The sequence below is a fragment of the Trematomus bernacchii genome, unplaced genomic scaffold, assembly GCF_902827165.1.
Source record: "Trematomus bernacchii unplaced genomic scaffold, fTreBer1.1, whole genome shotgun sequence".
NCBI classification, from domain to species: Eukaryota; Metazoa; Chordata; class Actinopteri; order Perciformes; family Nototheniidae; genus Trematomus; species Trematomus bernacchii.
The window spans coordinates 5,266,351-5,337,840 of NW_022987582.1; the positions used below are offsets into that span (position 1 = coordinate 5,266,351).

The window sequence follows — 71,490 nt, forward strand, 5'->3', positions numbered from 1 at the left end:
TTCTGGGGGTTATAGTCAGCATTTCTCTTCCTCCAAACACGGCGTGTCGAGTTGATGCCAAAGATTGCGATTTTGGTCTCATCTGACCGCATCATCTTCTCCCAAGCCTTCTCTGAATCATTCAGATGTTCATTGTCGAACTTCAGACGGGCCTTTCATGTTCTTCTTGAGCAGGGAGACCTTGCAGTGCTGCAGGATTTGATCCATTATGGTGTAGTGTGTTACCAATAGTTTTCTTAGTGACTGTGGTCCCAGCTGCCTTGAGATCATTACCAAGTTCCTCCTGTGTAGTTCTTGGCTGATCCCTCACCTTTCTCATCATGGGGCGAGATCTTGTGTGGAGCCCCAAGCCGAGGGGGATTGATGCTCATTTTGTGTTACTTCCATTTAGAAACACACACATTATTATTAGGAGCCTGTGACCTAAGATTTTCATTGTCATAACTGCACTGTAGCTATGTACGTATGACCAATAAAAGCCTTGAACCTTGAACCTTGAACCTTGAACCTTGAACCTTGAACCTGAAGGTGAAGGGCAGTCATGGCAGCCTCCTGGCAGCCGTACGACACCGGAGAGTGGCTGCTGTTTGGTATTGGCAGAGGAGATTTGTCATGTTTCTCATCGTCGCACCCCACATATTCAGCTCTGCTGCTCATCCCACAAATGCTTGTTCCTCACAAATGTGGTACCATTGGAAAGGTAAGAAAACAGGCTTTCCAACGGTATAACATGTATTGCCAAAAAGTATTGTTACAATATAGAGATCATCTACCAAACACAAATTGCCTTACTTTTTGTGTTAAGTTTATATGCCGTTAATAGCTGCAATCCCTGGCTGCTATATCTTCAGAACAGTTACAAGATGTGTATTTTGTAAATTGTGTAATCTTTTTATTTGTTTATCTTTAATATTTTTGTATGCATGCTTCTTAGTTAACATTAAAGGTAAGGTAGGTAAGAATGGAGAAACCAGCTCGAGTGCGCTAGAATTTGAAAATACGCAGCCGGAAAAAATCTGCCCCTTCCTTCAGACTTCCTTACAGAGCCCCTCCTCCAACACACACAAACGCACACATGACCAATGAGGGCACGAGATAAGTTTGTGCCCAGATGGAAAGCTGACAGGCAGGTAGGCCATCCAGTTATTTTAGCCGGGCCGGCTAAAATGATTGGTCGTGCTTTTTACAGTACTACGGCTTCCACAGATGACATTTTTGTATGTATTTATTGTCAAAGCATTTAATATATTCATTGCTATCGGGATGTTAAGAGCATTCCATGGAATATAACAAAAAGTGTTTCTGAAGTGAATTACCTACCCCACCTTTAAGCTGTCTTTGGCTCTTTTCTGCTGTAACAAATGTAAATGTCCCCTCTGTGGGACGAATAAAGCTGTTCTGATTCAGATTCTGTAAAGGGTTTTCACTCTCACTATCACCTTTGATAATTACACTTTTACCAATTTAGATGTGCAGCAGTTTCCGGCTCAGAGATAGTAATAGTGATTATCTTGAAGTTGCAGATTGTCATTGATTTGCTAATCTGTGGAAACTGAGTTATAAGCAGGGGTGCACATAACTGGTACGCAGGTACGCATGCGCGGCAACAATCTGAAATGCGTAACGTCACTTGTGTCACAACGCGCCTTTGCGTACCTGATAGGTCATCAAAACAAAAACACATATTTCGTCTATACGTGTTTCTTGTCAACACTCAGTGGAGTAAATTATTAGACATGTCCAAAAAAAACAAAGACATTAAGCAGCCACTTTGCCGTTTCGCTCCCTGCAAAAATCTTCGGACTTTCTATGACTGATTGAACTGGGTGCTGGCTGTGCCGCGCAGGACATAACCGACGGACCTGTGAAGCTTCACAGGAGAAAGAGGCTTAGATCACTGGACGACAGAGTTGGTCGCCGTGTGCACAGACGGGGCTGCTGTTAACGTCAGTGTGTAGGCCTACAACAGAATTGTACCAAAACTACATCAACTGGCTGCAGTGGGAGACTCCCCTGTGCACATTCTGTGCCCCGCGCACACACTGGAGAACTGCGCAAAATCAGCTGATCACAACGGTCACGCTCTGTGGTCAAGCTGCTGCAGTTAAAACACACAGCTGCCTGCAAACTTACTCAGGCTGTTAATGGAAGAGTTTGAAATCAGACAGGGTTAGGTGGATGAAGTGTTACTCAAGTAAAATTAGAAAAGTATTATCATCAACACCTAGTTAAAGTAGCGACAGTAAAAGTAGTCATTTTGCAGATTGGTCCATTTCATAATAATGTATATGATATGTTTTATAATTATTGATCATTAAAGTGTTTAAAAATGAGTTTGAATGACTTTGTATACTGCAGGGTAGCTTGTGAATTTACTCCAGGTGGAACTAAAGTCTGATTTAAGACTTGATTATATTTCACATCATTCATCCAGATCTGTGAAGTAACTAAAATGTATTAACTACATGTAGTGGAGGAAAAGTACATGATTTACCTCTGAACTGTAGTGGAGTAGAAGTACAAAGTAGCATAAATTGTACCTAAGTACAGTACTTGAATAAATGTACTTTGTTACTTCCCTCCTCTGAAATCAGATATGACTACAAGTCATGTGATAATTTCTTAGTATTTGATCCTTCAACTTGGCCTCAGGAAATGCAAGGACTTCACAGTTTTGGCAACAAGTTTTGGAGAAAGCAAATCGGAGGCTTAAAAAGAGACAGGGAGGTGCATCTTCATCATCTAGCATGCAAGAAGTGTAAATAGAGGACAGTGAAGGAGACACTGAGGAGGACAGTGAGGAAGACTGCACTTATTAAAACCACGCTTCATGTGGGGTGAGTACCAAACGCTGTCTCCTGGTACTCATCTGAGTAACTCACTAAAAAAGTTATGTGCACCCCTGGTTATAAGCTACTTTAACATGGAAACCTCTTTTTATTGTTTTCTAAACTATCCGAATGTACTTTGAACACAGACGTGAATTATATTGTTGGCTACTGGGTGCTCCTTGTAAATAGAGGGATCGCTGCCCTCGTGGCAGTTTCACATTTCTCTTATCAGTGCCGTGAAGATTGTATCTGTAAATCTCTAAAACTTGACCACTGCGACATCACAGTGTTTCCCCTGTATACAGAATTATGTAACTTTTTAATGATCTACCAAGACATTGTTTTTTCTGTTTACTGGAAAGAGATTTTCATCACCCAAAGAAAAGAGTTGAACACATTCAAAAAATATTTATTCTTTTTCAATTCTGTACAAATTCCCACAACGATCAAAGTTTTCACATTTACCGGCAATATCCAGCCATTATGTGTTTATATATATATATATATATATGTGTGTGTGTTTCTGTGTGTGTGCTAAAATGACAAATGTTGTCAAAGCAAACAAGGTGCATTTCACACAGAACTGCCTACAATATGAAACATCAGTCACCATTGTTTCGTCCTTCAAGCCTCCATGTTTTGATCCTAGGCCAGAGCATCACTTTCATTTTCATATAGAGAACAGTTTGTTTTTCTAACTGTGCAACATTATAATTGCAGCAACTCTGCAGAAAGTGCTATCCAGGATTCAGTGCAATTACAATGACAGTGGTGCATCTGCATTATGCAGATATATAGCCTAAACATATTTTTAAAGCAAATAACCCAAGATCAATTACTACCTACTTTAAATACAATACACATGAGGTTACATTTCTCAGATATCTTGAATAAATATGAAATGCCTTCTTCCCATCATAAACTGACAAAGAGAAACCTGAGAAGTGCATGGGCGCAAAAGCCCTCAGTACAGTTTCATTTAAATGTGCAACAACATCTCCATATTAATCAAACCTGTATTCTTACATATATTATTTATATTTTCTAAACACTATTGCAGAGAGGATTTTATCCACTTCATCAATATTAACACTTTGATCAGTTACTGAAAAAAATAAGATAAATAGTTTAATTAAAATCAATTATTTTCCTATTTGTTGTCCTTCACTGGACACTACACACTTAAAGTATAACTTCCTACCCGTTTTCTACATAACTTGCGGAACCACACCCAGTAAAGGACGATCATAAGCAGCCAGTATACGGTGTAGGCCACGCAGCCAAAAATGATAAAGGTGAGTTCCTCTACTTTGGCTGGCTCGGACCAGTCCAGTTGAGTCTCCCTGTAAATTGAGTAACCCAGCCCACCTAATAAAATGGCCATCCACACCGACAGAGGGAGAAGAGGAATGTAGTTCCCTACAATTTTACGCCTGCCAGAAGTCCCCCAGCTGCTTTTGTTCATGGTGAGAATGGCAAAGTACTTGGCAGGCAGCAGGCTGGTCATGTACAGGGCCGAGTAGAGGGACATGAACACCATCACCATGTCTCTGCGCAGGATGCAGGCGTAAGATGCTTTCACCAGCCCGATCAGCTGGATGCAGCACAGGATCCAGAGGATGTCCCACACCGTGCCTGTCCAAAACAGCTGGATGATTGTGGCTGTAACGAAGAAGGGGAAAATACCCGTGACGATGGACTCGTAAGTCATCCAGAGGTGGTGCTTGTGCCACCACATTGCATTGAAGAGCCATTCGCGGAAGTATGATTTTGTCCAGCGAGTCTGCTGGTTCAGCCAGCGCAGAAACTCAGCAGGTGTCTCCGTGTAGCATTTGGAGCAGGCTGTGTATCTAAAGGAAAAGGCAAAAACAAGATTTATGAAACCTTTATCATTACAGCAAAGGTTACACCGTCACATCAAGATAATTGCATCTGATATCATAACTGTGCACAATGTTGAAAAGCTTCTTACTTTGTAGCATAGCCCATGCTCAGCATTCGGTTGGTAAGATGTCTGTCGTCACCAAATGTGCAGTGACTTCCCAAAAACATCTGATTGTACCAGGACTCCAGAAACTGCTGGAGGAGATCGTTCCTATACAGACCTTTATGGAGCAATTCAAGAAAGAAACACAATGAGTTACAACAGTGCATTACAGCTCTGAATACAACTGCTTGACATGTACACCAATACATTGACACATATCAAAAGGGAATACGCTTTTTCTCTCACCCAAAGGACCACTAATGCAGGACACACAGTCGAAGAAGGACTGGCAGGACCTTTCGATGTTGAAAGCCATCCAGTATCTAAGGCTGCTCATGAAGCTGATGTAAGAGTCTTTCAGGTTAAGGATCATCACATCTCCTCCCACAGCACCGTACTTGTCGTTACTTTCTAACACTTTACACAGCTCAATGGTGGCCAGAGTGTCCAGCTTGGTGTCTGAGTCACACACCTAAGGGAGGTGGGAGAGTCTTGTCATAAAGAAATTGCACACTATGGTTCAATCATTTTTTTTTTTTTTAAACATAGGGAATATGATTTCAAAAAGAAGAATCCACACCTGTATATAGTCCACTGATGACCCAAGTGCTTTCAACGCTGTGTACATCACCTCCCGCTTGCCGCCCCACTTCTGCATGATGCACACGCACTGCTTGTTCTGGATCAGTTGCTCTACATCTCTTCGCTCTGGGTCCTCAACAAAAGTTGGTTCAGCATCCCCTCCTGGGCCGATTTCAGCATCCCCCCCTGGGCCCAATGCAGCATCCCCCCCTGGGCCCATTTCTGTTGCCGTTTCCACAGGCTGCTGGGCCTGGATGGGATTCCATGTATGGTAGTTATTTTTCCACACATAACAGCCAGGGTCCCGGTCTGCAAACACCTCTCTGAACATTTCCATCATGTACCGGTCATCATCTGTGTTCCCATCGATCACCATGATGATGCGCAGCAGCTCCGGAGGATAGCTGAGGGCCTTGATGGAGCTGAGGCACTCCTTGAGATAGGCGGGGTCCTCCTGATAGGCTGATATTGTGAAGCCAATATTTTTGGTAAAGGAGCAGGGCTCTGTGCGTGCTTTCATTCGTCGCTGCTCAATGAAGGCGAAGAGGCTCTGGACCAACACGTGAAGTGAGAGGAGTAGTCCATAAAAGCCAAAGGAGATGATTCCGTATTTGGATGTTACCAGCTGAAAACCGTCCACATAGGCCCACACCAACAAGCACATAACCAGCACAGCAAACCCAAAAGTGCAGATGGCGCGGACAATTGAGCCCAACTTCTTCAATAAAGGTTTCAGATCCATTGTGTTTCTCTACCTATCACACAAGAAAACACAACAGTTATAGAATGGCTCGGTTATGCAAAACATTTACAGAGTTCACAGGGTGTGTTACTGTACATGGAGTTAGTTGGTTTATATTTCTTCTTTAAGATCTGCTAAAAAGCCATAAGTTGGAAAATAATACAGCAACAAGCTTTAAGATCCAAGATATAACTTTTTAAATGTAAACAACCTTGTCCTATTGTAAATAAACAGATGATGATAAACAGTTCAGGTTATGTAAAACCAGCAATAATGCGGCTTTCACACCAGCGCTTTTCCCTTTCTAGCTCCTAGCGAGAGCTTTTCTGGTTCAGCTCCGGTTTCCCTTTTCAGCTCCCGCTCTGTTCACACCGCCCAGAGCTGCCGAGAGATTTTCTCCCACAACAACAACGGGCCGGGGACTGCGTCGGGTCGACGATCGTGTTGCTTTTAATCATACGAAGCCAGATTAAATTAAATAACGACTTCTCCAACCTTATACTTTTCTCCAGAGTGCCGTGGTTCATTGTTTATTAATGTGTTTCAGCGGCATTTACCGACCGCTACAGTGCTGGCTGCTCTTCAACGGGAGTTTATTCTCCCGTTAGCTCACACGGCTCTAAAGTATTCACTGTCTGACTGTCACACAAGCAGCTGATACATATCCCCAGTTCCCCTTAAGTGAATGTGTGTCTATTTTGGAGCTGGAAGTGAACCGCATTCCAGAGCTATGACGCGCCGCCGCTGCGGCGTGAACAGGAAAAACCGGCGCTTTTCAGGCTCTAGCTCCCAGCAGGAGCTGGAAAAGCGCCGGTGTGAAAGGGGCATAACACACAGTGGGGTCAAAAGACTAGGTAGTGTGTTAACATTATCTGTTTATGTCTAACTTATTATTTTTCACATATTTCAATGTATGTATATAGTATTTCAAAGATTATTCCAAACATTTAAGAATATTAAATCTTTTTTTTTTTAAATGCTTGTTTATACAATTGCTTTATAGCTTGTCAGACAACACTCACTCTGAAACATAGCATACAACCTTATTCTAATAGAAACATTTAACTGACAATGTATCAAAGCAAGAACTAACACCGGGGTTGATGAATTGAGAACATTCATTATCAAATAAAAAACACACAAAAGAGTAAATGTAATATGCATTTCATCAGGCAACTTACCTCTGGCAGAAATGGGATGTCTGTTTTTATTTAAACATTTGTGTTTTAAATCAAATCATTTTGAGTGACATGCCATGATTCTACAGAAGTTATTTTGTTTATATTTAAATCACAACTTATCTACTAACTCGGACAAAGACAACTGTATCCATGAGTTTATAAGTAATTTACGAACATCACCGGTACTACACTCATGCAAAATTATTTATTCGCACCTACCAGATGTTAAGCTCCCCTGGATTTCAATTTGCGAGACATCCGTCCGGTGTTTGTCTTCTGGGTGAACTTGGCATGACGTTAGTTGGCTTTATAGGCTAGGGTGAAAGCATCGGCCATGTGCACGCTCCTTCAGCCTGGGGGTGCATACAGGCGCTGTCAGTGACTCAGCCTACGTCAGAAGCAAGGCGGGCGTCGTGCGAGCACATCTGTGCGGCTTTCTTTTGTCTTTTAAGACAGAGAATTTAAGTCTGGCACCACTCGGACAAGACTATTTACTGTAATACAATGAAAGAAGTTTCCAAACTGAACGGTACTGTACATGAGTTTCAAATAAACCAAGAAGAGACCAAGAAGTAGGACTTTTGTTTGCTCATATTGCCATAAAGTTCTATTTTGCAGCCGCACTAACATTAACATTGCCCAAGTTAAATAACACTTTTGCACTCAAATTACACATATTTGTCCACTCGATCAGTGGTGGAAGTACAGTTACTCAATCACTGTAGTTAAGTAAAAGTCTGTATTTACTTTTTACTTCTTTTTTAACCCCTAACCCTAACCCTAACCCTTGAGCAAAATGTAATTTATGCTACATTTAACTTTCAATCTTACCTTTACTCCACCACAATTACCTGACAGCTTTGGTTACATTGTCTGTAGATTGAGATAATAAAAGGCGTCTATAAATAAAGTAGTATTAAATCTACTCGTGACTGTTAGCCTGAAATTGGCCATTCTGCATATCGAGTACATTTTAAGATTTTGAAGATATTATAAATAATACATAAATACTTTTTACCACCACTCGTATTGAACTTGAAAGTCTTGAAGGTATTATGTTTTTGCAGAGAATATGTGCCTAGTGAAGAGGATGTCAGGTATTCAATCGCATTAACCTTGAGAGGGAGTATTAAGTAACTTCAGAAGCTGCAGTCAAGCTTGTAAACTGGTTGGATGTTGCCCTCTGCTGGTTCCTATCTGACACTGCAACAGTGAAATATAACAAAGTGGTATTTCAGTTTTAGGAAGTAGTGGAAAAACGTTTTAGTGGTGAAGTGTAATATCAAAGGAGTAAAGCTGATGTCACAGAGTAAAAGGAAGTCTTGTCTTTGTTCTACTAATCTGTGCCTTCAGAGTACTAACGCGGCTGGTTCAGTTGCTGCCACTGTCCTGAATTAAAACCATGATTACATCCCTGGAGAGTTCCTTTACAGGGGAAACTGTTGACCGCTCACGAAGGTCCCCACCCTTACCCGCAGAAGCTGTCCCGAGCCGTCAACACGCTTCATGTCGACCCAAATAAAAGCCACGAGGCAACTGATGTCATGTGTGGAGGCTGAGCCGGTCAATGTGTTTAGGGATGGTGAATTGGCTTGACTTATTGCACATGTTATTATATGTGGGCTTACTCCAAGACATCTGTATGTTTTCATCAATTATAAAACTGTATGCATTTGAGCCATTGTTTGTTACTTTTAATTCACCATATACAATGTGTTAACATTAATCTATCAAATTGCTATCTTCATTCTTCCCTTTTTAAAGCTCTATTTTCGTTAAATGATCATGGCTAAACTAGTGCTTTCCCACTTGTCCCTGGATAGTCAATGAAGTCGCTGAGGGATAACTGAGTTGGTGTGCATTTGCAGGAGAATGACTCTTCTACGAAGCTACCATCAGAAGCTCGTAAACATAGTTTGTGGAATCCTGTAAGATTCAAAACAAGCAGATTTGTGTTGCCAGAAACAACATCCTTTCCAAAGCTCTGCTTTCAAAAATATATGATGCAGCTTCCAGCATGCTTCATGGCAATAAGAGCTATTTCTGGTGCATAAAATGAGTCCTCGTTAGGCCTCTTTATGGTCAAGCAAATGCCTCGTGACTCACCCTGCTGCTGTGTGCCACACCCAAGGAACCAAAATACACGCAAATCACTGGAGCATTTTTGTGATTGAGCTTTTCTATAAGTGCACCTGATGCTGTTGTTTGAATCCTAGTTTGGGAGCTTTCACAGAGAGGTAGTAACAAAGCAGTTTCATAGATATGGAGTTGGTGTCTTGTATTAATAATTTTGAGTAAAAAAACTAAAATGCTCCAATTTACTCCAAACACAAACAACATTCAAGCCCAACTACAGCTACAAAAAAAGTTGCTGAATAGTCAAATTTTGAAGTACCATTATTTGTTGTAGACAGTGCTACATAATCAGGGATGGTGGAGTGTGGAGTGTGCAACATACTTTACAGTTTCAGCCCACAGAGAGCAGTGTAGCAGCATGTATTGCTCCTTTGTGATTTACTGACTGTAAATAGCAGGTTTGTTCCTCAACTAGTCTGTGTTCTACCGAGCCCTCCGTGAGCAAGGAACATGTCTGCCTATTCATTGTAAAGTCGTTCTGAGTGTAAGCTCCTAGAGTCAAATACAGTGAAAGCATGGGCGGCAGCTAGATCTCTGTGTTACCCTCTATACTTAGTTAGATGCCATTTTGATTTACAGTCCTCCTTACCAAAGCTATAAACTAGGGTGCTGAGCACAAGTGGCTTTCAGACACACTTGTTTTATACACCTGCAGAGCAAAACACCTGTCTGTCAAGTCACTGTAATGAAAAGTCAAAGGAGGTGTAGGAGGCAGATGTCTTTCCCTTCATTCAAGATGTTATTTATAGATGCACACTCTTATTGTAGTGACTTAAAAACCACACTGCACACACAGCACATCACATGTAGTTGACTTTATTGCCAGTTAACATGCAAATACTTTGATTGATATGCTGCTCAGCCAGATGCCATGGTGTTCTTGATCCAGGAGATGTAATTGCAAACTTTTGTGTACACCCCAGGCTTTTTCTTTTGAGCACATCCTTTCCCCCAAGACACGACTCCATGGAGCTCTCTGTCACACATCATGGGACCCCCAGAGTCACCCTGAAGATACAACAAAAGAGAATTGGTGCACATAGTGGCAGAAACAATTGTTTTGTGTTACAGCAGCCATTTTTATATTACCTGACAGGAGTCCTTCCCTCCCTCCAGAAAGCCAGCACAGATCATGTTTTCAGTGATTTGGAAAGGATATGAATTAAAGCATGTGTCATCACTCAGGAGAGGGGCTTCCAGGCACTGTAATTTATGAGGGTACCTTGCTGGAAAGGACAGAAAAATCATGTTTTTATATACAATAATGTTAGAAATGGCATTTTTTGGACAATCTCAAACAGTCTGATGACTCACAGCCCTCATTACTGGGACGGATATTCCCCCATCCAGAGATTTGGCACATTGTCCCGTCACTGGCACACTTTGAAGGGAGCGCAGCAGGGCGCACGTAGCTGTTCAGAGTGGCAGGTCGACTAAGTTTGATCAGCATTATATCACTGTCCTGTGTGCCGGAGTTGTAGTCAGGGTGTCGAATAAACTTGGCAGACATAATGTGCTGTTCTGTTCCCTCGGGTTCATAGATGTCATGCTCTCCCAGCCGAATTTCTATATCTGACCTTGAAGAAATAATGGAAATCTCAAGATATAAACTTTGATATCAATCCATCAGTGTTTACCAGCTTCTAATAGTTTGGTTTTGCATGCTTGTATTTCTTACTTTGTTCTGCAGTGTGCAGCAGAGAGCACCCACTCCTCAGACAGAAGAGTCCCGCCACAAAAGTTGTACCCAGTGTAGAGAGACACTTGGTAGGGTACAGAGTTTTTTGGACACTCATAACCTCCAACAATCTTGTTATCTTCCTTCAGGGCAGCTGCAGCTGTTGAAACATTGGAAAAAAGACAAAAACAGATCAATTATGTTATTGACATCAATCATTAATCATCAAAATGTTAGACTATTCAATGCCACACATTCAGATTTGGTAAAGTATTTATAAAGGATGTACTATACCTGCCCCTCCAAAGAGAGTGAGAAGAAGGAAAAGCTTCATGCCTTCTGTCTGGCCAGAAGATGAATGTGCACTCACCCTCTAGATTTCAGGTATTTTAATGCTCTTATCTCCTTTTTCTCAAGGTCCTCTAGCATAGAGGTAAACATGTGGTACATTTCCCAAGAACAATTTACAGTATACTGTGAAAGACAGCAAAGCAAACAGGGGAAAAACAGCTTGAAAGAGTAAACTATTTGAATTGCCAACTAACATTTGGAATTCCCCTTTTGGAGCATGCTTTTATTCTGAGATTTTGAGCAGTTGCCTGGATATGAGATGTGTATTGCCTTTTAGTGAATATAAATTAACATTCACACTTGTGGATGTTAAGTAAAACTTGGTATGTATCTGTATTACAAGTGGTTAAACACCCTCCTGGACAGTTAAATTGTCTTATAGCAAATGTGCCATTTCCATCACCCAGAGAGCCAAGAAAAAAAACATATATAAAGTATTATTTTATTGTATTCGTATTCTGCATACTCGTACTTTAAAGGAGGTCTGTTATCAGCCAGCTGCTGCCTGGAAAGATCCAGTATGTACATGTAGCTGTGTTGCAATACATGATATGAACAACCTATTGCTCAACCTTAAAGGTGCAATGCTTACCACTTGGCCAGAAATGTCATCTAAAACATTAAAATAAAAAAATCATCAACATTTTCAGCTAAATATTTAGAGGTGATAAACATCACACTCATACAGTGATTTCACTTGCTTGTCTAAAGGCCAAAGTGAATAATTGTAGCCTCAGATTGCCCCCATTCCAACATGAGATGAGTAAACAGCTGTCAGGGGTCAATGGTTCAAGGAACTGGGTCTGTGTGTATTTGGTTTGGCAGTTTATTGGATTACATTTAAAGCCATAGAAATAAAATAAAAAACTTTCTTTTTAAAAGAGCAGGATTCAGCTCAGGGAAATGCACCTTCAATTGTGGCTGCACCTCAAATTTAGCCAGCGCAAACCGTACAAACTTTCTACTGCTGGCGTTTCACAGGTTACATGTGTTTCTGCCACTTTGGGTTTATTCCAATATACCAACTATCAAAGCGTTTACAGACTGCACAGTCCCTTTTTAGTGGCACAGTAAAAACACAGTTTACTAAGATTAACTATAGGCCGACTCCACACATGGAGATTAACGGAGAGCTGTGTTGTTGAGTTCCAAAATCTTTGAATTGTGCTTTCATTTGTCCTGCTGTTTGTTAGTAGATGGCTTTTAATAACTGATGATTGGAAATGTATGTTTTATGGAAGCAGTAGAAAAGGTGAAATGCTGACCTATTTCTATGGAGCATGTTTCCAGGCTTTACACATAGCACCTTTAACATGAAATAATCCTAACCAAAAAATATAACAGCATTTTCAGATTCCCGTATATTGTTGTTATACAGTTGTTGACACTGAAAGCATTTAGTTGTTAATTATTTTTATTCAACATTTGTTTATTGTCACTAACAGAATGTTCGTCATACGTTTTCCTACAACGTTTTGGAGCCATTTAAACTATTTATATAAGTTAAAAGAAACGTGTTTCTCCTTTACAGTAAAGCAGAACTTTGCATGATTCAACAGTTTGAAATGAGATTGTGTAATCCCCCAGGAAACACATGTATCACTGTCCTCTATCTATCTGGTTTGGGTATGAGATGTTCAAAGGAAATCAGCACTCTTACTGTTTTGACATTGGAAAACTGCTTATCATTGCTGAGTCAATGCTACAGAATGGAGACGTACTGAGAGGTACAAGGCTCCGTTACTCATGTATGAGCATAGGTGTTTATCAGAACCAGACAGGAAAACATTTAAATGTGAGGGTGCATTTAACCAGACCCTATGATTATACACTTAAGGCTCAAATATAACGCATTCCCATCCAGCACAGGCAAGTTCTCCCCCATCATTAGTGTGTGGCACACTCCTGTCTGCATCATTCCTCGTACAACCTGCATAGCACTTGTTTTATTCTTCTTCAATTGCAATCAAGTGCAACTTTCTGCTGGGAAAAATCCTCTCTGTAAATAAATGAAAAGCCTCAGGGTGCATTTGTGTTCACTGTTTTGTTTGTTTACTCTTTACTCTAGAACTACAGTAGAGATAACATTTCATTAAGTTTTCAGCAGTAAACATGAGGCTATAGGACATTTCAATGGCATTTCTTTGAGAAAAACAAATTTCCAAAATCGTTAAAATGAGCAACAAATGCAAAGAGTCCCTGAGCTAATTGCCAAGAAACGTCTTTGATAGTACTACATATGACACCCAGATGCCGGTTTCAGTTGCACACGTGCAAAACAACATCCAGGATGTGATCCGCTTGATGAAGAAAGAAACTAGATAAATGCTTTGCATGCAATCTAAAACTGTCATTGACCTTAAATAATTGCCCCCACCTTTTTTCCCACCATTTACCACCATTAACCTTAGTTACAGTACATGGATAGGATCATAACTTCCATTGATTTCACCATCTGCTGCTCCCTGTTTAACCAGTTCCGGTTCCCCTAACCCCTTTCCACCGTACAAGAATACCCTCAGAGAGAGCTCTGTGTCGACTCAGTGTATGACTTATGCCTTGCCAGCCTTGTTTTCAGACAGAGCCCAGGCTGATTATTCATATCCTTTAGGTCTGCTGAGGGAGACCAGGCGTTGCGGTTGAAAGTAGGGACGAATGTAAGGAAGTGGTTTTAGGTTATTGAGGTTTAGCTTTTTTTCCCTGCGTGTGGTGTTTTTCATGGGGAAAAAAACGTTAGTCAGCCAAAGGAACGAAAGCCATTGGCACCGGTGTCGACTCAAAAAAACAAAATTCCTGACCTCTCCGCACCCGTGAGACAAGGGTTGATTTCCAGTCATCACCGCAACAAGATCAACAAACCTTTGAGGTTTCAGGACGCTGCAGATTCCCACTATTTGTGTCTTTGTGGCAGTGTAACTGGAGTCTGATTTCAACACAACTAGCATACTATACTCACATTTCACAAGAGGAGTTAAGAATACTGTGAGCTCACAGCGATGAAAAATACTGGGTGTATTACAGTGATGATGGGAGCAGGAGTCACATCATGAGTACTGCATTGTCCCGCACGCAGATACAAACACACCTCGTACATTTAGCTGTGCCTTTCAGGTTTCGACCCCACCCTCCCAGCTGCTGTAGTGAACAATAAACCCCCAAACTCAAACTGCATCAATCAACCTCTACTAAAAACTAAATTCTCTTTAAACCTCCACTAGTTGTTTTACACACCCAAATTGGTATTTGTGCGGCACACACATAATTGCATGTTGGGTTGGTAAATCAAGAACTCTGGCAAGCCCTCGGCTCTGAAGGCTTCCCTCAAACTATAGCCTTGGGATAGCTATTAATATCCCCCACAGACACCAGTAAAATGCTCTGCCTTCAAGTTCTGCTGCAAGACTGTACGGCAGAAAATGCAAAAAGCACATTTGAGCACAGAAAATGAAAAGTGGAGGCTGATTTCTCAAGAGGGTCAAAACATAATTACACAAAGTAGTCATACTGTCTAGACTTTAGCTAAAACAGTAATGTCATTTACTGTTGCAAATAGGGCTGAACAGTTCACTGAGAAAGGATTGATGAAAAAGGTAATTGGGTCAGCTTATTTAGGTTTCCTGCAGTTAGGATGAATTGTTTTTGGACCGGCTGTTGAATTTCTCTCAGTGGGGACGAATATTCAGATGTTAAATGTTTATGTTTCCAGAAGAATAAAGGCAATGATGACAGAGGCATAAGTCCTCCCACACACTTAAATAAGGGTAATGCTCTGAACTCACTGAGAGTGTGTAGTGTCTCGTCCTCTTTTACTCTCTCTCTCTCCTTCTGTCCTCCCCCTCACATCTGGACTCTTGGCAGGTCATAGTTCCTGTGTGGTGTGTGGGTACATTAGCGGGGGATTCACTTTTTGGGGTTGGGCAGGTTATAGCAGCTCACACTGTGTGAATCTGATCAGTTCAAGATATTGAGCCTCATTGTGTTTCACTGTTAGATCTAATTTTGGATTTAGATTTCTTTGTTCCATGTTGTTTGTGTGCAACCCAGTGCGTTTTCAATGCAAGTAAATATCAATCACAGTGCATTTTTGTGCATTCATTTTAGGAGTGACTTCTGTCTTTTGTTCCTAATCAACTCTTTGGAAAGTACAGATACAGAAATATGTCTATTGGTGTCAAAGTTAGGGTTTTAAGTCATGTTTGATTTGGTGCATATGATTTAAATAATGGTTTCATATGTTACTGCAAAACTCTTCAAATTCTATTCCCCCAAAAATAATTTTCCACAAGTTTGTTTCTGTTAGCTAAGTTCTTCTTAACATCTGTTTACTCCCTGTTAAAGTGCACGTGGAAAGTGAGAAAGCGCAGCATACTGGGAATGAGGAAAGAGTCCATTCAACAAGTTTTGCAGTTTTCCACATAAGATTTGTAGGGGGAAAAAGATTTAACTCAAAACATGGTGATACAGAAGAACAAATGTGTGGGTAGCGTGGTCGAAAAACTGAGAAAGAGGAACCATGTGGGAGGAAATTATGACCATGGAGTCAATCTCAGATGAAACATTTCTCTCGCAAAGAAAGGTAGGGTTGCACTCGTGGGACATGAGATTGATTTTCTTTCTCTCCAGCCATCACTCCCCTGTGTCCCTGTGTCCATGCCTCCATCCTGCTGTTTAAACAACAAAACATGTTCACTGCAGGAAGTTTCAGTAAGTCAGGGAGATTTTAAGTCTTCTGGTTTGCCTTGGTATTTGTTCAAAATAATGTTTTGTACTCTTTTAATTATTCAACTACTCCGTAGGTCCATGCCACGGCAAGGCCTTAGATCAGGGGTCTCAAACTCAAGGCCCGGGGCCAAATCCGGCCCGCGACTTCATTTTATGTGGCCCCGCAAGAGCTTGCAAAGAATATAATACGTTTATTATACGGTTACATGCCACTTTACAGAAGGTTGCCCATAAACTACATGTCCCACAATGCATCTCGTTTTGTGACATGCGCACTGAAGAAACTTGCAATTATTTGCCCTGGACTGCTTTCAGACGTAGTTAATTACTAAGTTATTATCCTATCCGATAATAATCCAATTCAGAGGCAATAATGTAATATAATACATTATTTTTAGGGCTGTCAAGTTAACGCGTTAATAACGCGTTAACGCAAAAAAAAAATTAACGCCACTAATTATTTTAACGCGATTAACGCATGTGTATTTTTTGTCCTCGGCCGCCTTAGTTTCAGAGCGCATCGAGTTTAAAATACCATCGACAAGCTGATGCTGACAGCCCCGCTCCTACCGCCCGCTTGTGGCAGACCACACTTCCACGCTCACTGGCAGGCCCGGACTGGCCATCGGGAGGACCGGGAGGGAGTGTGTATGTGTGGCGCGACTCGCGCGAGCGAGGCACACCTTACGTGTTGTTGTTGTTAGCATCTGGTGCTAGCTAGCTGCGCTAACGGATATAAGGAGCTGTTTCAATGACATTTCGCCGACAACTGCGCCGAGCACTTGACTTTATGCAGGTAGCCAGACAGTGGGACATTGTACGAAAAGTCAGCACACTCAGCACGGATAGTACACGCAGCTCCTGTTGGAGCATATATGCCTTGAGCTGCACATAGCTCCAACGATCCATCACAATGTCTACACACACACACACACACACACACACACACACACACACACACACACACACACACACACACACACACACACACACACACACACACACACACACACACACACACACACACACACACACACACAGTATTATTGTATGAGAGAGGTTCCAGGTTGAATTGAAGCGAATATTTGTAATGTTCAGAGGTTGTTGTGTTTAATATTCATGAGAATATTTGTCATTGTTCAAATGATAATAAACAAACATATAAAGCATAGTTGTCCACTCATATGTTGATAAGAGTATTAAAAACTTGAAAGATATCCCTCTAAGGTACATTTAGAACAGATAAAAAATGTGCGATTAATTTGCGATTAATCGCGATTAACTATGGACAATCATGCGATTAATCGCGATTAAATATTTTAATCGACTGACAGCCCTAATTATTTTATATATATATATTATATATTTATATAGTTACAACCGGCCCTTTGAGTGCAACCTTTATGCGAATGTGGCCCGTGATGAAATTTAGTTTGACACCCCTGCCTTAGATAGACTCGCATTTTCGTGACTGAGAACTTGACTGGGATATATCTGGAATAGAAAAGCAGCAGGAATGTACCACAGCAGGCTTTAAAGGATGCAATTGCTAAGATTTACAGCTTAGATTTGCTTCAGGGTGGGTAGATGAATTCCCTTTTGTTTTAAGATTGCAATCAGGTCTGTGGTTTGCAATGAACCGCTCTGAAGTGATGCCTACACTTATGCACCTTTACTGTGAATGTCAGATGTTCCAGGAATGCATGGTTCAGTGTAATGATTGATTTAAATATCCCATCCATTCTCAAGAAGTCCTTCTTTTAACTTTATTACAACATTTTTGTTTCCATTTTCAACAGAAAATGACTAGTTTGAACAAATAGGAAACCCTGTTTTATTTACTGTTTGACTGCGGTCATGTAGTGCTTTCACTAACTCCATTTACGAGTATGATAGCACTTTAAATGTCTTTCCACATTTCAAAAAGGATTTGACTTTAAAGGTCCCCTATTATACTCTTTTTCAATAGTATATTATAGGTCTCAGATATATACAAAACATGTCTCTGAAGTGTTTGGCTTGAATACCAAACAGATTGTGCATTTTAGCATCCCATAATCCCCTCTGTTTCAGCCAGTGCTGATTCTGTGGGTGTTTCTCAATGTCGAGGACGCTTGCTTGGTAGCACATGTCTTCCGAGTCACTTGCTTCAGAAGCGAGGCAAGAATCCTTCCTAGCCTCGGAAAACGAAGAATTGTGGAACAGGCTAACAGGTGTGCAGGTGTGCGTCATATGCGAGGCCCCGCCTTAAATGGAGCGCGATTTCCGCCAAAGATTTGGAAATTGGTCCGTGCGCAAAGCATTGTGGGGATTTTAAGTCTACACATGTGCAGCCTCGAAATTTCTCGCTACGAAGTACGCCGGCCTCGGTAGAATTCCATGTATGCTGGACATTGGAACAGTCCTTCGGCTGCACTCGATGACGTAGTATGCTTGAAATAGTGGTTCTGGAGCAGCCTTCCTCGACATTGAGAAACACCCCATGTCTGTCTACAAATGAACTGCCACTCCCCACGCCCCTCTGTCAGATGTTTGGTTAAAAAAGGAGGAGATTCAGGTGATAAGGTGGGCGGCGTTAGCTTGGTTGGTTATTGGCTAATGGTTGCACAACCCAATTAAAACATTGTGACATCACAAAGTGGCCAAAATCTGATCAGCTCATTTTCAGACAGGTTTTTATATAAATGGATCAGGACGAAAAGAGAGGGATCTTTTTTCCTGAAACTTTCTGAATCTCTTTACACAGAGGGGACACATATTTAAGTATAAAAGACATGAAAAAGTGGATTTTGCATAATGGGTGACCTTTAAAGTGCAAAATTGGATGCTGTTTTTGTTTTCCGGTTTAAATCAGAGGCACAGTTGTGTGTCCAGCATCAAGTGGACAGGGGCACAGAGGGAGTAGCCTGCTATTTTATATAACTTCACGGCAACCCTAAATTATCGACAGATGTTGCAGTGACGTTCCTATGTGCTGCAGGGTAAAGAGAGGAGGACATTCAAAATAAGTAACCTACGTCTTCAGATGTTAATTCGCACAGTGACAAAGACACTTAACCTCAAGCCACCATGAGGTCAACCCACAATGAGAAAAACACATTACGCAGCAGGATCACTGGGGCACATGAGAAGCCTCTGCTCATCTCTGTCTCAGGTAGTCATATTTACAACCCACAATTTATGTATTTAGTTGTTTGGTTACTTTGTGTTTTCACTTTTGGAGTTTCCCAAATGTCTGTTGTTTGGCTTTTTCGAGAAGAAGGCATGTCTTGGCATGATTTTTGCGTCAGACTCTAGTATTGAGAAAACAGCATGTCATGACTAACTATATACACATATACTCATCTTCAATCTGAATGTATAAAAGTCTTTAAATTAAGTCGAAATTGTGTTTTGTTTTAGAAAATGTATAACCATATTTACTGAAACTGTATACAATAATGCCTTAAGAATAAAGTACAAGAGGTTTAATGGTTTTTAGGGGTGGGGGGTTGCAGCCTGAGGTCCCGCCTCGATGAGTGCAATGACGTCACATATTTAAAGAGTCAGGGATCAGATCTTCACGAAGTCCACAGACTAGTCAGATTTGTCCGGTGTCTTCTGCAACGAAGACACATCCTCTTCAAGCAGGCGCTTTGAGAACGGTAGGTGCTGTACCTTTGTTATCCTCAGGAACCGTAGCTCAGGAGGAATTAGACAATAAAAGCATCCGATGCAGGCTGCACTGGCAACAGTTTTCGTATCAGAGATTTGCGATTCTTTGAGGTGGACTTTTTAACTCAGTTACATGCAAATATTGTCATATTGTTAATTAAGCTCTGACCTGGGTTTTGACTCCTGTTTATCAGGCCTAAGGACTCTTGCTTTAATTAAACAGTGATTTAATGGTTAAATGATGTATGTGTTTCTGTCCCATATGTGCACTGATTAACTCAGTATGAAATGTGCGCGCCTTATGCATGTCTGCATGTAGAGCGAAACTTTTCAAGTGTACATTTTAAAGTCATTTTATGAAACCTCGAACTAGCACAGAAAGTTAGGAAAGTTTTTCTTAGGAAATATTTGTCTTGATGTCTATTGGGGTGGCTCACGTGAGGTACATAAAGTCCAAATAGAAATTGGGACTATTGTCATGTCCATGTGAATAGCATTTTCTATTGGCCTTTTTATAAAAATTATTTGTGAAAACATTAAGCTTAAGTATTATTAGGGACTTTTGTTCACATCTAGATAAAATACTTAAAGGTTTAATTTGTTTGCTTTGTTTGCTTTTTTTGCAGGTCTTAAGACAATGATGGATCTAATGACAGCTACTCCTTTCTATCTCATCAATTCAACTGATGACAGTGGTAGAAATGGCTCTTATTATGAAGATGAGGATGAGTTTGGGGAAGAGCATGCTGAGCTGAGACAGTCTCTCAACATCATGTCTCTCATTGTTTACTGCCTGGCCTTTGTTCTCGGTGTGCTCGGGAATGGAGTGGTTATCTGGGTGACCGGATTCAAGATGAAGAAAACAGTTAACACAGTGTGGTTCCTCAACCTCGCTGTGGCCGACTTCCTCTTCACAGCGTTCCTGCCTCTGAGTGTTGTGTACACAGCTATGAATTTTCACTGGCCTTTTGGCAAGTTCATGTGCAAGCTGAACAGCACTATAAGCTTTCTGAACATGTTTGCCAGTGTCTACATCCTGATGGTGATCAGTGTGGACAGATGTGTGTCTGTGGTGTGGCCCGTCTGGGCCCAGAACCACCGAAGTGTACGCAAGGCATCTTGTGTGAGTCTGGGTGTTTGGGTACTGGCTCTGATTCTCAGCACTCCATACTTTGTGTTTAGGGACACTGCGCCATCATATAACAACGATGATATCATCAATTGCTTCAACAACTATGCTCTTTCTGATGACTATGTAACAGAATCTGTGAATCAGCTGCGTCATTTTCGCCATCAGGCCATGTCCCTCACCCGCTTCCTCCTGGGATTCGTTGTCCCCTTCACTGTCATTGTCTCCTGCTATGCTGTGATAATCCATCGTCTCAGAAGAAACCGCACCCTGGCCAGCCAGTCAAGTCGCCCCTTTAAGATCATCGCTGCAGTTATCACCACTTTTTTCCTGTGTTGGGCTCCTTATCACATCATGGCTTTAATTGAGTTGGTAAATCACATGGCTATTCATTCAAGTGAAATATTAGACCATGTCATCAACATTGGAGTTCCTATAGCAACCAGCCTGGCCTTTCTCAACAGTTGCCTGAATCCACTGCTGTATGTGTTTATGGGCCAAGACTTCAAGGATAAGGTCCGTAAATCCATCCTGAATGTATTGGAGACTGCCTTCCAGGAAGAGGTTTCTCGCTCTTATACCTACACAAACTCAATGGTCACGAGTCGGAGCAAAGACAAGTCTGTTTCTGATGCCGAGGTATAAAGATGTCAATGATATGGATACTGTAATTGTACATAGATGTCACTGTATATAACAAATAACTAAGCTTTGGTTTTGGAGCTAAGCTTGAAAACCCTCAAGGCGATAATGTAAAAATGGTGTAAGTTTTAAACATAGCATCTGGTACTAGTACCTGTATTGATATTAGTTACATGATTGACAACTTCACCCAAAGTATTTACAATCTGTTAGAGCAGACTATGTTAATATTATACTACAACTTCTAGATTCTTTTTTTAATGCATTTGAGAGATAATGCATTTTGAAAATATGGCAAGTTATAATATAATGGACTACTGTTTCCTTGCCATAGAATAAAGTATGTTTTAAACTAGCATATTGAAAATCAATAGCAATTAACTGAGGAACTTGCCCTTCAAACATCTGAACCAATGCATCCAAGGGGAAACAAAAGGCCATCTTTGGGTTCATAAAGCGAAATTAAGTGGGCTGATACTTACACTTGGTGTTCTTATTACTCATTTATTCTGTATAATAATTCTCATTAAAAATCATTCATGTTATGTCTATTTTTTATGTTGTTTAACATTTAACTGCTACATGTCTACTGCATGCTTTAAACATTTCTTTAATCATTTTTATTCAGCTCTAGGAAAGGCTAATGTAAGCCTAATAATAACCATTTCACCTTTTTGCTTAAAATAGCAGCTACATTGTATACTTGGCATCGATTGATCTTTAAATCATAGTGATTTTAAAAGTGCATAAGTCAATGTGAGTAAATGCATAATGTGTAATAATCTGATCATTTAAATGTATAATTTTCAGATTTATTATCGAGCAAACACATTTTCTTTAAAAAATAACCCTTTCCCAGAGCCAAGGAGATACTTGTGTCTTGATTTGTAACTACCTAAAAAGATAATATATCCAGTTTACAATCAAAAAAGACAAAATATTATCTTTTTAAAATCAATCAGTGAATATTTGGTTTGTTTGATAACATCAATTAACTATTTTGATGGAATATAAGGGAATGGCAAACATTTTCTATGATTTGTATGACTTTGGTATGGTGTGGCAGATGTGATTTAACATGAAGTTTCTATACAATATGTAATATTATGTAAACAATGTAAATGATAAAACCTTTTTTTATATTTAGTTTTAGACATGTCCAAATGTACCAAGAGTCCATAGAAGCTGATAAAGACTGCTTTTGTGTTGTTACCATTATTTTCATTATTAAAATGTTATTTCCACTTGACTGTTTCCATTTCATAATCACCACTTAACTCCGTCAAATAGTGAGCCTCTTATCTCTTTATCCTTTGTCGATCCACATAATCTGGTGTCACACAAAATAAAAAGTGTTCATACAAATAAACCAAACACAGGATGAACTTATTTTTTAAATGTTTTTATTGTTGGTGTTATAAGATTTGGCCAGTAGAGGGAGCTGTTGCACACATCAGGCGCTTCTCAGATCAAGGACAGAAAACTTCAAGAGGGAAAAGACAACACTTGATTCATCAGCAGCCTTTGATATAGACCTACCTCTAATAGTGCTAAAGGATTTGTAGCACTGTTTGCAGCATTAAAGCCATTCAGTCAAGTAGTCAGGAAGTGGGAAAATCATCAGTCTTTTGTGTTTATGTATAAATATTTTGAGTAGGCTTTCAGTGCCAGACTCGGTAATTATGGCTTCTACCTCTGGTCCTACAATTCAGATGAAACGTTAATGGTGAATTTGTAGGTGACAAAGTATTTATGATAACTTATTTATAAATAAATAAATACATTCCTTATGTAAAGACTATACAAACCTTATACAAAGTATTTTGTAAGTCATTGTGAGCTTTAAGTTGTTGTTTAATATTATCTAAAAGTAAAGATAAGTTTTGGCCAATACTCTGCTGCTAATGAGGGTAGTATACTGTGAATTGTAGACATGTTTAAGTAAAGTCCAAACTAGTGAGTTCAGATACTAAACAGCTCCAATAATGTCTGCAGAAAGTCCACTTACTAAGTTATAGTTTATTATTTCATTTTAATCGTTTATTTGGCAGGGACAATGCACAATAATGAACACTTAAAACATTCAAATGTGTCAAGCGTAACAGTGCCAGATTTAGCTTTGAGCTAATTTCCATCCGCAGTCCCTTACATAAAACATTTAAGAAAGTTACATTTTACAAACATAGCAAAAACAAAATACATGATATGCAAAAAGTGCAAAAGTGCAAAAGTGCAAAAGAGCAAGAGCAGCATACACAAGTATTTATGACATGGTAATACAATATAGCAGCAACGACATATAAAGTAAGAGAAGATACAAGAGTTACCTAAAGTGCAAGAGGAGTTACCCCTGTATTAAAGTGCATTTAGCGGTGATTGCACGTCTGTTTGTTTCTCAACCATTCTTTGAGTTGACCTTTAAAACTATTGACAGTGGGACAATCCCGTATCTCAGTTGGGAGGCTATTCCAGAGTGAGCTGCCTTTAATGGAGAGGACATTTTGTCCAAAAGTGGTCCGTCTACGGTGGACCTCACAGTCTCCTCTGGTTTCTGACCTAGTGCAGCGTCCAGTTTTTTGTGGATTGGATTGATAAAAGCTGACATGCATCGATGGGGTCAACTTCAAATGAAAGTTAAACATTAGGAATGAAGGAAAATTAAAAAGTATGTTTTATGGTATGGTGCTATTTGTATAATTTATAGTAGTACTTGTAGTACTTGTAGTAGTAGTAGTAGTAGTAGTAGTAGTAGTAGTAGTAGTAGTAGTAGTAGTAGTAGTAGTCGTAGTAGTAGTATAGCAGTGGTAGTAGTAGTAGTTGTTGTAATAGTAGTAGTAGTAGTAGTAGTAGTAGTAGTAGTAGTAGTAGTAGTAGTAGTAGTAGTAGTAGTAGTAGTAGTAGTAGTAGTATAGCAGTGGTAGTAGTAGTTGTAGTAGTAGTAATATTAGTATAGCAGTGGTAGTAGTTGAAAGTGTTGCCAACACTTACTTTGGAAGCGATGTGTGCTTCTTCAAATGTTGCTAATATGAGGAAGCACTTATGAGTAAAGGCCAACCGCAGTGTCACGATGTCTTTCAAAATATTAAAGGTCACCTATCATGCTATTTTTAGGCAATAGCATAGGTCTCAGATATATAGAAATATATTAAAAAACATGTCTACGAAGTGTTTGGCTCAAAATACCAAACAGATCACCCATTCTAGCCATGCCTCATACCCCTCTATTTCACTTCCTGTTTCAAAAGTGCTGATTTTATGTATAAAGCTTTAAAAAAGCGGAGCTTATGCTTGCTCATGCGGGAGATTCTACCGGCAGATACTGCGGTGATGAAACGCCATATCATGGATTATCAAGGATTATTTCTGAAACATTATGGAGCTCAAAGGCTTTCTCTCTTGCCGGTTATACCACAAGGTGAGTTCCTTTTTATTTCCTGCTTCTTCACACACATGCTCTCTCCAGTACAGGTTTGTTTGTTATTTAAAGGACAGTGCACATTGATCAACTTTGCTGTAAGCGTACCAGTGTTAGCCACCAGGCTAATTTTCAACTGTTGTCCTTTTGGCAAGATGTTAAAATAACCACAACAAGACTAGAGAAATAAAAACCTAATTAAAACAAATACACACAGCAACAGACAACAACAGTACAACAATAAATAGGAACAGACAAACATGCAAACAGATAAAATACTATCATATGATACAGTTAAAAGTGTTCACATTTTTGATTGCTTAAAAGCCAGTTCTTAAGATAGAGGTTAAATGTATGATAGGAGGTGTTATTCCTTATCTGTATTGGTATTGTGTTCCAAAGTGTTGATGCCCTCACAGAGAAACACTGTTTACCAAAGGAACTGGACATAAGAGGGACTACACAGTCCCCTCTTAGGGCAGACCTTGTGGTTCTGCTGTTTTAATTTTTCTGCTGTATAAAAGTGCAGAGTGGTGGTGGTGCCTTGCCGTTTATAATCTTTAAAATGAGACATGCATCAGTGTGTTTTAAAAGATTTTCCAAGCTGAGCAGGTTATGTTTGTCCAGGATTTTGCAATGGTGGTATAGCTGTCCAAAACTTTAAGAGCTTGTTTGTGAAGTGATAGGATAGGCCTTAATGTTGTGCTATTCACCACCTAGGTGGGGAATGATCATGGCATTCATATAGAGTTTTGCTACAGGTGTTGTCAAACAGTTCCTTATTATCTAAAGTTAGCTAGATTCTATTTAGTTATTTGCATTACCTTTCTCACTTGTTTTTGAAGGATAGAGTAGTGTCAAGGATAATGCCTCGATATTTAAAATGTGTAACTGTTTGAATGACCTCCCCAGACACATATACCATGGGGTCACAGTGTGATACAGTGTTGGTCTTGCTAAAAAAACATACAGACTGTCTTCTTAACGTTTAGATATAGCTGTGAGTCAGTAAGCCATTGATGTACATGTACCATTGTATCACTTAGTTTGGCAGCAGCTTGGGACTTGGTTTTTGCATGGACATAAATGACAGTGTCATCAGCATACATTTGCACCTCACATCCAGTGCACACTGATGGCAAGTCATTTATATAGAGGCTAAATAGAATTGGGCCCAGGATAGATCCCTGGGGTACACCCAGTTCCTTCCTCAGGGGTGGTGATGTCTCGCCACTTACCCTTACACACTGAACTCTATCTGACAGATAGGAGCTCATCCAGTCTATTGCACTGGGTGAGAAATTAAAATACATTTTGTGAATGAGTACTTGATGATTGACTGTATCAAAAGCTTTCTTAAGATCTAAGAAGATTGCTCCAACAATGCCTCCTTTGTCGATTTTTGATTTGATATTTTCCACAAGGAAACAATTTGCGGTCTCAGTGGAATGATTGGCTCGGAAGCCGAATTGCATGGGGTGTAGTGTGAAAGGACTACTGTTAAGATGTCCAGTCAATTGCTCAGCTACACATTTCTCAGAGATCTTAGACATGACAGGTAAAACACTAATGGGCCTATAGTTGTTTGCCTCAGTTGTGTCCCCGGATTTGTGGACTGGCACAACAATGGCTGTCTTCCAGTCTTTTGGGAATTTTCCCTCCCTAAAAGAGGTGTTAATTATTTTAGTAATTGTCCCTGTGAGAGTGGTAGCATGTTTCTTTAGAAACAGAGAATCCAGTCCAAAAGTGTCTTTTGATTTGGAATTTTTTTAAGAAGAAATTATATAATTAACTTTGGATTCAGAAGTCTCTGTTAGGGAGAATAGAATAGGTGATGAGTATATAAGACCAGTTTGGGGACTGTTTATAGTCAGCCTCACATAATTAACTAAATGGTTATTAAAAATTGCTGATATTTCCGCTGGTCCCTTACATAAGGTTCCATTGTTATTGATCTCCAGCTGCTTTGATATGTTATGCCCTTTCCCTGTTAGGTTCTGCAGACAGTCCCAGATTTGTTTATGATTTCCCTTAGATTCATGAATGAGATTAACAAAGAAATTGGATTTAGCTGCCCTGATTTCCTTTGTAACTCTGTTTCGTAAGGACACACTATATGCCTGTCAGTCACTAAATTTGATTTAAGAGAGTGCCTTAGAGCATTATCTCTCTCCTTCATTGATTTCCTGATGTCACCAACCGATGTCACTATTAATCCAGGGGAGGGTGTGTTTATTTTTGGCCTTAGATTTGCTTTTCCTGAGGAATTGTTTTGATATGTTTTGGATTGTTGAAGTAAGGGTATGTGTGTTGGTATCCACATCTGTACCAGATAACATTTGGCTCCAGTTAATGTTTTTAATTTTCCAAATTCATCAATATCACTCTTGGGTATTCTTAATTGGTAAGATTTTGTGTTGGGTTTCAAATGGAAGCGGGATTTAGTGAGCTTTCTGGCTATGAGAGTTAGGTTGTGGTCAGATAGACCAGTGACAATATTGAAGATTTTTGTCATCCTTTCAGGTTTGTTAATTAATTAATTAATTAATTGTGTGAGATCAAATGTATTTGATACCCGTTCTAATGCCTTATCACTTGCTTTGTCCTCCCAATTAACATTGAAGTCACCCATTCATACTATTTCCTTAGCAAAACTGCATTCCCTAAGCATTATTTCTAATTTGTCAAAGAAAATAGCTTTTGCAGATGGTGGTCTATACACTCCAATGAGAATGAAAGACATCTGTGGTGACAGGCTAACATTAAGACAGATATGCTCAAGCTCATTCTCAGCAGAGCATTGAACCTAATTACATGATATGTGGTCTTTGATATAAAACAGTATCAGGTTAGCTCTGAGTGTTAGCGATGCTAATGTAAACACCGACCATATAGAGTGGTGTAGTGACGCGTCCTAAAACCCGGAAGTAAGTTAGCATTTTACCACTTCCGGTTCCCTCGACAAAAAAGCAATGCAATTTCTCCATAGGATTTTGGAAAATAGCTGGAAATAAGGTCTGTGGTTGACACACATTTAAGAGACGGATCACGTTTTGTTCTACGACATTAAATACATCAGCAGTGACCCCACTGGTGATTTCTGAAGAGTTTACGTGTCTGAAAAACGATGGTTGTTAACAAGTGGCTGAATAGGACTATAGAAGTTGTCGAGGCCGTTGTACGTCATTACACTGGTAAACACTCCCGCTAAGTTTGTTTTTCCCCCTGTTCTGCTTGAAAGCAAGTACCTGCCTCCTGCAAACTGTTCAAACAAACGCTTCAACTTGTACCATTTTGAATCTGTATTTTTGAATATGGATCTTAAATTGGCGTGACGTTGAAGCAGTGACCCTGCTGTAGTTCGTTTATAGCATAACGTTAGCATTTTGCTTCTGGCGATTAGATTTACGTGATCTGTCTCTTAAATGTGTGTCAGCCACATACCTTATTTCGAGCTATTTTCCAAAATCCTATGGAGAAATTGCATTGCTTTTTTGTCGAGGGAACCCATGCGCAGCTTACTTCCGGGTTTTAGGATGCGTCACTGCACCACTCTATTACGCCCAAAACCGTCGGCATTGTTTCTGATAGCAACGTTTCTGATAGTGCTGTGGGTCCGCATTGCCGATATGACGTCAAATCGCCGCAAATCTGGATCAGCTCCGTACCCCCGTTTTTAGAGATTTGGGTACGGAGGAAAAGAGAGAGGGTTTTATTTTCTGACGCTGCGTGAGTTCCCTGACACACCGGGGACACATATCTATGTATAAAAGACATCAAAAAGTGCATTTTGCATGATACAGTAGGTCCCCTTTAAAGGAAATGAGATTATAAAACAGGATGAAACTAGAGTGGCTGAACTTCCCTTATACTAATATCTATCAAAACAACATGACAGAGAAAGAAACAATCTGATTTCAGTTCTCTTTTGGCTTGCACGGACAGACGTACAGAGGCAGCACAGTACATGTCTCCAGCTTCTAGTTGAAATTGTAAAGCAGGGAGTAAACTGCTACTTTATAAAACTGTTGGGAAACTAAATTATTAAAAGATGATGCTCCGACTTTCTTGCGCAGGGTAAAGGGAGGGGGCATTAGAATATCTAACCTACGTGTTGTTGATTTGACTGACAAATGTATACAGTATGTGCACTAAAAACAGTAAAATGTAGCATTCTTCACTTCTTTTGCACTGTATAAATCATATCAATAAAGCCAATGTGTTGTTTTAGAAAATGAGGAGAAAATGTAATTACAGTGTTTAAATAGTTTAAATGTGACCGTACACAAAAGATTTAATAGACTTTAGGAGATTTCTTCTTTCTTTTTTTGGATGATGGATGGATTGTGCCAGTGTCTCCGCCTCAAGTTGGTCAATACCCTACCCACAGGTTAGCTAATATTATTCTGCCAACCTTATTACTTCTGCTGTAGATGTATCCTCAACCAAATGGAGAACTTCAAGGAAGGTATGTTAGCAATTATTAAAAAGGGATTTTTTTAAACAACATTAATCTGAAGAGGTTGTTGAAAGGGAACATGAACATTGATTTTGGGTTTAGAGGTATAGAGAGCTATTGAAAATGCTTCAATATAAATAATAAAGCTAATAATTTAAATGTATACTGAAACTAAATCACTTTATTTCAGATGGCTTACTTGTTTGTGGGCCAATGGTTTGAAAACAGTTTGTACATTTTTAAGCTTTTGGTCAACAAAACATGTTCCTCATATATGCATATGGCAATTTAGATTTGTATCTCTTTTTTTTGTACAAGAAAAAAGAAGAGAGAAAACTTACAGTTAACAAGTTTCAGTGTCAGTGAAAATAGTCAAACATGCAAAGAACAGTACCTATTTTAAAGGTCTGGAGAGTAGACGCTTTGTTTGGAGTTTAGATGACATTGCAGATTATTCCATGAGAGTGCAGCACTGACAGCAAATGCATTTTTTCGATTAACTTCAGGGGAGAACAAGCATGTTCATGTCTGAAATCCCCATAGCCTACACCACAGAGAGAGGCAGTTGATATTTAAGCTTGAGTTAAAGTTTATCAGCAATCACGTCTATACATCATTTAATGTTAATTTCTCATCAAGTCAAATGACAAGATTTTATTCTGAAGTATTCTGTGCAATTCTGTGATTTGGCTAATCTCGTATTTTCTTTTAATTTGTTCTTTGAATCTCCAGACTTGCAGGGATTTTGCTTTAGAGGTGGAAGTTTTATCCAAAAGTTCTAATTTGAATCATTTAGGTCAGTCCATTCGTTCCCATTGATTTTTGATGTACTAAAAATGTATTATTATTAAAAGATTAGCATAATGCATCTTGCAATACATGAATTATAGACAGGATAAGCAACACAGTATTAAACAGTATTGTTTATGTAAAGATGGATTATACACCACAGAAGATACAATCTCATTATATGTGGTGGATGGAGCCCAAAAGGGAGCCCTGTGGCACACCCTTGGTAAAAGACAGAAATTAAGATTAATTTTATCTACTTGACTTGTGTTCTTTGCTTTTACTGTGATCGATTATGTTACACTTCAAGACTTGCTTGAGACCTTTCTTCATGTTGTTTTCTCATATCGCTATTGCAGGTTTCAATGCAACAATGGAGATGACCGCTACCCCTTCTTATAACATCAACACAACAGACGTGTCTGAAAAGAATGGCTCTGTGTTTACTGACAAGTATGCTGATCTGACAAAGTCTCTCAACACCATGTCCCTTGTAATTTACTGCCTGACCTTTGTTCTCGGTGTGCTCGGGAATGGAGTGGTTATCTGGGTGACCGGATTCAAGATGAAGAAAACAATTACCACAGTTTGGTTCCTCAACCTCGCCATAGCCGACTTCCTCTTCACAGCATGTTTACCGCTGAGTGTTGTTAACATAGCTATGAATTTTCACTGGCCCTTCGGCAAGTTAATGTGCAAGCTGAACAACACTATAAGCTTTCTGAACATCATTGCCAGTGTCTACTTCCTGGTGGTGATCAGTGTGGACAGATGTGTGTCTGTGGTGTGGCCCGTCTGGGCCCAGAACCACCGAAGTGTACGCAAGGCGTCCTGTGTGAGTCTGGGTGTTTGGGTACTGACTCTGATTCTCAGCGCTCCATACTTCGTGTTTAGGGACACTGCACCATCATATTTCTATCTAGACATCATCAATTGCTTCGACAACTATGTTCTTCGTGATGACTCTCTAACAGCATCTGTGAATCAGCTGCGTCTGATACGTCATCAGGCCATGACCCTCACCCGCTTCCTCCTGGGATTTGTTGTCCCCTTCACTGTCATTGTCTCCTGCTATGCTGTGATAATCCATCGTCTCAGAAGAAACCGCACCCTGGCCAGCAAGTCCAGTCGCCCCTTTAAGATCATCGCTTCAGTTATCACCACTTTTTTCCTGTGCTGGGCTCCTTTTCACATCATGGCTTTAATTAAGCTGGTGAATTCCTCTCAACGCAGTGAAACATTAGGCCATGTCACCACTATTGGGGTCCCTATAGCAACCAACCTGGCCTTTCTCAACAGTTGCCTAAACCCACTGCTGTATGTATTCATGGGCCAAAATTTCAAGGATATGGTCCGTAAATCCATCCTGGCTGTACTGGAGACTGCCTTCCAGGAGGAAGTCTCAGGATCCCACAGTGACACAGGGGACACCAGACGGTTAGCTCTTAGTGCTGAAGGGTTGTCCATGAGATGAAGGAACAAATACTGGAACTGTATGAAGCAAATTATCTTGACACAAATGTGAATGTATATTGAAAATCCCTTTTTTTTTGCTTTTGTTGTCTTCATATCAGGACCCTCAAGACAAGCTGGCATTGTGCCATTGTGACATTGTGCCAAATAAAAGCATTTAGACCTGATATAGTCTGACTTATGTGAGTTTTATATGAACTTTAAGTAAATTGTGATGCCTTTGTGTGCTAAAACTTTGTTTGCAAATGGCCATAAGAGATCTGCAGTTCTGTGGTTGGTTGTTGAATCACAGTAGTGCCTTAAGTGTGTACCATAATAGAGATAAAAGGTTTGTAAAATGTCATTTCCCGAGCAAAATAACCCAGCAGTTGTTTCAAAATAGATATTTCATGAGTTTTTGGTCAAATGTGTGCAACACAAGCAATTACAACAAAATGTTAGGTTGACAAAGAGAGCTTTGTTTTTTTCCATTCTCACTTACACAACATATTGCCATTTCCTTGCCTGTATGTGACAGTAAAGAAAACACTCAAAAATAATAAGTCTGAGTTGTTTATATCTGCAGCATTGTCCTATTCTAATGTTGATTTGCTTTATACATTTACTCTTTCACCACAGAAATATCGCTTAAATGTATATTGCTCATAGTGCAATGACTGGAGGTTGTTAATCAGCAATTTTGTCTTTCATACTGACACCATATAACGTGTTTCACCAGAATTTGGACTGCTGGTTTGATAAATCTTTTTATTTTTCAATGGTCTAATCCAGTGGTTCCCAAACTTTTTGTGCCCAAGGCACACCAAAGGACAAAAAAAAATCTCAAGGCACACCTATTGTGCAAAATAGCCCGTATAACACGTGTTATCACTCATATCATGTAAAATATCTGTAAATGTGCATAATTATTTACTAATGCCAAATAAAATGTGACAAAGACAACTATATTACTCATGAAATATTTATTAACGAAATATTTCAAATTAATTTGAAACTTTATCAAATTAGGCTTCATCAAAGCAGCAACACACTCATTTAAACCAGACAGGTCACACAATAAAAAATGAGGCAAAGGAAACTCAGCAGAAATTCAGCACAGAGAACTGTCAATGCAAGGAAGCTGCACTGTCCATGGGCCTGAACTACAAATTATAAATATAACATTTCAGCAATCAGCATAGAAACAGTGCTATTGTAAATATTTTTGCCGACTTACAAATTAGTGAGATATATGTGCCTGTCGGGGCGCGCAGATTTTTTTAATCCTTGGTGGCACTGAGGAGAGGGCCACTCGCAAGTCCTGTTCAACAGAGAGCCGTGACCTCCTGTTGTTCTTCATGCCGCTCGCCTGCAGTTTCTCTGTCAATTGTTGCTCAATGTCTTCTGACATGTCGTCGATTCTTCTTTTGATGGTATTATCAGACGACGGCACTTTGGATAGCTCATTTGCGGCATCTGGACCCAGCATGATACCTACCATTTTTTTGCAAGCGGGAGGATGAGTGTCTCCTCCATTGCCTTTTCAGACACTTTCACACAATCCAACAAACGGTCTTGCTGCCTCTGGTTCAGATCCCGCGCTCTTATGAAGTAGGCCAAGTTTCTCTGAACATGGAAGGGATGTTTGGTTTCCAAGTGCCTCTTCAGCTTGCTTGGAACCATGTTCGCATTAGCTAACTTCTCCCGACAGACGACGCACTCGGGTTGAGGATTGTTGCCATCCCCGGTCCAACTGAAGCCATAAGACAGGTAACTGTCATGATACTGTCTGCTGACAGTTTTTTTTCTCTTTTCTTTCGGTGGTGGGTTTTCTCCGCACAAGAAAGCGCTCCATTTTCCCTCTTGCGTGTTTCTTTGTTTTAATGTTGTCCTTCAGCCTTCGGTGTGTCACGGTCATATAATTCCCACCTGCAACTGCGTTACCTGCGAAATATGGGGTTCCGTGAGGATTTTTATTAAAAGAATTGTTTTTAGGTATAGAGTTTGCCTCTGTATTATGAAATGAGTGCATACAAAGTACTGATATAGTAAATTAAAAAATAATTATTTTTGTGTAGTTGTATATTGCAATAATCACGTATGGTTGTCACAAAATCCCACGGCACACCCGGACTTGCCTCACGGCACACCAGTGTGCCGCGGCACACAGTTTGGGAACCACTGGTCTAATCAATAGAAATTACTTGACTTAACCGTCAGATACCCCAGAACCACAGTTCTATTTCGTCCCTACTGACCGCCAGAGGCGGTGCTTTAGCACTGGATATATCCAACGCGTGCATGCGCAGCTCGAGTACCAATACCAACAAAGTCACCTGTGACCCACGTGACACCGGCTATATCAGCCGGTGTCGTCAGAGGATCTGTTCCTTTTCATCTTCTCGCTGCGCGAGAGTACCGTGGCTACATTCTTTTAGCCTACAGCGTTCAGGTTTGAACGTTTGATCTGAGGGATTTTTCTGCATACAGCTGGCCGCGTGCAGCTTCGCGACTGATAGTCGGAGCTACGGGTTGTTAACGCGTCCTCCAGGAGCTGTGGCCGGCTGTGCGCTGTGCAGAGCCTCGACGGACAGGTTCGTGTCAACTTGTGGTGATGGCTGTGTTCCCGCACCCTCTCCCAGCTAAGTTGTCCTGATTGCTGTCTTGTTTATTGTTTGGGTACTTTCTGGTGACGACAGTGTTCCCGCTTCCTCTCCCATAAAGTTGCCCTTATTATGCTCTTTTGAAAGTTCTGCTTGTGGCGTTGTGCCCGAGCTATCATTAGCATTGGGGTTCCCAGCTTAGCTGCGTGCCATATTTTGCCCGTTTTTTGTTTAGGTGCAGAGAGTAAGGTAAGTACTGGCCATAGTTACTACTGTAACTACGGTCCTAGGCCATGTAACAACGGCATGGTTACTACTGTAACCATGGCCTATGGTTCTATGCGGGCTGTTCTATTCCTTAGAAGCTAATTATTGGTCTTAACATTTGTGTTTTGACTTGGTCTCGCTGGATTGTTAGCAACAGCCGCTGGGCTAACACCTTGCATGTACTGTTAAGCTTCATTATTAACTCAGCCGGTGAGGGCAGTACTCACTCCCGCTCCCGGTAACGTATGGTTTTGATTGCAGTAGCGCTATATTGTTGTATTTACCGCTCCTAGTACTAGACTCCTAGCACTAGGATGGGTAGATGCAGAGAACAATCTTCACTGTGTGTGCTGTGTGCTCTGCATGTGTGGCCATTAAGAGGATTTTATCCTCCCAAGATTATATTATCTAGGGTGCAGCCGCTTGGCTGACACTTTTAAGCACCGGCCACGGTTACTTTTGCCATAGTTACTACTGTAGCTACGGTTCTAAGCCGTTTAAGTATTGGCCATAGTTACTACTGTAACTACGGTTATACGCTGTGTAGATACTGGCCATAGTTACTACTGTAACTACGGTTCTAAGCCGTGTAAGTACTGGCCATAGTTACTACTGTAACTACGGTTCTAAGCCGTGTAAGTACTGTCCATAGTTACTACTGTAACTACGGTTCTAGGTCGTGTAGGCACTGGCCATGGTTACTACTGTAACTACGGCTCTGTGCTGTTCTCTTCTTTGGAAGCTAGTTATCTGGTCTTAAACATTTGTGTTATTTGACTTGATTTCGCTTGATTGTTAGCAGCAGCCGCTTGGCTAACGCCTTGCATGGTCTGTTAAGCTTCATTATTAACTCAGCTGGTGAAGGCAGTGCTTTCGCTCCCGCTCCCGGCAACGTATTGCCCTGTAACTTATTGCTCTGATTGTTAGCAGCGGCCGCTTGGCTAACATCTGGCGTGTTCTGCGTGCTGCTTGATTCTTAGCAGCAGCTGCCTGGCTAAACTGCCCCGTTAAGCTTCTTCGTTTAATCTAGCTAGGTGTAGGCAGTGCTCTCGCTCCCGCTCCCTCTGCTAGTAACGTGGGTGTAGGTCATTCACATCCCTCTCTGTGTTCGGCGAGTAGGAGCATTGCTCTACTCTTTCCGGTAAGCAGGTAGCTGGTGAAGGCTGTGTTCCCGCACCCGCTCCCGATTACGCTGCATCTGGCATTTCTCTCTGACTCAACCAGTGAAGGCAGTGTTCTCGCCCCCGCTCCTGGTAGGCGTGTACTTGATTCTAACAGCAGCCGCCCGGCTAAGCTGTTCCGATTACGCTGCATCTGGCATTAGTCTCGAACTTGACCAGTCTCCTGGTAGACGCTAACTGCTTTATTAGTTAGGCTCTACTCTTTCCGTTCAGCAGGTAGCTGGTGAAGGCTGTGTTCCCGCACCCGCTCCCGGTTACGCTGCATCTGGCATTCGTTTCTGACTCAACCAGTGAAGGCAGTGTTCTCGCCCCCGCTCCTGGTAGACGCTAAACTGCCTTGTTTATTAATCCAGCTAGGTGAAGGCAGTGCTCTCGCTCCCGCTCCCTCTGCTGGTAACGTGGGTGTAGTTACATCCCTCTTTCTGTTCGGCGAGTAGCAGCACCGCTCTACTCTTTCCGTTAAGCAGGTAGCTGGTGAAGGCTGTGTTCCCGCACCCGCTCCCGGTTACGCTGCATCTGGCTACCTACAGAATGGCTCATTAATGTAGCGCCTGTATGGCTTCTCTTGAGCCCGAGGACGGCCATGACCGCTGCCCCTCTTGCCTCGGCCTCGAGCATCTAAGGGAGGCTCTCACGGTAAGCGCCTGCATGAGCTGTAGCTTCATGCCTCGGGCGCTCAGAGTGGCTAGAGTCGCAGAGGTGGCACCTCTCCTCGTCACAACTTCCTCCAGCTCAGTCTGGCCGTTCCCGGCAACTTGATGGAGTGATGGCTTGGGTTCACCCCCCAGGAGAGGACTAGAAACAGGCTGTCCTCTAGGGTGGATCGGTTAGCTGCCGTCATGGAGCAGACAAAGTCGCTCCTGTTGGCCCTTCAGCCAGGGGCCGGGGTGGGGGCTACTAGCTTGCCGCCCGGCCCTCCTTCGGTTGCCACACCTCTGCTTGAGGATGCCATGTCGCTAGCGGCTCCGGCTAAACCTCTTATGTGAAGGGGGGGGCGGGGCCCCGCTCACCCCTGAGGAGGCTTCCCACTCCTCTGCTCAGAGCTCTCTGTAGGGCACGGAGGACGCCTCCATGGCGGCCATTATTCGTGCGGCCCTGGTACGCTTACAGCTTCAGGTTCCTCAGGCCGACTCGGCTCAGGCTAGCGCCTTCTTCAGGCATAACCCTGCCCCGGTCACTCCCACTGTTCCTCCTTTAGAGGAGTACCTGAGGGAGCTCCATGCATGCTGGAGAGACACCAGGGCCCTCTCCCACTCTGCTGCCATGCAGGATCCGGCGAGGGTGGGGCTGGGTCTGGGTCGCTTGCCATCCATTGAGCCTGCCATCGCCTCCCCGATTCTGGCTCCTGATGCCAGGTGCCCTCGGCCTTAGTGCAGGGTCACAAACGAGCTGCTCTGTAAGGCCTACGACACAGCGGCACGGGAACTCCCTCTCCCATCTGATGCTGATGGTCTCTACCTCTCTGCAGCAGGCTCCGACTGAGCCTTCTTTGCTGGGCCTCAGTAATGCATCACTGTAAGCCTTTGCCCTAATGTCTAGGGAATTGGGACGAGTTATGCCCTTATTGGTGCAGACTCGTCGCCAGGTTTGGCCTGCTCAGTTACCATGGTCGGAGACATGTCCTCCGTAGTGTGCCAGTCGAGCCAGGGGAGCTGTTTGGGGCAGCTGCCCTGTAGGCACTGGAGCGTGCTGCCCAAGCTAGGCAGACCAGGCAGCAGCTTTCGGGTCTTTATAGGCCTGTGCCCACTCCCAGCAGGCCCAGGGGCCCCTCCAGCAGCCGCACTCAGCCACCAGCTTACAGTGGTGGTCTGCGCAGGTCCCAGCGGCCCACTCATCCGCCTCCCGGGGGCTTGCGTGCCCCCGGCCGCCGGCCTTCTAGGCGGCCTCGTGCCTCAGAGCCTTACCGGCGCCCCCCAGGAGCTCTGGCCCAAGAGTTGTCCGTCCTCCTGGCCAAGGACGCGATCGAGCCAGTAGACCCTCTGCTTAGCCCAGGGTGTTCTACTCGGCGTACTTTCTCGTGAGCAAGAAAGTCGGCGGATTTCGCCTGATCTTAAACCTCAGAGGAATCAACAGATTCCTGAGGGTGCTGCCATTCCATATGCTGACCACAGCACATGCACAGGGGGAGTGGTTCGCAACCGTGAACTTGAGGGAGGCCTACTTCCACGTGGGCCGGGCAAGATGGTGCCTTATATTCAGTTCCTCCGGCCCTTGGGCAGACTGACGGCTGCCTCGGCCGTTGGGCCCTTAGGCCCGCTGTCGTTGCGCCCCATGCAGATGTGGCTGAACAGCCTTCACTTGGATGCCAAGTGGCACAGGCTCAGGAAAATCAGGGTGCCGCAGCGTTGCCTCCACTCTCTGTTACGCCGGAGGGGCAGGGCCTATCTCCTGATGGGCGTGCCCATGGGCGCCATCCCATCCCGCCAGGAGACCGTCACCATAGGTGCATGTCTATCAGGGTGGGGTGCAGTGCAGCAGGGCAGGACTGTTCAGGGCCAGTGGTTTGCCCAGGAGGGTGCACGCCATGTCAACGTGCTAGAGCTTCGGGCTGTGCAGCTTGCACTCACGCACTTTCTACCCCAACTGGGGGGCAAGCATGTGCTTGTTCCTTGGGACAGCATGTACACTGTTGCCCAGACAGCAGTCCCTTCTAGATAGTGGACGTTCTCACTCCACTCAGAGTTTATGTGGCTGATATTTGTGCCCGACATGTTCGGCGCCACGGCGGGGTGACACAGGTCGGTGTCCCTCTTCCCGAAGAGGGGCTTTACGGCAGCGTCCCCCTAGCACCCTGAGGGCTCCGGCTTGGGACCTGCCCCTGCCGCCGGATGCCCTATCATCTCCTCCCTTCGAGCCCCTGGCCCAGGTCGGGCTTAAGTGGCTGTCCCTGAAGGCAGCATTTCTGCTTGCCATAACCTCAGGGAAGCGAGTCGGAGAGCTTCATGCCCTCTCCGTAAGCAATACATGCCTGAGGTGGAACTCTGATGGCTCGGGTGTTGCCCTCTGGCCGAATGTGGCGTTCCTGCCCAAGGTGCTTCCACTAGCCCACTCCAATCGGCCTATCCAACTGGCACGCTTTAACATTCCACAGGAGAGCGGCACGCCTGAGTTACCCCTTCTTGTTATTAGTACACACTGATTTGCTGTTATCATAAGCTGGCAAATAGTGTAATCCACAGTGGCGACTGGTCATTAGGGGCAGGTGGGGCACAGCCCCACCTAGTGTCAGCAGAAAGTATTACAAATAATGATTACAAAAATGCAAAAAAATTAATAAAAAAATATATAAAATATATTTTAAGATCATGTTTAATCATCTGATTCGTCTGTACATTGCTGTTTTAGTCTGTGTTCTTCTAATTAGTGTGTCTACAGTCACAGTGTGTGCCTATTGAGCTGTTTAGAGCCATGTGGGACAAAACCTGATTATGCCCCTTCCTCTCGCTGTGAAGTGAACGGTGACTGTAAAAACTACACTGCGTATGCTCAGAGTATTTTGTAATGTAATGTGTGTGGCAAAAAAATAATGACCAGAGGGGCACGGAGCTACCATCCCCACCATACGTCATCTCAAATCATTCAGAGCTGATTGGCTGTAAGTACGTGTGCCGCGAAAAGTGTGGTGTGTGAAGAGGAGACGAGAGAGCTGCAGTGGCGCGTCCTAAAACCAGGAAGTAAGCACAAAAAAGCAATGAGATTTCTCCAGAGGATTTTAGAAAATAGCTCGAAATAAGATCTGTGGGAAACGTACCTGTTAGATAAATGCACGTTTTGATTAGCCGGATAACATCCACATGTCTACCCTACTTTTATAATTTTTTTATCATAAATCTATGGATTAGATTTATGATAGACTTTTGAAACTACAAGAAGATAAGGAGGACTTTTACAAAAAAGTAATAGAAATGTTTGTCCAGAAGGATAGGCAAATGGACTTCATCTTCAAGTCAAGGTAAGACCGCCATTTTATTGAAAATGGGATCTTACTAAGAGAGAACAATTCAATATTTAAATGATAAAATTACATTTTTTGGGTATCCTTTTGTTGAACTGTCTGTTTAAAATTAATCGAAGCATCAGACAAAAAAAGCTTTTGAAAATAATATTATATTTTGGTTTAGGTCAAAATATAATATTTGTAAACCTGAAGAGTCAGTGCCAGTGCCTCACCAGCCATGAACCTCACTGCATGTCACTGCAGAAGCTTATATATAGACATCTATGTTTTTTGTGCCCCACCACTTTTGTACATATAAAAACGCCACTGGTAATCCAATTAGTTTTCCTAAATGTGTTTATTCCAGTCGATCAACAAAGTGGGCACCTCATGTCAGTCATGATTGTCTTAAAATTAAGTCAAACCCAAGTCAATCATTGCTAGTAGCTTTTATTATATGTATGTTATATATATATATATTGTTGCCAATCTCAATTCTGTAATTTATATCCATAAATAGTTCGGCAATATGGAGAAAAGAATATTACAATATTTAGATTCCCTAAATAATTTACAGTGTGATTTTTTTGTCCCTGTAGAATTACAAAGAGGAGACATTTAGAAGCTGTGAGTGAATTGTGTGAACATTTCAGCCAAGGCCATGTTGCTGTTTATTTTCCAGCCTGTCCTCCTCCAAAAAATGACCAAATAGGTCGATTGTTCAGCAGCTTATTACGACCTACAGTATAGTCACGTTTTAAAGTTTAGCACCTCTAGTGGTCGTGTAAGAAACAACCATTTGCGGCATATGGGCTGATGCTCCCGTTGATTGCAAACGCTCCGGAGGGTCATATATTCACAAATAACCCTCTCTGGAAAATCCTAAATTGTAGAATAGTTTGGCCATTAAAATACTTTTTGATTAGATTTCTAGCGAGAAGTGTATATTTTACTTTTAGAATCTAGGTCCAGTGGATGTGTAGGATCTATAGTTTGATAGATATTACGAATATGATTTGAGGTCTCGCCAGGAGAATGTATATATACTACGTCTTTCCCCTATTCATTTCTATTGACGGCAGCGTCCATGTAAAGTTGGTGTCAACCCCATGGATGTATAATAAGAACTGGATACAGCGTGGGAGGCGGGGCCTCATTCATTCCTATGAGAGTTGCTCATTCGCGCATGATGATAAAATGGCCCAACTTTTGAGAGAGCGAAACGTCACAGATTACCCGGCATGCCTGAGAAGTACCCGTATGTGCGCTCATAGCGCAACTTTAACCATGCCCCCCAAAATGCTCGTTCACATCAAGCACGTCAATTTGCGTACACGTAACAGCACCGCACGTTCATGACAGCATGGTAATGGTTTGTTATTATGATAGATTTGATATTAACGAGGCGGCAGTTAGCAGCTAGCGGTTAGCTAGTAATTATGCTAATTTACACATCAATCGTTATGTACTTTTATATTACGCTGTAACAGGATCTAGTGATATCCAAGCAACAGAGCTTCATTTAGCATGAAAGAATTATTGCACTGTATATATACAGTGCAATAAGCTTCTTAGTGCAATAAGAAGCTACAGGGACGTTAATCTACGTCGGTAATATTAACTTTATTTAATACAACATTTACGGTACAAGATTTAATCATACAGCCCATGTAGTATAATATTTTACAAATGATGAATTACAGCAAACATGTGCAATATATCCATTATTACAGCTCCGTGGGATGGCAGTAAGGCGATATGGGTCCGTTCTTATCGTGCATCCATGGGTAAAGATAAACGCATGTAGTACTGAACACGTAACATGAACGTGCCGGGCGGCGCGGTCCCGTGGGTTAGATGCGCGTTCATAATGCAGAGGGAAATAACTCACAGAATAACGTTATTAGCACATTTTTACAACTTCAGGAACGAATGTTTTTAATAAGGGCTATACAAGTGTTCATACTGGGTAGTTTATTTAGTTTAAAAAAAATTATCCAACGATTTACAGACCACTCTTTCCCCATGTAAGTCAATGGGAAAAAGTGTTTCCGGGCCTGGCAACCAAAAGGAAGTGTAGTACCGCCGTTTGGCCAGCACGAATATTTTCATCTGAGTCCGGCGCACTTCCTGGGGGCTTGGTCACTACCAAGCCCCCAGGAAGTGCGCCGGACTCTGATGAAAATATTCGTGCTGGCCAAACGGCGGTACTACACTTCCTTTTGGTTGCCAGGCCCGGAAACACTTTTTCCCATTGACTTACATCATGGATGTATAATAAGAACTGGATACAGCGTGGGAGGCGGGGCCTCATTCATTCCTATGAGAGTTGCTCATTCGCGCATGATGATAAAATGGCCCAACTTTTGAGAGAGCGAAACGTCACAGATTACCCGGCATGCCTGAGAAGTACCCGTATGTGCGCTCATAGCGCATGCGCAACTTTAACCATGCCCCCCAAAATGCTCGTTCACATCAAGCACGTCAATTCGCGTACACGTAACAGCACCACACGTTCATGACAGCATGGTAATGGTTTGTTATTATGATAGATTTGATATTAACGAGGCGGCAGTTAGCAGCTAGCGGTTAGCTAGTAATTATGCTAATTTAATTTACACATCAATCGTTATGTACTTTTATATTACGCTGTAACAGGATCTAGTGATATCCAAGCAACAGAGCTTCATTTAGCATGAAAGAATTATTGCACTGTATATATATATATATATATATATATGTATATATATATACAGTGCAATAAGCTTCTTAGTGCAATAAGAAGCTACAGTGACGTTAATCTACGTCGGTAATATTAACTTTATTTAATACAACATTTACGGTACAAGATTTAATCATACAGCCCATGTAGTATAATATTTTACAAATGATGAATTACAGCAAACATGTGCAATATATTCATTATTACAGCTCCGTGGGCTGGCAGTAAGGCGATATGGGACGGGTCCGTTCTTATTGTACATCCATGGGTAAAGATAAACGCATGTACTAGTGCTGAACACGTAACATGAACGTGCCGGGCGGCGCGGTCCCGTGGGTTAGATGCGCGTTCATAATGCAGAGGGAAATAACTCTCAGAATAACGTTATTAGCACATTTTTACAACTTGAGGAACGAATGTTTTTAATAAGGGCTATACAAGTGTTCATACTGGGTAGTTTATTTAGTTTAAAAAAAATTATCCAACGATTTACAGACCACTCTTTCCCCATGTAAGTCAATGGGAAAAAGTGTTTCCGGGCCTGGCAACCAAAAGGAAGTGTAGTACTGCCGTTTGGCCAGCACGAATATTTTCATCAGAGTCCGGCGCACTTCCTGGGGGCTTGGTCAACCCTCACGGGGTGAAAACAGTATTTCCGGTTTTCATAATAAAACCAGAAGTATTCCCCTCACTGTCAAATGATTTTACAGTGATACCTGCCGTACTCATCCACTAAAAAACATCAGTTTATCCTTGTTAATTACACAACATTGATTGGTTTAAATTGTGTACAATGCTTTTGTGTTTTTAACCTTCGATTCGAAGAAACAAATAGTCTTTTCGGAGTTTATGGCCAAAGACACTACACTACCCATAATCCTCAGCTATCGTTTGGGACTACAACATCCGCTTTGCTTGACAAACCCTGTGATTAGTCCTCAAGTTCTGTGATTGGATGTTGGAGTGGCAGTGTGCCAAGGTTACGCCGAGCGTCAAACAGCTCTTTGAAATGGAATTAAACCACGGCAGACTATCCAAAACTGGACTCGAACGGGTCCAGCCCCACCCCCCACCCCCCAGAACTACACATGCTGGCTAATTGTGTTTTGCAACATGTTCTATGGCACGTCTCTACTGGGAATTGTAGTTTTAAAAGATGTTTTCGTATTTCCCACAATTAGAAGTTGCCAGTATTAAACTGTGTACATCCCTGGAGGTTTAGGGGATACGAAACACAGTGGTGTTATCAAATTTAAAACATATAATTAATAAATGGGTGAAAATTGCTTGTGTCCATAATGGGCAGCATTAAGAGCACCCACATGACAGCTAAGGTCAGAATAGCTTTATTTAATAGCAGGTCTTATGTCTGTGACCCCTCCTGTTGTTAATTGATAAGCCTGAAACATGCACTTGACAAGGTTCAGAGGCAAATTTAGCAAATATGGCAGTAGCCATCGATCATCTTAAAGGAGAGGTGTCATGGCCATTTCCACTGATCATAATTCCATTGTTGAGGTATACTAAAATAGATTTATACTGTGCATTTTTCCAAACTCACATTGGTTTCGCATACAGCATCTCTGTAAAGTGTGTGTATTCAGCAGTATTCACTCTCTCCACTAAACGGCTCGTTGCAGCTCTTGCCCCCCCCTCCCTGTGAGCCCAGTGTGCTAGGATTGGTCAGCTCGGCCACTCTGTTCTGATTAGTCAACCACCAGAGAGGCTCCGCCCATGTCTAACAGTGCTTTTTTAGTAAGTTATTTTTACCTGTAATACTCTACTACTGTTTGATGAGAAATCAAATCATGGTTTGCTATATATGAATTATATGTTATAGGAGCAAATAATTCAGGGAAGAAAGGATACTAAGTATTGCCATCAAACTTTATTTTTAGAAATGTACAAAATGAACATGTGTAAATATTAGGGCTGTCAAGTTAACGCGTTAATAACGCGTTAACGCAAAAAAAAATTAACGCCACTAATTATTTTAACGCGATTAACGCATGTGTTTTTTTTGTCCTCGGCCGCCCCGTAGTTTCAGAGCGCATCGAGTTTAAAATACCATCTACAAGCTGATGCTGACAGCCCCGCTCCTGCCGCCCGCTTGTGGCAGACCACACTTCCACGCTCACCGGCAGGCCCGGACTGGCCATCGGGAGGACCAGGAGGGTGTGTATGTGTGGGGCGACTCGCGCGAGCGAGGCACACCTTACGTGTTGTTGTTGTTAGCATCTGGTGCTAGCTAGCTGCGCTAACGAATATAAGGAGCTGTTTCAATGACATTTCGCCGACAACTGCGCCGAGCACTTGACTTTATGCAGGTAGCCAGACAGTGGGACATTGTACGAAAAGTCAGCACACTCAGCACGGATAGTACGCGCAACATGATTGCAGCTCCCGTTCGAGCATATATGCCTTGAGCTGCACATACTGTAGCTCCAACGATCCATCACAGTGTCTCCACCCACACACACACACACACACACACACACACACACACACACACACACACACACACACACACACACACTTTGTATTGTATTATTGTATGAGAGAGGTTCCAGGTTGAATTGAGGCGAATATTTGTAATGTTCAGAGGTTGTTGTGTTTAATATTCATGAGAATATTTGTCATTGTTCAAATGATAATAAACAAACATATAAAGCATATTTGTCCACTCATATGTTGATAAGAGTATTAAAAACTTGAAAAATATCCCTCTAAGGTACATTTAGAACAGATACAAAATATGCGATTAATTTGCGATTAATCGCGATTAACTATGGACAATCATGCGATTAATCGCGATTAAATATTTTAATCGACTGACAGCCCTAGTAAATATACATATATATATACACTGTATATCATCCATTCCTCGCCTTATAGGCGTTTTCGGCATCTTGCCTATCGCAGCTTTGTAAACTGGTGCTGGGGCTTTTTAGGACGAGGCATCAGAGTGGTCATCCCGTGTGTGTGTTGTCCGCCAGATACGCCAGGAGTTTCCTGATCTGGCTGGACGAAATCAAATGCAAATCACAAAATATTAGAGAAACTTAGTTGTTTTAGATTCGTTAGTAGTAGTTGTGGTAGGAGTGTGTATCTATCTAATCTATCTATCGAATCAACACAGTTAGCTTGCCAGCTAATATGCTAACCTACGTTTGCTAGTTATTCAGTGTAATATGCCAATCTACTATACAGCTAGTCTAGGCTAGCAAGAACATGTTTACAATTGCAATCTTATACGGGTAGTCTGCTACGTTCGGTCATTCATTGTAGCTGGCATGAAAACAATGTTTTCCCTAGCATGTCTAGCTCTAGGTAGCCTTGTTGTTTAGCTATGTAGCATACACGCTATGAACGGTAGCTCGGTAGCATACACGCCAGGAACGCCAACTATAATGTACTGACCGTACGGTAAATCACCCGGAGTATACTGTCTATGAGTATTTCGTGTGTGATTGCAGACATTCTCCAGCTATGAGATACATGTAAGGCCATCTGCTAACATTGGAGTTGATATATGGAAACGCTAGCAACTTAGTTAGCCCAGTTAGCATTGCTCGCACACACACAGACACACACACTGCTGGAGGAGCAGACAGGCTTGGCGATAAAGCTAGAACAAGCAAAACTCATCCTGAGCACACACAAACACTCACAGCCGAAGTAAAAACAATAAGTGTGGCTTGATATTGAGTAAGAAAAAGGTTTATAACGCTGTGAGCATGGGTCTGCGGAGAGCATTTCAACGTAATAGTCCGAAAAACGTTTACCCATTTAAACAGTCGTGGTAGATACCTTGTTTGTTTTAAACATCATAAATACACAAACAACAATGAATACTTACAGGTTGTGTACCCGAACTCCCGCTGGTCCAAACAACGTAGGAACAGCATCGTTCTTCAGTGCCCTACGCTGTACATATCCGGCATGAATCCTGAAAGGTTTTGGGAAGCTTTGTTACATGAAAGGCTGGCAGAGGGTGCGGCCATAGCTCTGGGCGTGGCTACTGGCCATTCCTACGTCACGATACCCAGGAAGTAAACAATGGACAATGACGTATCTCCAACGAGGCGTTTTGGGGAGGTATTTTCTGTGTTAGAGTTTTACTCGCTACAGGGTGTACTTTGAGGGTTTTGACTCTGCACACCGTTTACATGCATAAAAACCTTCATAACACACAAGGGGACGGGTAATAACCGGAAAAGCATGACACCTGTCCTTTAAGATAAGATAAGATAAGATATACTTTATTGATCCCAAGTTGGGAAATGTTTTTGTTACAGCAGCATGTACAACATGCAATTTATTGTTACTTTGTGATTCTACTCCACTACAATTCAGAGGTTAACCTGGTATTTTTGCTCCATTACATTTATTTTAGTTACTTTGCAGATTCTGATTAATGATGTGAAATATAAACAACCCTTAAATCAGACTTTAGGTACACCTGAGTAAAATTCAGGGAAGGGGATTGTCAAGTGCCAAAATAAACTATGCAATATATTAGACGTTAAGTACTTTGTCAGGCTTAATATTTATCTGTAGATAACCCCAAAGTTTTTTTCTTATTCAAAAGAAGACGTTAAAGTATTCTTTAATGTTTAAATAAAGCCTTATTAGTTTGTCTGTTTTGCACATCCTCCTATTAATATCTTTGGATGTCCTCCACCAGCTGTTTTATTGTAGAGATCACTACAGTATCTTCTTGATATTTTCTATTCTATATTTGTATCATTGACCTTCCACTTTCCCCCTATTTTGAATGTAGGCTACTCTTAATATCTACATTTGTTCATCAAATATAACATATTCAACAAAAAAAATGCAATAACATGCTTTAACCACTAGGCGGTGTGGGTTAAAAAACGGTCAAGTTTACAGTGTTAACCAATATACAGTCAATGGTGTTAACTCAATAAATTATACTTTCCAGTATAATTTCCAGTTTAGTTTATGACATATTTATTTTGTTATCCACACATATATTGTTTTGATATTTGTAACACCAAACATGACCCAGTGGTCTAGTTAATAAAACATAATAATATCAAACATAATATTACTATTAACTTTATTGTGAAATTAAAACAGAACGGTAAAGAAAAATACAGTTTCAGTCTCTCGATTTGAAGCTTATGCATTGCACCATGAACCTGTATAGACCTGTACTCAACTGGTGAGGAGTTGGAAAGGTAGTTTCTGAAGATGTTACAAATAACACACAGCATACAATGCCATAATAACTTTGTATTATTAGTGTAGGACACTTATGTATAACATCTGAAGATGTGTAGTTTTATTCATGTTTTCACATAATTTTACAGGATATTGCTATATTATTTCACATATTGTAGTTCTACACATTAATATCTGATTTGTAAAACATCATAGACAGAAAGGTATATCCATCATTTAATGGTAAGCTATTGAAATTCTGATTCCATAGATGTGTCTCCCATCACCCGAAACCCCTGACTATTCTCTCAACTCAGTATTTACATTCTTATATTCAAAGAAAATCAGTAATGTCTTTAAAAACTACAAGTCCCTTTCTATCAGCTGTGCACCGTTATGGTATAAATTATAGCCTATCTACCAATTGGATCAAATATAAAAGTCAACCGAATTACTATTGATACTGCAAGGAGACGTATTGTGTGAAGAGAAATTGAAGATGTTGTTTAATTGTTGATATATTTATGATCCACGTCACGTATTCAGTTTCGGTGGCAGTTCTTCCAGTTTGTCCAAAGGTCTTCTAATCAGGGCTCAATAAATAAAGAACTACGGCAGATATGTAATATTTAATGCAGCCGAACCGTGTATTACAATGCCGTTATGTGATGACTTTCAAAGAGAAAAGCAAGCACACTCGGAATAAAGTATTTTTTTCTTTTCTTTTTTTAAATGTTTTCGGATTTCACATTGCATAAACACCATATCCCAACGTGCATTGAGGCTAAAACATCCAATCACCGAGCTTCAACGATAGCTGAGGATTATGGGTAGTTCGATGTTTTATCAAAACCTCTGAAAAAAGAAATGTGTCTCTCAGAAACGAAAGGGAAAAACCTATGGGAAAAACACAAAAGCAGTGTACACAATTTAAACCAATTAATGTTGTGTAATTAACAAGGATAAACTGATGTTTTTTAGTGGATGAGTACGGCAGATATCACTGTAAAATAATTTGACAGTGAGGGGAATACGGTTTTATTATGAAAACTTCGAGACCGGAAATACTGTTTTCACCCCGTGAGGGTTGACGCTAACTTTACATGGACGCTGCCGTTACACGTTCTCCTGGCGAGACCTCAAATCATCTTCGTAATATCTATCAAACTATAGATCCTACACATCCACAGGACGTGGATTCTAAAAGTACAATATACACTTCTCAGTGAATATTTGGCATGTTTGATAACATCAATTAACTATTTTGATGAAATATAAGGGAATGGCAAACATTTTCTATGATTTGTATGACTTTGGTATGGTGTGGCAGATGTGATTTAACATGAAGTTTCTATACAATATAATGATCAAACTTTTTTTTATATTTAGTTTTAGACATGTCCAAATGTACCAAGAGTCCATAGAAGCTGATAAAGACAGCTTTTGTGTTGTTACCATTATTTTCATTATTAAAATGTTATTTCCACTTGACTGTTTCCATTTCATAATCACCACTTAACTCCATCAAATAGTGAGCCTCTTATCTCTTTATCCTTTGTCGATCCACATAATCTGGTGTCACACAAAATAAAAAGTGTTCATACAAATAAACCAAACACAGGATGAACTTGTTTTTAAAATGTTTTTATTGTTGGTGTTATAAGATTTGGCCAGTAGAGGGAGCTGTTGCACACATCAGGCGCTTCTCAGATCAAGGACAGAAAACTTCAAGAGGGAAAAGACAACACTTGATTCATCAGCAGCCTTTGATATAGACCTACCTCTAATAGTGCTAAAGGATTTGTAGCACTGTTTGCAGCATTAAAGCCATTCAGTCAAGTAGTCAGGAAGTGGGAAAATCATCAGTCTTTTGTGATTATGTATAAATATTTTGAGTAGGCTTTCAGTGCCAGACTCGGTAATTATGGCTTCTACCTTTGGTCCTACAATTCAGATGAAACGTTAATGGTGAATTTGTAGGTGACAAAGTATTTATGATAACTTATTTATAAATAAATAAATAAATACATTCCTTATGTAAAGACTATACAAACCTTATACAAAGTATTTTGTAAGTCATTGTGAGCTTTAAGTTGTTGTTTAATATTATCTAAAAGTAAAGATAAGTGTTGGCCAATACTCTGCTGCTAATGAGGGTAGTATACTGTGAATTGTAGACATGTTTAAGTAAAGTCCAAACTAGTGAGTTCAGATACTAAACAGCTCCAATAATGTCTGCAGAAAGTACACTTACTAAGTTATAGTTTATCAATTGGATTGATAAAAGCTGACATGCATCGATGGGGTCAACTTCAAATGAAAGTTAAACATTAGGAATGAAGGAAAATTCAAAAGTATGTTTTATGGTATGGTGCTATTTATGTAATTTATAATAGTACTTGTAGTAGTAGTAGTAGTAGTAGTAGTAGTAGTAGTAGTAGTAGTAGTAGTAGTAGTAGTAGTAATATTAGTATAGCAGTGGTAGTAGTAGTAGTAGTAGTATTATTAGTAGTAGTAGTAGTAGTAGTAGTAGTAGTAGTATTAGTAGTAGTATTAGTATAGCAGTGGTAGTAGTAGTAGTAGTAGTAGTAGTAGTAGTAGTAGTAGTAATATTAGTATAGCAGTGGTAGTAGTAGTAGTAGTAGTAGTAGTAGTAGTAGTAGTAGTAGTAGTAGTAGTAGTAGTAGTAGTAGTAGTAGTAGTAGTAGTAGTAGTATAGCACTGGTAGTAGTAGTAGTAGTATTAGTATAGCAGTGGTAGTAGTTGAAAGTGTTGCCAACACTTACTTTGGAAGCGATGTGTGCTTCTTCAAATGTTGCCTATATGAGGAAGCACTTGTGAGTAAAGACCAACTGCAGTGTCACGATGTCTTTCAAAATATTAAAGGAAATGAGCTTGAGATTATAAAACAGGATGAAACTAGAGTGGCTGAACTTCCCTTATACTAATATTTATCAAAACAACATGACAGAGAAAGAAACAGTCTGATTTCAGTTCTCTTTTGGCTTGCACGGACAGACGTACAGAGGCAGCACAGTACATGTCTCCAGCTTCTAGTTGAAATTGTAAAGCAGGGAGTAAACTGCTACTTTATAAAACTGTTGGGAAACTAAATTATTAAAAGATGATGCTCCGACTTTCTTGCGCAGGGTAAAGGGAGGGGGCATTAGAATATCTAACCTACGTGTTGTTGATTTGACTGACAAATGTATACAGTATGTGCACTAAAAACAGTAACATGTAGCATTCTTCACTTCTTTTGCACTGTATAAATCATATCAATAAAGCCAATGTGTTGTTTTAGAAAATGAGGAGAAAATGTAATTACAGTGCTGAAATGTAATTACAGAGTTTAAATGTGACCGTACACAAAAGATTTAATAGACTTTAGGAGATTTCTTCTTTTTTTATTTTGTGCCAGTGTCTCCGCCTCAAGTTGGTCAATAGTGTCCCTACCCACAGGTTAGCTAATATTATTCTGCCAACCTTATTACTTCTGCTACAGATTAATCCTCAACCAAATGGAGAACTTCAAGGAAGGTATGTTAGCAATTATTAAAATGAGATTTTTTTTAACAAGATTAATCTGAAGAGGTTGTTGAAAGGGAACATGAACATTGATTTTGGGTTTAGAGGTATAGAGAGCTATTGAAAATACTTTACTTTTATCCAAAAGTTTTCTAATTTGAATCATTTAGGTCAGTCCATTCGTTCCCATTGATTTTTGATATACTACAAATGTATTATTATTAAAAGATTAGCATAATGCATCTTGCAATACATGAATTATAGACAGGATAAACAACACAGTATTAAACAGTATTGTTTATGTAAAGATGGATTATACACCACAGAAGATACAATCTCATTATATGTGGTGAATGGAGCCCAAAAGGGAGCCCTGTGGCACACCCTTGGTAAAAGACAGAAATTAAGATTAATCTTATCTACTTGACTTGTGTTCTTTATTTTACTGTGATCGATTATGTTACACTTCAAGACTTGCTTGAGACCTTTCTTCATGTTGTTTTCTCATATCGCTATTGCAGGTTTCAATGCAACAATGGAGATGACCGCTACCCCTTCTTATAACATCAACACAACAGACTTGTGTGAAAATAATGGCTCTGTGTTTACCAATGAGTATGCTGATCTGACAAAGTCTCTCAACACCATGTCCCTTGTAATTTACTGCCTGACCTTTGTTCTCGGTGTGCTCGGGAATGGAGTGGTTATCTGGGTGACCGGATTCAAGATGAAGAAAACAGTTACCACAGTTTGGTTCCTCAACCTCGCTGTGGCCGACTCCAGTGTCCAGTGGGCACCTCATGTCAGTCATGATTGTCTTAAAATTAAGTCAAACCCAAGTCAATCATTGCTAATAGCTTTTATTACATGTATGTTATATATATTGTTGCCAATCTCAATTCTGTCATTTATATCCATAAATAGTTTGGCAATATGGAGAAAATAATATTACAATATTTAAATTCCCTAAATAATTTACAGTGTGATTTTTTTGTCCCTGTAGAATTACAAAGAGGAGACATTTAGAAGCTGTGAGTGAATTGTGTGAACGTTTCAGCCAAGGCCATGTTGCTGTTTATTTTGTATTTGTTTTACTGTCAAAAAAGCATTATCAGTAGTGTTTGGGGAAAAGTGTTGTGCATGGTCAAACTTTAAATAAGTTTCTAAACTGAATATGCCAGTTGCATGTTGGATGTTTTTAACTTTCCACAGGAAATTTGAGTTTCGAAAAATACGTTTACAGGAAGGAAACTAGATAACACAGACTTGTAAAATTCCCCTCATACTTATATTGATTATAATCAAATATCAGTTAATTATATTATCTTACGTCAGGTCTCACTCCTCTGTTTGAATTAAAAAGAATAGACCTTTAGAAGATTTGAGTTAATAGTGGGAACATAACAGCCAAGGCCAATACTGTTGTGTATTTATTGTATTTGCTTTACTGTTAAAAAAGTACTGCATGTAGTGTTTTGGGAAGAGTTTTGTGCTTTGGCAAACTGACAAGTAGTTTCCAAACTAATTTACATGTCATATGTTATTTAACTTTCCACAGGAAGTCTGACTTTCACAGAAGAAGCTAACAGGAAATAAGATAACCTATAATTGTGAAATGTAGACTTCCTCCGTGCCTTTTACTTGAGTAATATTTGATATTCTGGTTTTGAATATGTCCAACTAGTTGATGCCTCACAACTTTTTTCACTCAAGAAATAATTAGAGATCTTTGTGAGGCTGATGATTATAAAGTAATATATATATAGTAATATCAAAAAAGTGGACTTGCATTTCTGCTGGAATTAGTCATGAGTTTCTATAAATGTTTTAATTCATATTTGCTTGCTATGTGATCACACCTCAATGTGACGTGATATATATCATGAGTCTTATCAGGGGCATTCGGCTTTCATAAATCTGCCAGCGTCCTCATCATTCCTTATTCAACTGATGAACTTTTGCCCCTTTCACACCAACGCAACTCCGGTTCAAGCTCCGTGCTAGAGCTTTTCTGGTTCAGAACCGGTTCTTCGGTTTAGCGCCGGCTCTTTTCACACCGCTCAGAGCCCGACTGGTGCTGCCGCTGCTGCGTCATGACGTCACAGTTTACGTCGCTGAGTTTCTCCCCAACGCCGGAGCTCACCTCACAATAACAATGGGCCGGGGACTGCGTTGCTTTTAATCATACGAAGCCAGATTAAATTAAATAACGACTTCTCCAACCTTATACTTTTCTCCAGAGTGCCGTGGTTCATTGTTTATTAATGTGTTTCAGCGGCATTTACCGACCGCTGCAGTGCTGGCCGGCTGCTCTTCCACGAGTGTATTCTCCCGTTAGCTCCGAGTTAGCTCACACGGCTCTAAAGTATTCACTGTCTGACTGTCACACAAGCAGCTGATACATATCCCCAGTTCCCCTTAAGTGAATGTGTGTCAGTCTGAATTGACGCTGTTTGGTGTCAGTCTGAATTGACGCTGTTTGGCATCACAACGCTGTTATGAAAGTTTCTCTGGTATAACATGGGTGATGTTAGCATAGCAACCGAAGCTAAACTGACTACTTGCTAAGCAGTTTTCTACAGGCACTTTTTACCGACGTATTTTTCATTATGATTCTACTTGTGATAGTCGGACATGACAACCTGTGCAGCCCATGTATTGATTCCATCCGATAGCTGCTATAATAACAAACAAAACGTCTGCCTGCTCTCCACAATGATCAATAACAGCGAACGGATGGTCAAAGTAAGGTACAAATAAACAGAATCACACGAAGCCTGGTTAGTGTTGCCTGACTTTATAAAGTGTGTTTTTTTTAACAAGTGTGTGGTTGCGTTCTAGTCACTTTGCTCAGCACTACTGCTTGTTACAACTTTTATTTGCCGTACTCGCCTTAAGTGTTAGCTCAGGTTAATCTCGCCCCCCTCCGACGTAAGCGTGACGTATGCGGTTCTTGCTTCTAGACGGACAACTTTTTGGTGCTCGAAACGAACCGGATTCCGGAGCTATGACGCTGCTCCGCTGCGGTGTGAACAGGAAAACCCGGTGCTTTTCAAGCACCAGCACCGAACCGGCCCTGAAACACCGTTGGTGTGAAAGGGGTATTAGAGAAAGTTACTGTTGTTTTATGTTTTCTTTTATAATTACCTGATAAAGGCTTACCAATACCTTGACTAACACCTTATGAAGTTAGTCCATATTTACCAAAGGCTTAAATAATGGTACAAATATTTTCAAAAAGAGTTTTTTTGCTACTTTGATGAATTAAGATTTTAATAGGCCTAATAAAAGGCCAAGTTACAATTAAATGTATAATTGTATGTATATATATATATGTATATAGAAACTGACATTTAAGTCCAGAACCATCTTATCCTCTTCCATCAGAACAGGATAAATAATCTGGGAATGATACAAAAATAGAATGGGTTCAGTGTATTAAAGAAAGGTTGGTTTTTGTAAGCAGCCATTCCAGGTCTCAAGACACCGTGGGGAAAGTTACTACTGCACCTCCCTATCACATAAATACAAAAGATATACAGTATCTGGAACAAATGGCCCTTCGTATATCAACAAGCTGAGAGAGTCTCTCATCATCATGTCCCTTGTAATTTACTGCCTGGACATGGTCATGTCCATGTGAATAGCATTTTCTATTGGCCTTTTTGTGAACATTATTTATGAATACATTACGCCTAAGTATTATTAGGGACTTTTGTTCCCATCTAGATAAAATACTTAAAGGTTTAATTTGTTTGCTTTGTTTTCTTTTTTTGCAGGTCTTAAGACAATGATGGATCTAATGACAGCTACTCCTTTCTATCTCATCAATTCAACTGATGACAATGGTAGAAATGGCTCTTATTATGAAGATGAGGATGAGTTTGATTTCAAGGAAGAGCATGCTGAGCTGAGACAGTCTCTCAACATCATGTCTCTCATTGTTTACTGCCTGGCCTTTGTTCTCGGTGTGCTCGGGAATGGAGTGGTTATCTGGGTGACCGGATTCAAGATGAAGAAAACAGTTAACACAGTGTGGTTCCTCAACCTCGCTGTGGCCGACTTCCTCTTCACAGCGTTCCTGCCTCTGAGTGTTGTGTACACAGCTATGAATTTTCACTGGCCTTTTGGCAAGTTCATGTGCAAGCTGAACAGCACTATAAGCTTTCTGAACATGTTTGCCAGTGTCTACATCCTGATGGTGATCAGTGTGGACAGATGTGTGTCTGTGGTGTGGCCCGTCTGGGCCCAGAACCACCGAAGTGTACGCAAGGCATCTTGTGTGAGTCTGGGTGTTTGGGTACTGGCTCTGATTCTCAGCACTCCATACTTTGTGTTTAGGGACACTGCGCCATCATATAACAACTATGATATCATCAATTGCTTCAACAACTATGCTCTTTCTGATGACTATGTAACAGAATCTGTGAATCAGCTGCGTCATTTTCGTCATCAGGCCATGACCCTCATTTGCCCTTACAGGGTTTCAGATTTTGACCAGGGTCACTTGTGCTGCTGCTGACACATCATCCGACTCACAAGGTACTGTTGTTATACATTATCATTTAACTTTGTGGTAGATTAGAAGAAAACAAACAAACAAATCTTTTACTTGGCATTTTATAAGAAGGGATTTAATCAAGCTATATTTAGTCCTCCTAGAGAGTTTGTTTGTTTGTTGCTTTTCTGAGTGGACAAAGATGTTTTTATAGAAAATACTTTGGCTGCTGTCCCAAATCATTTAAGCGTGTATAATACAATATGCTCACAGTTTGCTTAGTTAAGTGCATTTGAAATAATTGTTCTTATATGCAGGAAATGTGGTGTTTGAAGGGAATGTATGCATTTCCAGGCAGACTGATAATCAGCTTGACCTGTCTAACTCGCACAGAAAGTAAAAAAGCATTTTTCATAACTTTTGTTCCAACTAGACTGAAGATAACGATTAAAAACCTACTTACATACTCTTAAAACCTACACAGCACATACTTAAAAAATACATGCACATAACCAATTCATATGACTTATGATAGTTTTAATGCATGAAATAACGCATGATGTATAATGATGTTTATGTGAAGTAATCACTTGGGATTGAACTGACATATGAAAATACATACACTGTTGCCCATAAAGTTGTAATAATTGTGTATTCAGACCCTTTTCTTTTTTTATTCCTATTTACAAACACAATCATTTAATGAGAAGTGGTACAAATATTTTATTCAAACTTTATGGGCAACAGCGTAGTTTAAGTTACATCTCTGCAGAATTAAGGGTCCTTTTAGATAACTTTGTTACATGGTATTAATTGTAAGATGAATATAAACATTGGAATGAAAGAAAAGTTAATTTTTCTGCATCACAAATTGTAGGACATTTAGAACAAAAAACTTTTTTTTAATTGTTGCTATACCAGGCTGTTTTTTTGTCTTCTTCTCTTCACACCAGGTCTCTCAATGTTAACTACTTGCTATTGCTTTTGGTCTGATATGATATATTTTTGCATGATTTTATCATTAGAGGTTATCGAAATCAATTTCAGGGAAAAACACAAAAAAAATGTCATATTGTTTCTTCATGTTGCCATTGCAGATCTTCAGACAGTGACAGAGATGGCCGCTACCCCTTCCTATAACAGCTACAATACAGACATGTCTGAAAATAATGGCTCTGTGTTTACCAATGAGTATGCTGATCTGACAAAGTCTCTCAACACCATGTCCCTTGTAATTTACTGCCTGACCTTTGTTCTCGGTGTGCTCGGGAATGGAGTGGTTATCTGGGTGACCGGATTCAAGATGAAGAAAACAGTTAACACAGTGTGGTTCCTCAACCTTGCCATAGCCGACTTCCTCTTCACAGTATTTTTGCCCTTGACTGTGGTGAATATGGCTTTGAATTACCACTGGCCTTTCGGCAAGTTCATGTGTAAACTTTCTATCACTATGAACTTACTAAACATCTTTGCCAGTGTCTACATCCTGATGGTGATCAGTGTGGACAGATGTGTGTCTGTGGTGTGGCCCGTCTGGGCCCAGAACCACCGAAGTGTACGCAAGGCATCCTGTGTGAGTCTCGGTGTTTGGGTACTGGCTCTGATTCTCAGCGCTCCATACTTCGTCTTTAGGGACACTGGGCCATCACGTGTCGATAATAACATAATGATCTGCTACTACAAGTTTGCTCTCCCTGATGATGTAACAGAATCTGTGAAACAGCTGCGTCTGTTACGTCATCAGGCCATGACCCTCACCCGCTTCCTCCTGGGATTCGTTGTCCCCTTCACTGTCATTGTCTCCTGCTATGCTGTGATAATCCATCGTCTCAGAAGAAACCGCACCCTGGCCAGCAAGTCCAGTCGCCCCTTTAAGATCATAGCTGCAGTTATAACCACTTTTTTCCTGTGTTGGGCTCCTTATCACATCATTGGTTTAATTGAGTTGGTAAATCACATGGCTATTCATTCAAGTGAAATATTACACCACGTCTACACCATTGGAGCTCCTATAGCAACCAACCTGGCCTTTCTCAACAGTTGCCTGAACCCACTCCTGTATGTGTTCATGGGCCAAGATTTTAAAGATAGGATCTGTAAACCCATCCTGGCTGTACTGGAGACTGCCTTCCAGGAGGACGGTCCTGGAACTCACAGTGACACACAGTCAGGGGACAAGGAGAGAAATGAGCAAATAACTCTTAATACTAACGTATAAGGCTGTCCATGACATGAAGGAGCAAATACTGAAACTATACAAATGATCCACACATGAGGCAATGAAGGAATAATGTTTGATTCATTGCTTCAAGCCCTTATATAAACGTAATATTGCTTTTCTCTCTCTCTTCTCCTTTCTTCTCTGTTTTCTTATTTTTTTAAGTATTGAGAACATCTTTTTTATTATATCATCTGTTTTCATGGTATTCCTTGAACCGGAGGGCAACTGTTCAAGACAGGACAGATCAGGATATGGGAGTCTCCGCAGTTAATTGTGATAATGTAGGCTATTGCCTAAATATTTTCGGTATGCTAGCTTTTGCATTATTTATTGTATTCTGATCATTTAGACAACATTTGGTCTAAATGCGTAATAAATTGGATAAAAATGAAAATATATTATAAAACCTTTTTTTGAACCTTCTTAATCATTTTTAATATCGATATTACCTGGTCTATGCAAGTAAGTGTTTTTGTCATTTTTGTATCAGCGCTATCATGTTGTTTTATGCAATCCTATATTAAAGATTTTTTGTTGAAAACTTTGACTCCAGTTAACTATATATATATGTATATAAATATAATTATATTATATTTCCGCAAAAAATTATGCGTTGAACTCTTTGTCATCTAGTCTTAAAATGAAATAAAAAGGTGAAAAGTTATCTTTGTAGGGTCTGATTCATATATATCTATTCATATATACATGAACATCATACATTCTACAACAAAGTCCTGGGGCAGACATACAAAGCAATACAACATTACATAAAGTAAATAAAGAAAAAAGAAAATAAAGGAAAGAAAATACAGTTTGATACTTCAGATTAAATATTCTTTAAATACCATATTAGTTTTAACTGCCTTCTTATTCCTAATGTTTTTAATAGTGCGTATTTTGTTTAACCCATAAGAACCCAGACCCATTTCTACTTTCGGGAAAATGAAGGGGAACACAATTTAGACTAAATGGACCACATAGAACACATTTCTGACAAGTAACCCCCCTAGTGTCAAATATCTGAAATGTGACATATATGTCACATTGGGCTTTAATGGTAAAGTAACTCTTATTTATAACTTAATTAATGAGGATGATTTTTTTGTTTAAATTGAAGAATAAAGAATATTTTAACTAAATATAATTGAATCAGCTAAATTAATTGAGCAGATCGTAATCATATTTCTGATTGTGCATATATGTCCCTCCGGGTTCACTGTGAAAGTTTAGGGTTAAAGTCCCGATGTGACACCAGTGTCACAGCGATATTTATCTCATTTGTTTCATATCAATTTGATCAAGAAATGTTTCGACAACAGGTTAAATGTAATAAAGGACATGTTATGTAAGCATTGTAATTCTTAAATGGCTTGAATTTTACCTTTAGCAACAAACAAAAAAGCTTTTGAAATGTAGCTAGTTCGGTCACACGTGTTAGTCTGGCACATGGACATATTGGACATGTTGTTATGGGAACACAAAATCAAATGACCTGGCCCATGACCCACCAGACTGTTCAGCAGGGACATGCACAGATATTTTGGGGGGCAGGAGTTCAAGTGAGAAAAAGGGCACTTCCCATAATCATTTATAAAAAGATGTTTTAAAACAAAAAGTTAAATATAGTTGCACATCTCTGACTTACTGCCAATTTATTTTTAATACCCTCACACTAACGCAATTGTTTAATACTTAACAGAATTCTACAAAATAATCAGTTACAGACACAATGGTCTTATTTAGTATTTAGTAATTTTGTTATTTTGGTCTATTTTGCTTCCATGTTTTCTTTCGTTCTAATGGTAAGAAAACTTCAAAAAAACACATATAAATGGTGTTCATTTTACTACCCTGAATTCATCTATATAAAGCTAATCTGCATATTTAAACACAACATTTCAGGGGAAATGAATATTGTTCAGATGTTCGAGGAATACCCACTTCTTTATTTTTCTACTTCTCAAAAGAAATACGTTAATAGTATTATTGTACTTTTTTAGTTACTGCTGATTTCTTACAGCATTTTTTTATTTTGTTTATGTTAAAGACAAGTTTATCATTCATATCTTAAACACAAGGGGTCTTAGGGACAATGTGAAAAGGAAAGCAGTATTTTTATTTTGTAAGGGACAAAAAGCCCACTGCACTTTTTTACAAGAGACTCATTCATGCGACGCTGACGCCACCTTCTGGTCGAACCAATGGGGAGAAAAAATGTTGTTCAGCCACGGTTCTAATCGTTCTGGCGGTGTAGCCATATGTTTTAACAAATGTCCGGGAAGGTTGTCACTTTTAAGGCTGATGAGTTCGGTCATTGGCTTGTTGTGGTGTTAAATGTTGAAGGCGCCTTTTTTATTCTACTAAATGTCTATGGCTTTAATAATAATAACAAAAACAAATTGATGTTATCTGAAGTAACAGAGGTGCTCTCTGAATATAAGGAAAGATATCATACTTGTTTTGATGGGAGGGGATCTAAATCTGACACCTGATGAATGGCAAGACAGATGTCCTTCTAAATATAGTACTAATCAATGGAACACTATTTTACATGATTTTTTAAACTCCAACAGCCTAATAGATATTTGGAGGGACAGGAATCCAAATGTCAACCAATTTTCATGGATCAAACCAAATGGTAGTTGCAAATCTAGAATAGATGTATGGTTAGGAACCTCTGACATTTTCAAATATGTCTCAAACGTGTCTATTAGTGCCCCTTTGACAGATCACTGTGTAATAAATATTACATTAAACCCAGAAAATAGGACTACATTTAAAAAGGATTCTTGGAAATGTAATGCAGATCTTTTAAAAGATGAGGAGTTTATCAAAATGGTTAGAGACCTTATACAGACAATAAAAGAGGACAGGAGTATAAAGTTCTAGCAGTAGATGGGAGTATTTTAAATTCAAGGTGAGGGAGTTTTTCAATACAACATAGTAAATCCAAAAGTATACAACAAAAGCAGTATGAGATCCAATTGGTGCAGGAAATAAGTAATTGTTGCAGCAAGACTATAATGTCCGATGATGATAAAAGTAATTTCATTGGCCTACAGACTAAACTAGATGATTTATACATCAAAAAAAGCTCAAGGTGCTTATGTAAGATCCCGAGCTAAATGGGTAGAGGAAGGGGAGAAAAATACATCTTCAGTGGATTAGAAAAAAGGAGACAGGAGAAAAAAATGATTAGCACATTAATGATCAATGATATTGAATGTGCAGATTATAGAATGATATCTGAAGAAATGTATAACTTCTACTAAAATCTTTATTCCTCTGAATATTCTACTATTGATTTGGATATGTTTCTGGAAAGTATCGGGTCACATATTCCCAAAATAGACTTAGCTTTTAGAGAAATATGTGAAGCTGAGATTAGAATGACAGAATTAGATGAGGCGGTTAAGAGGATAGCAGTAGGAAAGGCACCAGAGGCCTGTACTACGAAGCCAGATTTTCGCTTAGCAGGCTAACTTCAGGGAAAACTCAGGGTTTCCGGTCCTACGACGCTGGTTCTCTTTTTAGCGTGCTAGATCTCCATGGTAACTTATGCTGAGCGGCTAACCTGCTCCGGAGCAGAGGCCTGAGGCCAGAGGCCTGTACTACGAAGCCGGATTTCCGCTTAGCGAGCTAACTTCCTGGATTTCCGGTCCTACGACGCTGGTTCACTTCTTAGCAGGCTAGATAACCGAGTGATTCTACAATTTAGGGTATATTCCATGTCCATTGATGTCCATTGATGATAATTATAATTATTCTAACTATTTTTTCAAAAATATCATATTTTGCCTATTATTGGAAAGCATGTTATAATATCACACAAACATTATGTGCATCCTATGCTTCATTTAGCTTGAAATGTGTCATGATGTTCTTAAATTGACAGATTTTCTCTGTCCGTTTTTCAGTTGAGGGTGTCTTGGTTTCAAAATAATGAATAAAAACCATTATTCATTTATTTCAAAAGTCTAAATACTAAAGAATAATAATATTTTTTTAATTGATTTCCTCCTTTAAATAATTAAAATATATGAATGTCCGCAAAAGTTCTGTCAACTATGTTAATACAACTGAACTCCCCCCTTTAACTCAAAAATGGTTTGTCCCAATATCATGTCACCAGCATCACATGATGCCATGTTCCTCTTTGGCAGACATTTTGAACACACTGTGGTGATTGTCCTCTAATTTTTTACAATATTTTATGTATAATAGCACATTGTCAATGAGTATATTAATTGACCATCAACAATGTTACGTACATTGTTATGGTTTACAATTGTTTAATGATTTTAATTAAATGATATGTTCAAATGTGATGTTAACCTGTTCAAGAAAATGACATGTGGTCATCCAGGCAAGGCCTACCATTGAAATGATGGGTCAAAATAGGGAAATTGTCAACTAGGTTACCTGTCAACTAAGTTACCCAGTACTGTAATAACTGTAGTAACTTAGTTGACAGGTAACCTAGTTGACCATTTGTATGACATGTAGACATCATTACACATCATTATCAATTGAATTTTGCACTTCTGCCTTGAAATAAACATAGTGCTGATGGTTAATAATGTGTCCAGTCAACTATGTTATTTGCGTCAAATGTTTGACTTTCATTGTCAACTATGTTGCACTTCATTTTTTCAAATTTAAAATATCTGAAATTGTGCTTCTGATATCCTTTATAGTATAATGTACATCTACACAGGTTGGAGTTTTACGTGACATCTCTTAAAACTATCAAAATGACCTGTATGGTAGTTTTATAATAAAAAATATCCCTATCCTTAATGGCAGTGCTGAACATATCACATGAAAAAACAAACGTTTAATACAATTTTTTTTTTTTTTTAAATCATTGGATATATGGTAGAATAGACTCAAGAGCCTTTCAAATTGGATTTTACTTGAAGTGCAGGACTTAATCAAATGATTGTAATGACATCAAGTTTGTCCGTAACATAGTTGACAAACTGAGTAGTGAAAACATCCTTTCCCTTAAAGGGCCCATGTCATGGCCATTTCCACTGATCATAATTACATTGTTGAGGTATACTAAAATAGATTTATACTGTGCAATTTTCCAAACTCACATGGTTTTCGCATACAGCATCTCTGTCAAGCATGTGTATTCAGCAGTATTCACTCTCTCCACTAAACGACTCGTTGGAGCTCTTGCCCCCCCCCTCCCTGTGAGCCTAGTGTGCTCCGATTGGTCAGCTTGGCCACTCTGTTCTGATTAGTCAACCACCAGAGAGGCTCCGCCCGCTTTTTTCGGGGAACATCAGTGTAATAATGGCGTCGGTACAGCTGATATTTTATACTAACTAACCGAACTGAACCTACAACTGTTGTTATAGAAGAGTGTGACGGCCCCAGGGCCTTTGTGCAGGTGTGTTGCAGGGCTTACGGTGGGGTGGAGCTGAAGAGGGTAATCAGCGCGATCACGGACACCTCCGTAGCCGGTGCTATTAATCCCAGCGGCCCGGAGTCTCTCTCCAAAGCGGCTGCAGAAGGACGAACTCGGCGATTCTCTCCCCTCGACCACCTATCTCTGCATTTACCACAATAAATGTGCCGTGGTTTTGTAAACTCGTGTATGTCTCCTTGCCTTTCCGTTGTGGCCTACGAGCCGGTCATAACAAAGAGTAAGTTATTTTTACCTGTAATAAACTACTACTGTTTGATGAGAAATCAAATCATGGTTTGCTATATATGAATGATATTTTATAGGAGCAAATAATTTAGGGAAGAAAGGATAGGCCTACTAAGTATTTCCATTCAACTTTATTTTTAGAAATGTACAAAATGAACATATATACACGGTATATCATCCATTCCTCCTCGCATCTTGCCTGCGCACAGCCGGTGCCTTTTAGCACGAGGCCTCAGTAGTAGTAGAAGTCCCGTCCCCGTCATGGATTGTCCGCCAGGATCTGGCTGGACGAAATCAAATGCAAATCACAAAATATTAGAGAAACTTAGTTGTTTTAGATTCGTTAGTAGTAGTTGTGGTAGGAGTGTAATGAACAGCTTGCCTGCTAATATGCTAACCTAGCTTTGTTTACCTTGGTAGCTAACACGATATGAACGTTAGCTTGGAGGAAAGGCAACTATAATGCAGTGTAATAAAACTACTATGAACAAAAGCTAGTGGTTCATATTAGGCTAACAATAACGTGTTTATAATTGCAATCGTATACGGGTATTCTGCTACGTTCGGTCATACAATGTAACTTGCATGAATACATTGTTTTGCGCTAGCATACAGCTAGCCTCGTTAGCTATACATGCAGTATATGTACTGTCACAATGTACGGTAAATCACCCGGAGTATACTGTATGAGTATTCCGTGTGTGTGACTGCAGACATTCTCCTGCCATGACAAACATGTAAGGCCATCTGCTGACATTGTAGTTGATATATTTAAACGCTAGCAACGTAGCATCACAAAAATGTTTTTCCGACCAAACCTAGCTCTAGCTCCGTGTGTTAGATCGGTTGCATACACGCTACGCCAGCTATAATGTAATTACGTTTCGCGACTGACCGCACGGCAAATCACCCGGAGTATACTGTCAATAGGTATTTTGTGTGTGAATGCAGACATTCTCCTGCTATGAGATACATGTATGCAAGACCATCTGCTGATATTAGAGTTGATATATGGAAACTCTAGCAACTTAGTTAGCACAGTTAGCACTGTGTCAATGGCTTAGCAGTCCAGTTTACACATTTAAACAGTCTTGTTTGATAAATACACAAATAACAATGCAAACTTACAGGTTGTGTACCCGGATCTTCCCCTGCTCCAAACGGTCCAAACAAGCTGTGCATATCCGGCCTCAAACTGGGCAATGTTTTGGAAGCTTTCGTCTGTGAAATGCCGGTTCTTCGAACCTCTGGAGGAACACGCCGCTGCTGGTGTGGCCATAGCTCTTCGGGATTGGTCCATTTCGTTCCGGGTACCGCATGACATCAGGCGGTACCCGGAACTAAATGGAAGACTCAAATGGGCAGTGACGTATCTCCAACGAGGCGTTTTGGGGAGGTATTTTCTGTGTTAGAGTTTTACTCGCTACAGGGTGTACTTTGAGGGTTTTGACTCTGCACACCGTTTACATGCATAAAAACCTTCATAACACACAAGGGGACGGGTAATAACCGGAAAAGCATGACATGGGAGCTTTAAAACACTAGAACCGCCAATCGGGTCAATTTGACCCAGAGCTGTTTTTTATTGTGTGTAACTTTTTTTCAATAAAATATTAAAGTCTTCCAGTCTGTGACTTTTCCTGAAAGTGTGTTATGTAGCACCCTATGTTGTTAAAAATTGTCAATATGAAGTCAGATTGAAGAAATCGCCCAAAAAATTGCCATTTATACCTATTTCCGCCCAGCGGGTCATATTGACCCCACCCCTTTTCATATAAACATGACGTGTTGCTATAGCAACGCCTTTTGTCTACTGCGGTTCCTTGATTGATTGATTGATTGAAAAGTTTATTAACAGCTTGTATATTGGGTACAGTACAGTACAGCTCAAAACATACAATTGTTAAGGGGATGCAGACCAGAGAAAGACTTTCGTCTTGTTTACATCAGGGTCCCCCATTTCCAATTCATCATATCATTTAAGACATATAAGACATATTTGACATACAGATGGCTTATTTACAATTTACATACAGGTGGTTTTTTACATACATTATAGATTGAGAGATAGATTGAGAGAGAGAGAGATAGATGGATAGATATATTGATAGATAGTTATAGATAGAGAGAGAGAGAGAGATAGAGACAGTAGGCTTGTTTGAGACAAGCGAGACCTGCGCAGACCTGCGCAATTGCGATCAACGTCTTGCTAGTGCGTTGCATGATGGTTAGTCATTTTGTCCGACTTGCTCTGGAGGCTCGCCTACATGAGACGTTGAAATCTCGCGGGACAAAGACGCCCGCAGACTTGAGAGCGAGGCGCGGCAAGGCGGCGCAGTTTCTCTCCACGGGCTGCGGAAGCGAAATGCTTGATGGGAAACGACTTGCTGGTATCTCGAGCTGAGCGCTCATTGGTGGGTTTTACCCCGTGCTGGTGATGAAACTCTCCATTGGCTCGGCAAAAGTGTGTTGTTGTTTTGTGTCAGTTTTACGTCGCCACTTCCATTCACATTTTTCATCATTGTTCCACAATGTTTATCATCATTAAATTAATATCTATATATTTGTATACTATACTTGCACTGCTTACCGTTGTCATACTTTATATATCTTAGCATATTCATACAACACACTGTTAATCAGAGTTGGGTGTAACGCGTTACAAAGTAACGCGTTACACCCATTATTTTGCCCATTATTTTGAGTTCGTCCGAAGAATAGACAGGAATGTGACGGTGAGGTGCAAACTGTGTCCAGGGGCCTCATTCATAACGCCTTGCGTAGGATTGACGTAGGAAGGTTGCTTACGTAGTACAAAGCACAAAAATAGGTACATACATTTTCCGCCATTTTCCGATTCACAAAACATTGCGTACCGGCGAGGGAAGTGCGTACGGCACTCCCTACGCCTGTTTCCCTTTATAAATCACAATCGACTCGTAACGCCCATATTTGCCTATACATAGTCAAAGAAACGCCCATTCATTCATTCATTTTGACTGACTGCATGAAGAAGATCGCAGGAAATGACGATAGAACAGCTAAAAAAGACATCTCACACCGTGTCAGATTTAGGTTATTGTGGGGAGGTCGAGATAAATCATATTGTTTGGTGGATGCAGTTTGAACCAGAGTAGCAGCATGGAGGTCGGATCGTCACCAAAATAAATAAATAAGTGGTCCGAAAAAAGTTAATGACAAAAAAAATACACATAACCTTCCTTAGGCAGTTGTTTGTCCCGGGGACAGGAGACACCCCCTTGATGAGAAACTGTAAGAAATGATCGGGGAATCCCTCCGGAGTGGAGTCATGACGACTGGATCTGAATTATTTTTGTTGTATTTGGTGGTTTGTGTTCCAGCTGTCGATCAGCAACTATATATCCATAATCCACCAGTTAAAGGAAATACAACTAATGGATTGTGTTATATTAGCTGTACAATTTACCACATATGGTGTTCTTAGTTTCCATACCTCCTGTGTTTTACGAGCTACTTATCAAGTCTTGGCAAACGGCATAAAACACGATTAAACGTGATAGTATATAAAACCATGCTCGTATCTACAACCTATAGAAATGCAAAACGGCGTCAGTTTAGACGTAATTCTGTCCCCCTGCTTACCGCATCATTTATGAGAAAACATTTCATAACATTAACACAACATATTCGAGGTGGTTTTAAATAGCATATCCGTATTTATTTATTTCTCCAAGTTATGTTTTTGTGTGCACTGAGGAGTTTCAAACAGGCGTTTGTTTAATCATTTAAAGATTGGCTTTAATCAATGTTTGAAAATGAATTCTTCATATTTGATAAATGAGAGGTAACATTTTATTTATGGTATTATTTCCACATATTTCTCTCCATTCTTCCTTCTGCCAACGGTGTCGCAGTTTCTCGTCTCTCCCGTTTGTGTGCTTAGTGCGTACGCATGGGTTAGAGTTTGCGTGGAGGACAGCACATTTTCCCGTCAAGTTAGTATTTTATAAATCGCAAACATTGCGTAGAAACTGGCGTACGCCATTTTTTGAGCGTATATCCCTTTATAAATGAGGCCCCAGGCCAGAAGCTGTTATCCACTGCTGTAAATACCACGTCAAACCTCAACAAACACCTGCAAAGAACACATGCTAAGGTGAAGCTAATAGCTAAGGACCGGACCCCCGAACCCAGAGTGAGGATGTTGTGAGTGCGCCGCCGTCGACTCTGAAGCGGCACAAATTAGAATTTGGAGGACCGGTAACCAAAGCAGAGATGGACAGGCTTGTAGCATCCTTCATAGTAGAGGTAATGTTGCCCATTTGCACAGTGGAATCACCATCGCATCGTTCAGAGATATACTGCGCAAAATACAGATAGCAGGAGACAGAGGACAGCCATGGTCAGAGCTATCTGGATCAGTCTTATGTGACAATGGAAACTGAACTAAAGAGAACATTTGAAACTTTAGCAGTCTGCGTGATCTGCCTGTAGGGAGGGGCGGGCCGGCCCTGCGAGTAAAGTAACGAGTAAAGTAACGAGTTACTTTATGTAGAGAGTAACGAAGTAGTGTAATATATTACTTTTTTTTAAAGTAATATGTAATATGTAATATATTACTTTTTTTTAGTAACGACCCCATCTCTGCTGTTAATACTAGGCTAGGCTACTGTGTATATAGTGTATTCATACCCCTCACTGTTTATTCATTATTCAATTCATTCTATATTTTATTCTGTAGATTGTGTACATTACTTTTCACTTTACTGCTTTATGCACTCCTGGTAAGCTAAACTGCATTTCGTTGTCTCAGTACCTGTAATCTGTGCAATAACAATAAAGTTGAATCTAATCTTGAGCAGGAACACATGTATTTACTTAGTACATATCTGACATTAACGATTAAACACATTTGTCCATTCTTTATCAATCAATCAATCAATGTTTATTTATATAGCCCAATATCACAAATGTTACATTTGTCTCAGTGGACTTCACAGTTTGTACAGAATATCAGTATGACAATACGACACCCTCTGTCCTTACGTTTCACATCATACAAGGAAAAACTTCCAGAGAAAAACCCACAGTTTAAAGGGGAAATGGGAGAAACCTCAGGGAGAGCAACAGAGGAGGGATCCCTCTCCCAGGACGGACAGACGTGCAATAGATGACGTGTGCATTTATAAATGCAAACCGAGTCAAGCTGACTCCGGAGGTGGCGGTATGCACCTTAAAGTTGTTTGAAATCCGCCAAAAAAACGAGAGAAGAAGAAGAAGAAGAAGAAGAAGAAGCCGACTCCGAGCTGTCCGACTTCAGGCAAGTTTTTTGAGACCTCCCCCGGCTGCGATCGGCTATTCTCGTCTACTTTCGAGGCGAGCCGCAGCTCGTCTCAAACAAGCCTAGGGTGTTTCTCAATCGCCAGTACGCTTGCTTGGTAGCACATGTCTGCCGAGCATCTTGCTTCAGAAGCGAGTCAAGAATACTTCCTGGTATTCGGAAAACGAAGTGTGGAACACGCTAGCAAGTGTGCAGGTGTGCGTCATATGAGAGGCCCCCGCCTTACATCTTCCGCCACAGATTTGGGGAAATTGGTCCGTGCGCAAAGCATTGTGGGGATTTTAAGACCGCGGAGTCTACTCATGTGCAGCCTCGATATTTCTCCAAACGGAGTACGCCGGGCTCGGTAGATTTCCAAGTATGCTGGAGATTGGAACAGTACTTCGGCGGCACTCGATGACGTAGTATGCTTGAAATAGTGGCTCTGAAGCAGCTTTACTCGCGATTGAGAAACACCCCCAGTCTGTAGGGAAGGAGTGCGCTCCCGCTCACGGGAGACTGCTCGCGCTGCGCTCCGCAGCAAACATCTGTGGGGCGAGTTGAAAGTACGTTATGCTGGCCGCGGTGTCTAAATAATGCTTCCGGGCCAGCGGGTATAATGTCGAGCCCTGAGAGTCCACAGATTATATTGGTATACGTTTCATCCCTGTGCGATCAAAACTCTCTGTTCAATAAAAGAACATTTTACCTTGAAAATCAATGCATTCTAATAGCGGGTCAATTTGACCCAGGTGGCGGTTTTAGGTATAAAAGATCTCTGGCGGTTCTAGTGTTAAAATAAAATAAAAAAAATGTTAAGCTTTGCAACTAGTGGATATGTTACACTGAGGAATATACTAACTTGAACCACTGATTGTTCTATTGAGAAAGAACACTGTTTTTGTACTGTTTTGTTGATGTGAAATGTACCCTAAATTATAGAATCAGTCAATGCTGAACGGCTAGCCTGCTCCGGAGCAGGATAGGTTCCAGGATAAGAGATCAACTCAGTGAAAGCACCGCCTGCTGACCAATCAGAGCTCAGTGTGCGGAGTTCTTCTTCTTCTTCTTCTTCTTTGCTTTAATGGCGAATCGCTTCCACTTGGAGCATATATCGCCACCTACTGTTGATTTATTTAATGTCCATGTGTTAAATCCTTGTCCTCAGACCAGTGTTTTTGAGAAACTTGAAGATCAGCTTGTTTACTTCATTTCTTGAGTTACTTGCGAATATTGCCTTGAAATCCATGTCCCTGATGTTAAGTTGTTCCAGTGCAGTTTTCAGAATGAGTCTTTGCCTTGTATATTCCGGGCAGCTAAAAAATACATGATGTATTGTCTCTGATTGTTGGCAATGGCAACCATCACAATTGCCAGTTGGATGTTTTCCAATCAGATGCAGTGATGAGTTTAATCCAGATTGACCCAATTTTATCCTGCTGTTAATGTTCTGTTCTCTTCTATTAATCCCCCAAGTGCTTTCCGTTCCTACTTCCCTTTGTATCTGGTATAAATGTCTTCCTTTAGTGTCGCTGTCCCATAACTTTTGCCATTGTTGCTTGATAATAACTTTCGTAACTGATTTGACTTCTGCTCTACTGATGGGTACTATTATATCGATCTGGTTTGCTTTCAATCCATTTTTTGCCAGTTGATCCACTATACCTCATTACCTCTAATACCCACATGCGCTGGAATCCACAGAAATTGAACAACAATTCCCAAATGCACTAACCTAAACATGATGTGCAACATTTCATGTAGAATATCCTGATGACATACTGATGAGAAGTTATTTATACTCTCCAAAGCTGCGCTGGAGTCAGAGCAAATGACCACTCGCATTGGCTGTAGGCCTACTTCCTCTATCCACTGAAGTGCTAGTGAGATAGCCATCATCTCCACTGTGTATACTGCGATGTGATCACTCGCTTGCTTTTCCACTTTGACCTTTAACTCAGGAACATAAAATGCACAACTAGTTTTACCATTTTCTGGATTTTTGGATCCATCAGTAAATATCTGTATAAACTGCCCATATTGTTCATGTAGAACAGTGTTCACGTAAGCCTGCACATTGATTTTATTTTTCATTGAATGTAACCGTTTCAATAAGGATAAATCTATTACAGGTTGAGGTAGCAACCATGGTGGAACAGCTGATAACAACAGTGTGCAGAGTTTAAAGCGATCAAGTCATATTACAGGATAAAGGAAATACAGTTTAAACTGCCGTTGCAGGAAAGACGGCCGGCCAAAATCACCGACTGTGTGAACGTGAAAATGAATAGAATATCACCTCCCATCTTCAGAGCAATCTGACTATTATATCATTAGCGTTAAGAAAGCTTACTTAAAGTTTTTTTTCAAAATACCAAACAGTTCACCCATTTTAGCCATGCCTCTTACCAGGGGCGTCGCCTGGACCTGAAAACATTCGGGGCTTAGCCCACAGTGGCGGCGGCACTACAGTGGCATTTTTTACTGCAACACTCCCCACACGCACACACACAGTACACCCGCGACTGTTACAATGAAGGCTCGTGGGGAGCTCACCTCCTCTAGGGGGGTCCGGGGGGATGCTCCCCCGGGAAGATTTTTTTTTAAATATTGAAGTTAAATGCAT

At 40.5% G+C, this 71,490-nt stretch overlaps 5 protein-coding genes across 8 annotated transcripts; 3 read left to right on the forward strand and 2 right to left on the reverse strand.

The window, feature by feature from the left end:
- Window positions 1-3,996: 3,996 nt before the first annotated feature.
- Window positions 3,997-7,630, reverse strand: has1 (hyaluronan synthase 1). 2 transcript variants are annotated; one of them, XM_034127584.1, is made up of 5 exons: window positions 7,543-7,630; window positions 5,399-6,155; window positions 5,065-5,290; window positions 4,804-4,936; window positions 3,997-4,681 (listed from the first exon to the last, which is right to left on the reverse strand). In XM_034127584.1, exons 2-5 carry the CDS (start codon window positions 6,140-6,142, stop codon window positions 4,006-4,008), a joined length of 1,779 nt encoding a protein of 592 aa, XP_033983475.1. In that variant the 5' UTR covers window positions 6,143-6,155; window positions 7,543-7,630; the 3' UTR covers window positions 3,997-4,005. The 2 variants fall into 2 exon arrangements, with proteins under 2 accessions (XP_033983475.1, XP_033983476.1); XM_034127585.1 differs by lacking the exon at window positions 7,543-7,630 and adding an exon at window positions 7,090-7,106 and having other exon boundaries at window positions 5,399-6,143.
- Window positions 7,631-10,259: 2,629 nt separating this feature from the next.
- Window positions 10,260-11,523, reverse strand: LOC117480317 (trypsin-like). Its single transcript, XM_034127609.1, has 5 exons — window positions 11,432-11,523; window positions 11,138-11,297; window positions 10,774-11,036; window positions 10,549-10,685; window positions 10,260-10,467 (listed from the first exon to the last, which is right to left on the reverse strand). Exons 1-5 carry the CDS (start codon window positions 11,469-11,471, stop codon window positions 10,318-10,320), a joined length of 750 nt encoding a protein of 249 aa, XP_033983500.1. The 5' UTR covers window positions 11,472-11,523; the 3' UTR covers window positions 10,260-10,317.
- An 8,272-nt stretch (window positions 11,524-19,795) lies between these two features.
- Window positions 19,796-22,884, forward strand: LOC117480307 (chemokine-like receptor 1). The gene is made up of 2 exons (XM_034127599.1): window positions 19,796-19,854; window positions 20,491-22,884. The coding sequence occupies exon 2, from the start codon at window positions 20,502-20,504 to the stop codon at window positions 21,636-21,638; it is 1,137 nt and encodes a 378-aa protein (XP_033983490.1). The 5' UTR covers window positions 19,796-19,854; window positions 20,491-20,501; the 3' UTR covers window positions 21,639-22,884.
- A 6,545-nt stretch (window positions 22,885-29,429) lies between these two features.
- Window positions 29,430-32,580, forward strand: LOC117480308 (chemokine-like receptor 1). Of its 2 annotated transcripts, none has more exons than XM_034127600.1 (2): window positions 29,430-29,518; window positions 30,658-32,580. In XM_034127600.1, exons 1-2 carry the CDS (start codon window positions 29,500-29,502, stop codon window positions 31,770-31,772), a joined length of 1,134 nt encoding a protein of 377 aa, XP_033983491.1. In that variant the 5' UTR covers window positions 29,430-29,499; the 3' UTR covers window positions 31,773-32,580. The 2 variants fall into 2 exon arrangements, with proteins under 2 accessions (XP_033983491.1, XP_033983492.1); XM_034127601.1 differs by lacking the exon at window positions 29,430-29,518 and adding an exon at window positions 29,873-30,305.
- Window positions 32,581-51,709: 19,129 nt separating this feature from the next.
- Window positions 51,710-58,384, forward strand: LOC117480146 (chemokine-like receptor 1). Of its 2 annotated transcripts, XM_034127337.1 has the most exons (3): window positions 51,710-51,793; window positions 54,958-55,634; window positions 57,421-58,384. In XM_034127337.1, the coding sequence occupies exons 1-3, from the start codon at window positions 51,772-51,774 to the stop codon at window positions 57,892-57,894; spliced, it is 1,173 nt and encodes a 390-aa protein (XP_033983228.1). In that variant the 5' UTR covers window positions 51,710-51,771; the 3' UTR covers window positions 57,895-58,384. The 2 variants fall into 2 exon arrangements, with proteins under 2 accessions (XP_033983228.1, XP_033983227.1); XM_034127336.1 differs by lacking the exon at window positions 51,710-51,793 and having other exon boundaries at window positions 55,632-55,720; window positions 56,774-58,384.
- The last annotated feature ends 13,106 nt before the right edge of the window (window positions 58,385-71,490 follow it).

Excerpts from the sequence above, each read along its gene's own strand:
- LOC117480146 (XM_034127337.1), top strand. The coding sequence starts at position 51,772 with ATGGCTCTGTGTTTACCAATGA. Across the intron at positions 51,794-54,957 it reads GGCTCTGTGTTTACCAATGA|GTCTTAAGACAATGATGGAT; the intron begins GTATGCTGATCT and ends CTTTTTTTGCAG. Across the intron at positions 55,635-57,420 it reads TGCGTCATTTTCGTCATCAG|GCCATGACCCTCACCCGCTT; the intron begins GCCATGACCCTC and ends TTACGTCATCAG.
- LOC117480307 (XM_034127599.1), top strand. The coding sequence starts at position 20,502 with ATGATGGATCTAATGACAGCTACTCCTTTCTATCTCATCAATTCAACT.
- LOC117480317 (XM_034127609.1), bottom strand. The coding sequence starts at position 11,471 with ATGAAGCTTTTCCTTCTTCTCACTCTCTTTGGAGGGGCAG. Across the intron at positions 10,686-10,773 it reads CCGTCCCAGTAATGAGGGCT|CAAGGTACCCTCATAAATTA; the intron begins GTGAGTCATCAG and ends TGTCCTTTCCAG. Across the intron at positions 10,468-10,548 it reads GAGGGAAGGACTCCTGTCAG|GGTGACTCTGGGGGTCCCAT; the intron begins GTAATATAAAAA and ends TTGTATCTTCAG.
- has1 (XM_034127584.1), bottom strand. The coding sequence starts at position 6,142 with ATGGATCTGAAACCTTTATTGAAGAAGTTGGGCTCAATTGTCCGCGCC. Across the intron at positions 5,291-5,398 it reads CATCAGTGGACTATATACAG|GTGTGTGACTCAGACACCAA; the intron begins GTGTGGATTCTT and ends CACCTCCCTTAG. Across the intron at positions 4,682-4,803 it reads AGCATGGGCTATGCTACAAA|ATACACAGCCTGCTCCAAAT; the intron begins GTAAGAAGCTTT and ends CTTTTCCTTTAG.